Source organism: Dendropsophus ebraccatus, chromosome 3, assembly GCF_027789765.1.
Source record: "Dendropsophus ebraccatus isolate aDenEbr1 chromosome 3, aDenEbr1.pat, whole genome shotgun sequence".
Lineage (NCBI taxonomy): Eukaryota > Metazoa > Chordata > Amphibia > Anura > Hylidae > Dendropsophus > Dendropsophus ebraccatus.
Window position 1 is genome coordinate 149,990,118 of NC_091456.1, and position 70,200 is coordinate 150,060,317.

The following is a 70,200-nucleotide window of genomic DNA, read 5'->3' on the forward strand; positions in this document are numbered from 1 at the left end:
TGTAACAAAAAGTGATAAAAAAAATCATGTAAGTTACCAATAAAAAGTACAGAATATGGCGCAAAAAATGCCCATAGACCAAACAATAAAAGTGCTATAAGAATGAAGAAATTTAAGCACATTTATTTGTATGTTTTTTAGGTTTAATTGTTTAAAAGCAGTAAAACAAAATAAAATTTTACAAAAAATTATGTATGGTTGTAATCGTACTGACATAAGGAACATAGATAACATGTGGTTTTACCACACGTCAAGACATGTAAAGCCAAAACACCAACCACCCCACCCCCCCAAAAAAAAAAAATTCTGTTTTGAAGCATATTTTATGGAAAAAGTAAGGGTGTCATTGTAAAGTATAAGACTTCATATGAAAATATAAGTGAAAAAATGTATGCGCTATGGCCTTTTAAACACGAGAAGGAAAAAAAACTCAAGTCCAAATATGAAAATTGGCCCAGCCATCAAGGGGTTAAACTGCCACATGATTAATCGTGTTTTTTAAAGGCATTACAAATCTGGTCATGTAAAAGGAGCCTAAGGGGCCACTTGACACATGTCTTCTCCGTGGAAATACTCACTATCAGACGACAGAATCAGAATACAATGTTCGCTGAGTGTATGTGCATTTTTTATTATGGATTAGTTCTATACTGTAAAATGCAAACAGGTCATTGACCTTGAAAACAATGTTGCTCATCACATCTTTAGAGTATTGTCAATGACTTGGCAGATTGTTCCTCTAAGTAGTTCACACGTTTGCAGGCAGCTACATGATCTGCGATGACTTGTGAGGTTTAATTAAATATACCATGAAGTGGTCTCTCTTGAGAGGTAATTTAGATGACCCCTAAAATAGCCAGAAAACATACAGGTCAGTCATTGCAAGGAAGTACAATGTATCTACAAGGAGCTTGTCCAGCATTCTGTTTCAAGGAGCAGTCCTAGAGACACAATAGAGAGAATACAATTTCTTGTCAGTTCTCACCTTTGACTTTTAACCACTATGTAGACATGTAATATGACTTTGCACTTTTTATGAGACCTACAAAGCCCCACATTTCTGTCAATTGCAAAAAAACATGAACATTCACACCATCAATGCTGAGAAAAATGTTGTTAACTGCTAACATTTTATAAAAAATTTTAAAAAATTATTTGTCTTTTTATTGTTCATTTTTAACACATTGTGGCAAAGAGAAGTATACATGACATAAGTGTTCACAATACTTTTATTATTCCTTTCGACATATCATGCACAATACTTAAAACATATAAACTGTGGGCAAAACAGGAAAGGGTGTGAGTGTATGGAGCTAGTCATTCTGGGTCATCTAATTGAAAGATTTTTACCAACAGGAAGCAATAATGAGGATAGACGGAAACATTAGTTAAATGAAGAAAATAAACAGCTTGCTCATTATAGGGTTAATTTTTTTTTTTTTTCATCCAACCAATAGAGCATCACACAGATCCCTCCAGTGGTTTTGTTTACTCAAAAAGGACAGCAATGTTTCCCAGGAGTGCAGATTTAAAGGGGAATTTGTATGTAATTTGAACCAATTTTCTAATTTCCAATTTTATTATGTTTTTTAAGTAATACAGAAATCTTGCTGTTTTAATTCTGTGGTAAACTTAGTTATTACATATTCTGTAATAAGAAGGAAACTGAAAGTGATCTGTACAGAAGTACAGCAAAAGGTGACACTAATTTATAGTTAAATTTATAATTTATAATTAAAGTGCCTCCCCTTCTCTATAGCATTACCTATACACAGGTCATAGAGCATGCTTACAAACCTATCCCACTGTCACAAACTTACCGGCTCGCGTGAAGAGTACAACTTCTGGGGCTCCCAATCTGTTGTCCTGGCGACCAGCCCAGGTGATGTCAGAACTGAGCATCGGAAGGAGGTGGAGCAGGCCACCCAACAAGACGGCAGGGATAGCGGGCAAATCAGGTTTGGCTTCAACATCCGTTTCTTTCACTAGTTTTCTATTTAAATAGGCAGCTCGTGGCCACAGCTGCCTGTGATTGGTCCTTCAGCCGTCACTAGTGTTCACTCTTCCTGGATCCCGTCTGCTTTGTTCCCTGACTCTGCCTTAGCCAACTGTTCAGACTTGATCTTATTCTCCTGGTTTGACTCTGGCTTGTTATGTGTGTTTTTGTACTTTGACTTTGATTATTCTCTGGTTTCTCTCCCTGTCTGTTTTTTGTTTATCTGATTTCCCTTGTATAGTATTAGCCCCATGCACTTTCAGGCCATGTGCACACTATGTATAACACCGGCCATTCTGTGACAGGGCCGGATTACAAAACGGGCGGTGTTACTGAAGATCATCCCGGCCAGTACTGCAGTACTGGACGGATAATCTTAATTTCTTCTGAATTTGAATGCGGGCGACCCGTGTGCACCCACATCCGAATTCACCTCTGCACACAATGGAGCAAGCGGCCGGAGCTGCATGCTCCATTGTGTGAAATGACAGGTTCTCTGCGGCAGCTATGCAATGAATAAGAGCTGCAGAAAACTGACATCTCAGTTTTTTGCATGGCCGCTAGCCACTATGTGTATACACTCCGGACGTTATTCCATTGACAGCAGCACAATGTCAGTTTCATATTAACCATGGCTATTGTTGCATCACAGCCGTGATTAATATGAAACTTACGTAGTGTGAACATAGCCTCAATTAATTAATTATTGTTATTTTTATCTTTTTCTATGACTTAGAACACAAGTCTTTATTACAGATTCCATGAGGATCCTTATTCTTGCCTAAGAGCAGTGCTTTATGGGGTAAATACCTTCATAATACACAAAACAATACAGCATAACAAAAAAATTTGTAGGTTCAGCAACAAGATGTTCTCCAATCCAGACGTCTTTATTTCATAAAAACACAATGTCACAATTAACACATTTTGGGTATGCTCCACTCTAACTATCAGGGCCAGCGTCAGCACCAGGCATACTTGGGCAAGTGCCGGGGCCCACAGCGCCTCAAGGGGCCCCCTGGCACTTGCCCACGCCCGGAATGCACAGTCACCATACACCTGCAGCAGAGTGATGCCGCCTGTCACATCCCTTTCCCCCTCCCCGGGACTTGCGTTGCTGACACCCGGGGGCCCCCTGAGTAATGTCAGGACCTCTTAGTGTGACCCCTCCACCGGGACCCCTGATGTCTGTCGTCCTGATGCTTTTTCCTCCAGCCTTTACTTCTTCAGGTCGGGCCAGAGGAGAGGGGGGTGGGGCTCACTGCACGGCAGCCTGTAAAGGCCAAACAGCAGGTCAGGGCCCAGCTGTCTGTGCCTGCTTCCCTGCCCCCTCCTCCAACTGTATTCCTGTGTCTCTTGACCTCCACAGCGGCCCAGGGAGAGGGAGAAGTGACAGGTGACAGGACTGCTGACTTACTGATTAAGACAGAGGTGAGTGTATGGTGTGACTGGGTATACATGCATATGTGTGTCTGTATGCAAGTGTTTGTATCTATGTGTGCTGGGAGTAGGAAGTTGTGTTTTAGGGTACGGTCACCTGTGGCATATGTGCTGCAGTGGATTTATTGCAGATTTTCCCCTTTACTTTCCATGAGGAGTCACAATATGCAATAAATCCACTGTTGTATTGCAAATTTTTCTGTTGTTGATCCCTGCAAACAAATCTACAAGTGCTGATATTGGTTGGATTTCGCAGAACTGTCTGAACTATTAAAAAGTTATATTATTCATTGTGCTTGCTGTAAAGTGCAAGAATAGTTTATTTTGGGTCACATGCATCATATTCAGAAAATAAAGGATGTGGAGGAATCTCATTAAAAATATATAAAAATTAGATCCGCACACTTTACTCAGCAGGTGTTTAGTGTTGGGTGAACCTGTCAAAATGTTTTTGAAAACTCCATAGGGCAGCATCTGACTTGTACACCCAACAGAAGTGGCAAGTTGTGCTAGATAGATATGAAATTATATGGTATGTGGGCTGGTTGGGTTTTAGTGCCAGGGCATTCTGTGTAGGTGATCAGCAGTGTATTATAATAAGTATATAATACACTTCTGATCACCTACACAGAATGGAGAGATAGAGACCCTCTAACAATGATGCCACATGATTTGCTATACAAAGGGGCCCGCTGAGGCTCTGTCGCCCAAGGGCCCACAAAAACCTGGATCCGGCCCTGCTAACCATGATGATTAAGGGTTAAGCATTCCTGAAAACGTATTGGTTGTGACATGTGGATTGTGTTTTTTTATTCAATAAAGAAGTTTGGATTGGAGAATATCTTGTTGCTGAACCTACTTGATTTTTACTTTTTGCCGTTCTTATCATGTTGTGAGTTCGAGCACAGGTGGATCCCATCTGGTGAGGTGAGCTGTTTCCTCTATTTCAACTTTTTTGATCACAGATTCTTATAAAATCCTAGATATAATTTAGAGGTAAGATAGCGGAGACAAAGCCATAAGACTTTACAGAGACTAAATCACCTATAGAAGTTATTTATAATTCCCTGGAAGCCAATGTACAGTTACCTAGTTTTTTTTGTTTTTTTTTAATGTTCACAATGTGTGGTGCTACTGGAAAATGATTGCTATACCATGATACAGAAATGATCAAAGATCAAAATGAACTGGTAATATACTGTAAATTTTATATGTTAGGGAAAAAATTATTGTATAAAAAAAAGATTAAAAAAACAAAAACAAAATGAACAAACAAAAACTACACATAAGTTGTACTGTAGAATATTCTTTTATTGTGAAAATATTGTTTTTGTGTCTAGCAACACTAATATATAATAGAGATGAGCGAACTTAGAGTGACTTCGGCCGAATCTGAACCTCAGCCAGTCAATCCCGCTGCCTGGAAAAGTTGGAAGCAGCCCTAGCACTGCCTGTAAAACATGGATAGAGCCATGTTTTCCAGGCAGCCCTGAGGATGCATTCATCTTTTTCAGGCAGCAGGTTTCAACAGCTGAGCGATTAGGTTAAGGCTAACTTACTCTTCACTCATCTCTAATATAGAAACATGTTTTCTTTCCATTTAAGTCAAAACGCTTCAAGTTCATTTGCATTTCCGTGTTTTCTAAAATGTAAAATGAGGATAGATATTTAAAAATCTAGAATATATACACAGTGGTGCCTTGGATTATGAGCATAACTTGTTCCGGAACTGTAATTTAAATTCACTCTTAAACCAAAGCAATTTTTTCTATAAGAAATCATTAAAATGTAGACAATTGGTTCCACACCTCAAAAATCATTTTTTATTGTAAATAACATGTAAAACAAATGAAACAAACATTTAGAAAAAGCAGAATATGTGATATTATAAGTTATTATTATTATTTATTTATTTATTTATAAAGCGCCCTTATTTCCAGAGTGCTATACAAGCGATGGGGGTAACATACAGAAACAATACAAGATCAAAACACATTACATGAGGGCAAATGGCAGACTGGTACATGGGGGAAGAGGACCCTGTCTGCGAGGGCTTACAATCTATGAAAGTTACTGTACAGTATAGCAATCAGCATGTGGAGTATAATGTATAGTAAGAGCATAAACCTGAAAAAACAGCAGCAGTTTGTAGATACAGGATGGAACTGCAGATCCCCATAATGCAGAAAAGTAGTACAACAGGCTAGAATAGAGAAGCAGGACAGCTGTCAGAGGTCTGTGTGGTCACATGGCAGCAATGGGGAAGGGGCGTGTGTGTTCAGCATGGACCAATCAGAAAGTGAGAATCACAGAGCTGTGCAGGAGGACAGTGACAGAAACCTCTCTATACAGCAGTGTGAATGGCTGAGTGTGAGTGCAGGCACATTATAGCAGCAGTGTATATAGCTGAGTGTAAGTGCAGGCACATTATAGGATAGGAGAGGATGGGAAACACAAGGACTGACAAAGACTGCAGGTAGCATGGATGAATAAGCAGGACATACAGTATGTGGGCACATACATGCAGCACTCTCTGGCCGGGCAGAGAGGGATTCCAGCTATGAAGAGATTACCTCCACAGTCTTGTCCCCTGATGCAAGCCCCAGCCTGAAGTGGATCTGCCATTATTTGGAAGGTGAGGGAGAGTTCCTGGGTCGGAGTACAGGCATGTAGACAACCCTGTGCAGACCATGTCTCTCCCCCACTCCCACCCAGTAAAGAGAGCTGTTAAACCAAAGCAATGATCATGTCGCAATTTTGAAAAACTGTGAGCTCTACTTGCAAAATGCTATTAATCCAAGTTACTCTTGAACTGAGGTACCACTGTATATATATATATATATATATATATATATATATATATATATTGATAGATAAGGAAAATGATGACTGAACGGCACTGTGCTGATTTTAAGTCAATAGGCTTCCAGCCGGTGGGTGCACGTCCTTGGAAGTCGACCCCCAACTCCACAGGATAAGTATATATATAATTTGATTTCCTTTTTGATCTAAATGACTGGCTGTACCTGATCAGTCACTGTCTTATTCATTTGTACAGTACTTCTTAAATAATATTAATCTTAACATAGAACTGATCCACAAATATATTCACTTATTATTTAACACTTCAACAATTGTTTATGTGTAAGTGTACAATGCCGTGGAACATATTCACACTCTATACATTAGTAATAATATTTCCCATTATTACTGAATAGATATATAAATATATGGCATGGTTACAGCTTATTCACTCAGCAAAGTGTTCTAGATTCATAAATCACTCCCCAAACGTCTAGTTAGTCAATCAAAGGGTTTGTAATCGTAAAGCCTGTCAAGGATTGAATGAATAATAGACCATAGAAAAACCATTGGATTTCCTAGATTTCCCGTTTCATGACCTGACATTTATCCGACTTCAGGACGTATGTCTGCTGGCACTGTGTTGTACCTTTCTTATTTATTCATCAATGACTTACATAAGGCATTTATGTACAGTCAAAAGGAATGCATTTTCTAAAGTGTTAGTACGACATATTCAAAGGCATTTGAATCCTCGATAACACAATATTTTCCCTCAGAAGAGTTTATGTACTCAATAAAAAGGAAATTTCTAAACAGCATTGTATTCTCGCATGTGACATTATTCTTCAATAAAAGAATACTTTACTTTATTATGGTACATGAATAGTCTCATTTCATACTGCAATCTCATTTAAAGGGGTATTCTCATCTCATTCTACACCCTGTAATATATATATTACAGGGTGTATACAATATATATCTATATATGTAAAATATAGCTGTTTATAAACCAGCCAGACCACTGCTTTTAAAGCAGAGTAGTGGTCTGTAACCTGGACAACAATCTGTCAACAATTTGAGGAAAATAGCATCATATCAGAAGATGGAGGCAAGTTTGCTATATGTATGTATTTTAAGAAAAATATAGTGGTACCTTGGTTTAAGAGTAACTTGGTTTAAGAGCTCACAGTTTCTCAAAATTGTGACTTGGTTTAAGAGCATTGTTTTGGTTTAAGAGCTCCCAGTACTGGGTGGGAGGGTGAGTTGGGGAGGGACATGGTCTATATAGCAGGGTCTACAGCACTGTACTCTGACCCAGGAAGTCTCCCTCACCTTCCAAATCATAGCAGATCCACTTCAGGCTGGGGCTTACATCAGGGGACATGACTGTGGGGGTAATCTCTCCATAGCTGTAACCCCTCTCTCCCTGGACAGAGAGTGCCACTATACTGTGCCCACATCTGCCCTGCTCATTCCTTCATGCTCCCTGCAGTCTCTGTCAGTCCTGATTGGTCCATGCTGAACATACCCCCCTTCTCCATTGCTGCCATGTGACCACACAGACCTCTGACAGCAGCCCTCCTTCTCTATTCGAGCCTGTTGTACTACGCTACTGCATTATGGGGATCTGCAGTTCCATCCTGTATCTACAAACTGCTGCTGTTTTTCAGGTTTATGCAGTTACTATACATTATACTCCACATGCTGGATCACATAATATCACATATTAAGCTGTTTATAAATGTTTGTTTAATTTGTTTTACATGTTATTCAGAATATAAAATCATTATTTTTGTGGTGTGGAACCAATTGTCTGCATTTCAATGATTTCTTATGGGAAAATTTGCTTTGGTTTAAGAGTGGATTTGGATTACAAACACGGACCCTCAACAAATTATGCTCGTAATCCAAGGTACCACTTGTATTTAACTTGATAAACCCTACAAGATTAGCTATGGTAGTTGAGAATGAAATGCCCCTAAGTTTTTGCTGCGTAGTGTTGTTCCTGGTCACGAGACTTGGCAGGGAACTGCACCTGGCCCTATTCCCATGAATAAGGTCATGCTGCAGCCCCCTGCTCATACAAATCGGTACTAAATCAGTAGTACTGTCCCTTCATTCTCAGGTTCAGTGGGGGTCCGGAATATCAGACCGTATAGATCACGTGTTTCAAACTGTGTCCCTCCAGCTGTTGCCAAACTACAATTTCCATCATGCCTGAATAGCTAAAGCTGTAGGTTTGCTTGTTCAGGAATGATGGAAATTGTAGTCTTGTAACAGCTTGAGGGACGCAGTTTGACACCTGTGCTATAGATCATAAAGTGATGGCATACATTTTGTAGCATATCCTTGCCCCTTTTAAACTCTTTTGATGACTTGACAGCATGACAACATCTTCTGACAGAGAATTCAATTCAATTAATAGAAATAATTTCTTGTAAAATAGAACTAGCGCCAGGTATGGTTGTCCCATACGGTGGGGGAGCTCAAAAATAGGCGCATCCCCCACCATACAGGGCGACCACTACAAACAACAAAAGTTAACTCACCTGGGGCCCATTCCTGGCCTCTGCGTGCCTCCTGTCCCATTCCCAGGGCTGTGGTCAAGCAAGGGTTAACATTTTCCAGCGTATAAGGCAAACCCCTAACAATTTTCTTGAAAGTCATCTTATACACCCAGTCGCCTTATACGCCGGAAAATACGGTACTATTTTTTTAAAGCTTTGTGAACTAAAGGGGTTTTCCAAGAAAACCCAATGTTTTCCTTTGTATCTCCCCATTCCGCAAAACTTACTTGCCCCCTAACACCCCTACACAGACTTCCTCAAGGCTGCAGCTCTCAGATTCTTCCTACGCTCTCCCTGTGCTGCTCTTGCTTCTTCCCATGACATCCCACATCTACACTCTGCTGTGTGCCTGGCTGAGCAGGGAGAGAAAGATCGTTTGAAGAAGAAATAACAACAGAAAAGCAGCAACCGGAAGGTCTAAATGCTGTAGCACCATGGGAGAAGGGAGAGAGGTAACTTTGGCTTTTTTTGTTTCATTTATTGTTGTTTAATGGCAAATACTAAACTATTGAGTTGTCCAGGAAATTCCCTTTAAATAATTATCATTGTAAAATGGTAAAACTCTTGTTGTGTAGTTAATTCCTAGAATGCTGGGTTAAAGTGACACTGTCACCCACTTTGTGCATTTTGACATCTCTACACAGGTGTAAAGGGTAAATTTAGCAGTTTTCATACCTTATTTTATATCATATGTCATGGTACTTGTTCAAGTAAAAAGTCATCTTTTATCAACTGCAGATTATGTTAAGTGGGTGGGGCCTCACGGCATTAGCGCCACTTAGCCCCGCCCACAACGCCAATGTTGCCCCCCCTTGGCAGCCATTCGTGGGCAGACCTAGAGGGGGTGGGGCCTAGACTTTTAGGCCAGCCTGTTCTAATGGCTGGTGAGGGGGCGGGGCCGACAGTGGCGTTGTGGGCGGGGCTAAGTGGCGCTACTGCCGCGAGACCCCGCACACTTAACATAATCTGCAGTTGATAAAAGATCACTTTTTACTTGAACAAGCAGCATGATGTATGATATAAAATAAGGTATGAAACCTGCTAAATTTACCCTTTACACCTGTGTAGAGATGTCAAAATGCACAAAGGGGGTGACAGTGTCACTTTAAAGGAGTTTTCAGTCTTAAGGCCGTGTTCACACAAACGTATGTTTTGCATAAATCACAGCAGTTTTGTCATGTCAGTTTTCTGCGGCCGCTATTCATTAAATAGTGGCCGCACAGACATGTCAGTTCACACAATGGAGCGTGCGGCACTGGCCACATGTTTCATTGTGTGCGCCTGCATCCCAATTCAACAGAAATAAAGATTATCTGGCCAGTAATGCAGTACCGGCTGGGATGATCTTCTCTGACACTGGCTGTTCTGTAACCCAGCCAGGGCATAGAACGGCCAGTCTCATATCATGTGTGAAATTTTTGCTGCTTAGGGCATACACTAAAAAAAAATGATATACTCAGCATATATAGCACATGACTGGCCAGTGACTGACTGCAACATTTGCATGTTGATGCAGAACTACATTACTGTAACCATGTAAGCAGAGACCAGTGAACCACTGAAAGTAATATGTACTATACTTGTTTCTTGGAGGTGGATCCATTGATGTTCATTTAGGTGATGCTGTAGCCTGCTGAACCACAAAGAGCATGCTGTGGTATCAGTGTGGACTTACCAGTTTTATATTGCTGTACATCACTGTTGAGATGCATGTAGTGAACATCATCATATCTGCCAAGATTTACCATTCAATGAAATACTATACCATTTATAAGCATTGGAAGACATTGACCACTTCTGCTGTGATTATTTTAATTATTTAAAAAGTATCCCTATCTGGATATTTATGACTTTTTCTTCAAATCATGCCTGTGACGGAGCTTTCTGCTGCCATCTCTGTCCGTGATAGGAAGCAAGATAGGTTTTCTATTTTTTGCTACTGCTTTGAACAGTTCCTGTCATGGTCAGAGGTGGCACCAAAGAGCATTGTGTCAGACTGGAAAAAGATACACCACTTTATGCAGGGCATACAGCAGCTGATAAGTACTGGAAAGATTGAGATTTTTTTTTTAAAGAATCTGTATAACTTTCTGACACCAGTTGATCTAAAAACATTTTGTTTCTAGAGTACCCCTTTAACCATGAAAAAAGTCTAATGTCAGGGACCAGACACCATTACAATAGAATTGCAGTGATAGGTTTGGCAGGGGAGTATTCCTTATGATTTTCTCCACATCCCAGGGCATTTATAAAATAAAAAACTTCGTACCCAGAAAACATAGTTAACGGACATATTTTCTTTTTTTATTAGCCTTATTTATGGTACACAGCCACTTATCAAAATACAGTATACCCCTGGGAAAAATGTCCATTCTATATGGTGGATCAACTGGCCGCATTTATTGGTTTCAATGCTATTATTTTACTCATTACAATTTTAGACTATGTTCCCACAGAGTGAGAGACCGGCCGTTCCGTGACCCAGAAGGGTCATGGAACGGCCGGTCTCTGAAAAGATCATCCCGTCCGACACTGCAGTTACTGGCCAGATGATCTTTTCGAGCCGCAGAGTTCTGATGCGTGCACATCCGTGGGCGCCCGCATCAGAACACTCTACTGCACGCTATGGAGCCAGTGGCCGGATCCGCTCGCTCCATAGTGTGTACTGACATGGTTTTCTGCAGCTGCTATTCAATGAATAGACGCCGCAGAAAACTGACATGTCACTTGTTTGCGGCGCCGTGAGAGATCCCGTTTGGAGCGTATACCATGTGTATACGCTCCGGCCAGGATTCCTAGGCAGCAATGACACATATATTTCTGTAAAAATCACGTTTGTTTTACAATGGCCCTGGTTTTACGAAAATATACGGTGTGTGAACATAGCCTTACTCTTCAATTATTAATAAAATGGATATTCCCATCTTGACATTCATTCTAGGCCATTAATATCTAATAGATGTGTATCCCACCTCTGAATCCAGGGTCCCCTCCAGCCTGCCTGCAGGTGCCAGATATGGTTAGGAAACTGAATTAAGCCGAGTGGGTGATGTTATGCATTTACTCCCATTGACTTTAATAGGAGTTGCAGAAAGAGCCTTGCTGGTTACATACAGAAAGAGTGACCTCTTCAAAATTCTTAACAAACAATACATTACAATCCCTATTCCTCATCCTATATGCAGTGGGACCTCGTTTGGACCATTGATGAATGTTCTTTGCTTCCAGGATAAATTCATTGAATTTATTGCATTTTTTACAATCTCTTTGTATTCCCTTTTTTTTATTATAAATCTAGTAATCCAGGATGGGTACAGAGCATAGCAGATGTATACCAGGTCAGGATAGCAGATGTATACCAAAGGCCTATTTTCACCCTCCCGATCCTTACCCTACATATCATTCTCCGAATCTTCATTATAACACAAAACATAAATTCTTTATTGATGTCAGAGAATAATGGAGGCACATAGACAATACGCCATCTTTTTTTTTTTTTTCAGCTTTCGTTGAATCTGTGCTCCTACTTACACAAGAAAAGGCAGATTTGTCTTAGACTATTACTGTCTATTACTGCTGGAAGTCTGGGAGAAAGGTGGGAAGCACAGAATCCTGGCAATCTGCCTAAAGAGGAATCAATGAAACAAATTAATCCTTTGCAGGCTGCAATGACACAGTAATCCATCATCCCGAGCTGCCTTTATACACCGAATCAGAGAGCAGAGGAAAGAGCCCTAGGGGACATCACAGACAACAAGCTACACTAACACTGGGAAAATACTGGAGAATCACTTTATTTAAAGAGGATAGATTTCAGTTGATTGCTTATCTCGTCAAATAAAGATTTTACTTCCATCAGTCGCTGACCCTTGGAGGGATACGTTTCAGTCATTTCTTTTCGAGTTTCAAAAACTTTTTTTATTATTATTATTATTATTATTATTAATAATAATCTTTATTTGTAGAGCAGTTCCATTTCAGAGGGTACATCTTGTATCAGAAAATACAGGGTAACAATGTGATCAGTAGTTCAATCAAGAGGCCTGCTCACAAGAGCTTACAATCTATCTAAAAGAGCTTCTTCAGTACCATGGTCCAGCCATCTCTTATATAATACAGGGCAGTTCACAGGAAGCTACATGGGCCGGTCACCAGCCAGTGTTTTTGGATGTTCCGATAAGATGAAGGCCATGGAGGGGGATATACTGCTGAATGAAGGGGATGAGGCTGTGAGGAATAATGTAGAAGCATAGGAGGGGGAATTCACCTTAGGAAAAAGATAGGCATGCTGAAAACATGTTTTACAGCACAAGACTACGTTCACACTAGATATGAGATCGGCCATTCCCGTGACCCGGGCAGGTCACAGAACGGCCAGTCTTTGAAAAGATCATTCCAGCCGGTACTGCAGTACCGGACAGATAATCTTTAGGGCCGCAGAGTTCTGATGCGGGTGCATACGTGTGCGCCTTCATCAGAACTCCCCACTGCACACTATGGAGCGTGCGGCCGAAGCCTGTGTATACATTCCGGCCGGGATTCCCTCGGACAGCAGCACAACGTAGGTTCCATACCAATCACGACCGTTGCAACAACGTGGCCCAAAGCTGCAAATGTTTATCTGATAGTTTCATAAATTACACCAGGAATCATGTAAAAATGCCATGAAAAGGTATTCAAATATACAGAGAGACAATTTGAGTGAATGCATTGTGTTTTCAGATTAGTTTTTATATGTGTCATGTCTTTCTATGGCTATGTTCACACAATGTTTTTTCCTCTTTGTTTTTTAAAAGAAAAAATTACAACCATCATTTTGAGTTTGGCCGCCTGTCAATGCCAGCTATTGGTACATTATTCTAGTTTAGGTGTGCTGATTGGATGTGTCTTTAATTGAGAGTCCATTGAATTTAATAGTAAAAACGGTGAAAGGACGGTGAAAAAAGAAAAACTGTGTGTGAACAAGTGAAAAATAACGTCCGCTGTTTGCAATAGACGTCCAAGAATAATTGACACAACCAATATTTTGACATCCGTGCAGACAATGTCCGTCAGTTTATACATTGTGTATATTGGACGTCTGTCATTCTATTGACTTCAGTGCACTGCAGCCAATTAAATCGCAGCAAAAACGTAAGTCTTTTTAAATAGAAAAAGGGGACGCCTTTTCTCTTATTTTGACATTGTATGAACATAGCCTATAACAGAATCCATGTACAAGAAATGTTAACTTTTAGGAATAAGAAAAAATCTTCTTTTTCGATATGGGTCTGATGTCTAGAATAATACAAAGTAAAAATTCCTGAAAAAAAAAACGCTTTATCATAGCAATGTACTGTATCTGTAACTGTATCTTAAAGAATCTTTAAGGGATATGTCCATCTAATAATGTTATTCTATTACATAACATTATGACAGGTGGGGGGTCTGGGACATCCAGTCATCACAAGAATAAAGGAACCGAGATCCCTTTGGATTATTACCTGCACAGCAGCACTCCCAGTCTCCTACTGTGCGGGGAACTGCAACACAATCCCATTCCCTACAATCAGTGCCCTTGGCCACTTACTGTGCAGGGAGAAAGCTGTGAAGGGGCAGCAGCACTTACCCAGTTGACTGTAAGCATCAGTGAATATCTCAATAGTTGTCCCTTTCCTCAATCAGTAAGCCTCAATGAGGCTCCATGGGCTCTTCTTATGCATGTTCATGTTTCCCAGGGGGCAATGCACCTAAGATTTCACTGCATTGAGCGTTTTCACTAGCAGCCGGCAGTGTTGTCGTTTGGCTGGTCTCCCCGAGATCAGCGATCTGTTTCTCTAATGGCTCTACTAGACATTGCTCCCACCTACCCAGAATCCTGCTCCACACTGATGAGGGGCAACACCCAGAAACAGCTGTATGTGGATGGATACCTGACCTTGGTTTTTCCCTTGTCATTACATTGACTTATAGGGCCACTTAAGATGGTGGTTTTGGTGGTTTCCTTACTGGAGCCACCCCTTGGCTGGGTCTTTCCCGGAGGGATATCTGGTTAGTTCTGTGTTTCATGACTCTTCAATGAGGCTCCACGGGCTCTTCTTTTGCATATTCATGTTTCCCAGGGGGCAATGCACCTAGGATTTCACTGCATTGAGCGCTTTCACTAGCAGCAAAGTGTTATAGTTTGTCTGGTCTCCCTGAGATCAGCGATCTGTTTCTCTGATCAGTAAGTGATGGTGCATCCAAGTAATATGCCATCACTTATTATAGATCGGTCCTGATGAATCAAAAGAATAGGACACAAACTTTTTCTGAAAAAAAACTTTTTCTAGGTTTTATTTTTTGAACAGGTTCACAAACCATAGCAGTAGTAACAATATGTATATCTAAAAAACATGTAAATGTAAAACCAGCCTCAGGCTTCATGCACATTGAAAGCACCCACAGAGTATACTCCGAGCCTCTAGAAGGTACATAGTGTCTTTACAGCTCTGTACCCTGAAGCCGTAGGCACTACTCATGCTGCTACATACTCCTGTACAGTAGTGTCATATGGAGAGATTCTATTCTGGAAGCAATGCTTCTATCATAGAATTCTACCTTACAGAGCTCAGTAGCTGTGCCGTATTCATCAAACTGTGCATACCATGGTGATGAATACATAATAGTTACAGTAGCATGTCATACTTTCTTAAACTAGTGTTAATAAGTATGGCCAACGATTAAAACTTTACTATGATTTAAAAAATACTTTGATACATCATAGAGACATCAAAAGTTTTGATCAGGCGGGTGCAATAGAATGGATAGAATAGACAGGGAAAAGCACTTGGCATTTGTCTCCCTATATCTCTCTCTTCAGTGTAGGGGATGGGCTCCACCTCCTGCAATTAGGAAACAGACGGGGAGAGAAACGCTCAGTTGAGTGCTGCTCCCCACTTATTCTAGCAATTGGTGGGGGGCTGAACACCCAGACTCTGACCAATTAAAACATTTGACATGTCTCTTTGACATGTGACCAGTTTTTTTCAATGATAGTAATTAGTGATGAGCGAAAAGTATTCGATCATATAGCTATTTGATCTAATAGTACACTATTCCCGCTATTCGATTGCGTTCGTATAGTTGAACGATAATGCGGTAAAAATTTGATTCGCCCTGCCACCCCCCCCTGCCGCTTTTTTTCCAACAAATAAACATGCAGGGGGGGAGGGACAGGCACTAGGAATAGGCAGGACTTTTAAAAAAAACTTCTAACTGTGTTTGGCTGGCTAAACTACGACACCTCCTGAATATAAGAATAGTGATTTCAGATCCGTGTCAGTTGCTGGTTGATGCTAGAGAGGGAGAGACTGTTTACCAGGGAGAAAAAGCTTTTAGGTGAAGTTAGGGAGGAAGGGACCCCCAAAAGCCCTTGTTGTGGCTAAAAGTATAAAAAACAGAGATTTAGAAACTGTTGTGAGACAGGCAGTGTGTTCAGAAATCTATTGATAGTGTATACGGCTGTATACTGTGAATGCGGGATTATACCTGTTATCTTGCTACTACTGATTTGCGCAACCTGCGTGCTGTAAAGGAGTTGAATGGCTCCTTTATTTTATTATTATACAAAACAATTATATATTCGGTATACGGCTGTATATTGTGATTGCGGGATAAAACCTGTTATCTTGCTACTACTGATGTCGGTATCCTTTTCTGAGGTGTCATTGTGCACTTGGTGACCTCTTAGTGGTCGAATATTGATTTCCAGGTCCCAAGTATTTTTCTCCCATAGACTATAATTTTTGATATTCTTTGGAATATATGAATATCGGGAGCTATTCAAATCGAATTTCGAATATTTCAAAATGGATCCTGTTTGTTTTTCCTTTGAAATATGCTTGGTCAGCTGATCAGTAGGAGATTTAGCAGCCCGACCCATGGTCAGGATCTGATCGCAACTTCCTTTTCATTTGTTTGGGGTGCGGACTGCAGGACAAGTAAATAGGTAATTTTTGTCCTGTCTTGAAACAATAAAACATACAGTACTGGAATGCTGAAGGATAGCCATCCATGTAACTCTAACCCTGGCTGGAAGAGGCAAAATTACATTTTCCGTAGGAAATTAACTAAACATGCCCACACACCTTCAATAACTGCCAAACAGTCGCTTAGCCAGTAGTGGATTATAATAGGGGCGTTTCGGGCGGCAGCCCGGGGCCCTTAGCTCCTGGGGGGCCCATGACCACCCAAAAAGACATACTTTCAGTGGTGTACTGTCTCCTGGATACACTTCTGCCATAATTTGCAAAAAATCACTGTTTTTTATGGCAATTTTGCACAAATCAGGACATCAAGACATTATCTGTCCTGTACTATGAACGCCAGGCTAGTGCTGCCATAGTTACTGTGGGGTGGGGGGGCCCAGGCTTGGTGAACAGCCCGGGACCTATGGTAAAGTTAATCCGCCCCTGCGCTTAGCCAACAGTCATCTCTCGCAGTCCTCCACATACAGCGGCTAGTTCTGCTGACATTAGTATGAAGTGCATGGGGACTTTAAACCCCAATATACACTTATTACAGGGAATGCTTATAAAGTGCTTTTTACCCCTGCACTTACTACTGCATCAAGGCTTCACTTCCTGGATAAAATTGTGATGTCACGACCCGACTCCCAGAGCTGTGTGGGCTGTGGCTGCTGGAGAGGATGATGGAAGAGGGATGCTCAGTGTCCCTCCAGTGCCCTGTGTCCCCCAGTGTCCCCCTGCCATCATCCTGATGCCACTGATTGAGGCAGATTTGCCAATCAGTCTATGGTGTATGTGGCCCCCATGATCAACCACCAACAGATGCTGTAGGCGGTTATAGGGGTCGGCCATGATGAAAAATCACAGCCGACCCCTTTGTTAAGAAAGAGATAAACCGCAGCGAGAGCAGCTGTCACTGCGCTTAACCCTCCTCATTGAGAATGTTTGGCCCTACCAAATGTTCATCTGTATGGAGGGAGGTGGTGAGCTTATTGAAGGTTTATGGGAGCCTTTATATATATATACTTCTTTTGGCCAAACCAGCATTGGATGTGTATATGTGAAGATAAAACACAGTCACAGGCAACTAAGGTATGCTATGAATGATTTTAGTAATATCAATACAGCAATGCTGCCAGCTCGGCAGGAGGTCAGGGGGGGGGGAACAGATTCATTTTAACCCCTTCATGACCGAGGTCATTGGTGGCAGGATGTCCGGGTCAAATTAATGCAATGTTCCTCCCCGAATTCTAAGAGCCATAGCGCTTTTATTTTTCCACCTACAGGGCTGGTTGGGATGTAATTTTTTGTGCCATGATCTCTAGTTTTTATTAATATCATATTGGTGTAAAAGAAAATTTTTGATAATTTTTGTACTTTGCAATTTTTGTACTTTAGTTTCTCATAAAATATGCTGCAAAACCAGAAAAAAAATCATTTCCGCTGTCAAATTGAAAAAAAAAAGGAATTTGTTTTCATTTCAGGGAGTTTTGTGTTTACGCTGTTCACCCTGGAGTAAAACTGTCTTGTTATAAATGTTTCTTAAGTCGTTATGATTACAACGATATGTAACATGTATAACTATTATATTATGTGATGGTTTTTAAAAAAAACCATTGTTAACAAATATATGTTCCTTAAAATCTCTCTATTCCCATGCTTATAGCGCTTTTATACTTTGGTCTATGGGGCTGTGTGAGGTGTCTTTTTTTGCGCCATGATGTGTTCTTTCTATGAGTACCTTGTTTGCACATATATGACTTTTTGCTCGCTTTTCATGACATTTTTTCTGGATTTGATACGACCAAAAATGAGCAATTTTGCACTTTGGAATTTTTTAGCGCTGACGCCGTTTACCGTGTGAGATCAAGAATGTGATAACGTAATAGTTTGGGTGATTACGTACGCAGCGATACCAAATAAGTTTGTATATTTGTTTATTTATTTATATTTATGAAATGGGAAAAGATTTGGACTTTTAGTAGGAGATTTTTTTTTACATTAACTCTTTTTATTTTTATTTTTACATTTTTTTTTTACATTAACTCGAAGTCCCCCTAGGGGACTTGTATATACACAGCAATGATCAGTGAGATCGGTGATACATTGCTCTGGCCTGCTGCAGACCAGTGCAATGTATTGGTTTGACAGCTGCATTTAGATGCTCAATTAGCTGGCGCGACAACGGGACCCGTGTCGGCTAGTAGAGGCGCTCCCCAACTGTACATAACAGCCGGGAGCGGCGCCGTTCAGAGGGACCTCTCTCTAAACTCCCCCCACGTCACCATGACGTATCAGATATGTCATGGGTCACTAAGGGGTTAATAGATTCTGCACGCTATGATATATAATGTTTTTTTTTTGTTTTTTTACATATTTTTATTTTTATAATGGCAAGGAGGTATTTTAAACTTTTATTGGGAGGAGTGTTATAATGGTTTTTTTAATACTTTTAAGAACTTTTTTTATTACACTTTTATTCACTGTAAAGCATGCAATCAATAGATTGCATATACTTATCTATGCTATTCCATAGCATAGCATAGATCAGTGTTATCGGCAATCTGTGCATAAAGCCTGCATGAGAGCAGACTCTATGCACAGATCCCCCATCTGACAGGATGGAGGTAAGTGATTTACCCCCGCCCATCGGTACAAGCGATCAGGACCCAATCAGTCAGTGACAAGTGCCTGTGCTGTCACTGACTACCTTAAACGCTACAATCGCTATAGATCAATGCGTTTAACCCCTTAAGGACAGAGCCACTTTTCGTTTTGCGTTTTAGTTTTTTCCTCCTTGTGTTTAAAAGGCCATAGCACTTGCATTTTTCCACCTAGAAACCCACATGAGCCCTTATTTTTTGCGTCAATAATTGTACTTTGCAATGACAGACTGAATTTTTGCATAAAGTACACTGCGAAACCAGGAAGAAATTCAATGTGTGGTGAAATTGAACAAAAAAAAACGCATTCCTTTTATTGGGGGGGTATTTGTTATTACGCCATTCGCCCTGGGGTAAAACTGACTTAACATGCATTTTCCTCAAGTCGTTACGATTAAAACAATATATAACATGTATAACTTTTCTTTTATCTGATGGCCTGTAAAAAATTCAAACCATTGTTAACAAATATATGTTCCTTAAAATCGCTCAATTCCCAGGCTTATATCCTTTGGTATATGGGGCTGTGTGAGGTGTCATTTTTTGCGCCATGATGTTTACTTTCTATCAATACCTTGATTGTGCATATACGACTTTTTGATCGCTTTTTATTACATTTTTTCTGGGTTTGATGCGACCAAAAATGCGCAATTTTGCACTTTGGGATTTTTTTGCGCTCACGTTGTTTACCGTGCGAGATCAGGAATGTGATTAATTAATAGTTCGGGCGATTACGCACGCGGCGATAGAAAACATGTTTATTTATTTACTTTTATTAAAAACCTGGGGGTGATTTTTTTTTTTTTACACTTCTAATATAAGTGCATTGATCTCTCATTGAGATCTTTGCTGTATAGTTATACAGCAAAGATCAATGAGATCGGCACTCGGACGCTTTTGGCCAAAAGCATCCGATCGCCGAGCTGGGATCAGCGCCATTTTGGCGGAGACCCCGGCCGGCACCAGTCACGGAGATTGCTCCTCCAGGACAACGTCCAGGAGGAGCGATGTTTGCGGGATCGCAGCTGCCTGTCATTATCTCCGGACACGCGGATGTGTGCGGGACCGCTTTCACTGCAATGGCAATGCAATGCAATGACTCAATGTCAGGAACGTATATATGTTCCTGCTGCACAGGGCATGTGCAGCAGGAATATATATATACATATTGATGACATGAAGAGGTTAACATGTCACTGTCATTATAACTTTTAAAATGTAAATCATCAGTAGATGTGAAATAAAGTTCGCAATTTACATCTATTATTTTTTTGTGGTTATCATGCTGTAAAACAAAGCTGAACCTACCAGAAATCCAGGTCCAGTCTCCTGAAGGCAGTTTTTCTGACTTGTGCTGGTTGAAAAAAACAGACTAAACACAGGAATTCCGGCCAGTACAGAGAGTCACAGCTCAATGTGTCCATCAGTCACATGACTGCCTACTCTCTGTGAGCGCTCAGATGGCCTGGGATACACAGGACTTCCTGTGTTTAGACTTTTTGAAAAAGAAAAGAGTCAGATTACAGGAAGTGCCTTGTTTTGCATGATAACTAAAAAAAATTAATGAATGTATATTGCAAACATGCTTTATATCACATCTACTGCTGATTTAGGTTTTAAACGTCATGACGACATTTACACTTTAAGGCTTCACAAGGGATGCAACTGTAAGACTACAAATGGCAGCACCTAAGCCCTGAAACCTGGAACTTGGAGTAGGCTTAAGAGTGCTCAAAAGGTCCACTGCCCCAAATGAGGAGACTAGTGCTATAAACGGCTATAGTCAGTAGTGGATCATAATAGTTCCTTTTCGGGCAGTAGCCCGGGGCCCTGAGCTCCTGGGGGGCCCATGGCCACCCAAAAAGACTTATACTTTCAGGGGTGTATTGTCTTCTGGCTACAGTTCTGCCATGATTTGCAAAAAATTGCTACTTTTTTACCGCAATTTTGCACAAATCAGGGCAGCATGACGTTATCTATTCTATACTATGGACACCACCCTAGTGCTGCCAAAGTTACAGTGGGATGGGGGGGCCCAAGCTTGGTCAACAGCCCGGGGCCTGGGTATAGTCACATGTCATACCTGTTGCATCAGGTCACTGTGGTTATTCCACTGCAAAACAAAGTAATAATAATAAGAATATTTTATTTATATTGCGGCAACATGTTCCGCAGCACTTTATATTTCTGAAGCTACATTTAAAGGCTATGTTCACACAACGTTTTTTCAGCTCAGTTTAAAATTACGTCTGTCATTTTGAGTCTAAAATAACGGACGTCATTTAGCAGCCTGGCTTCCCCTTAGTGCAATGACTGGTGTTTGTACATTATTCTAGTTTGGGTTACTAATTGGCCTTTGGGTGCTGCTTAATTGAAAAGTCCATTGAATTTAATAGTAAAATCAGAAAAAGAACGGTGACAAAAAAGCAGTGTGTGAACAAATAATTAAAAACGTCCGCTGTTTGCAAAAGACGTCGGAAAATAATGATTATGTTCATTATTTTGCCGGCTGAAAACGTTCGTTATTCAATACGTTGTGTGCATTGGACGTCCGTCTTCCCATTGACTTTAATGCATTGCATTGCAGTCAGTTAAATCGCAGCAAAAACAATATTTATTGAAATATCAAAAGCGGGTGCCTTTTCTCAATTTTTGACGTTGTGTGAACATAGCCAAAGACAAAATCAGACAACACAGAGATACACATGTAACCATGAAGTCAGACACGAGGAGTGAGGACCCTGCTCACAGGATCTTGTTCTCATTGTGTAGGCTTTACATTTCCTCATAAAAGTCTCTCTCTATCCAAAGGACATTAGAAGGCCAGGGAGTCTTGACGGAATTTTATTTCAACTACTAGTTAATAGATTTTCAGATACATATATTTTCTACTAACACACAAAAGTTCATGTGAACTTACGCGAGCTTCCTGGTCTCATCCCTTTTTTCTACTTTTTTTCAAAGTGTACCAAGAGAACGCTGCACACAGGAGATCAGAAAAGAGACAGCGGAGATCCAGCCGTACTCTAAGAGATATAAAATAATATAGAGAAGGTGAAGTTTCCTTTGAATTCTCAAGTTCACTTGCTGCATAAAAGTTCTGACACAAAACTCTTCAGTGTGACTCTTCTATGCTATGAGCACAATTTAACCAATACTTTTTATGTTCAGAACTCCTTCAAAGTTAACAACATGGGAGTCTAAGGATGTAAATGCAAAAAAGAAATAAATCATAAAGTACTGCACACATGAAAGAGTAATAAAGTACTGCCCACATGAAAGAGTTAAAGGTGGGTGTAATTAACCATATTAGCTCTTATGCATGTAAGTTACATATTCACAAGCAGCCAAATTATCAAACAGTTTCACTGTTTTTTAGTGAATTGGTTGTATATGCTTAAAGCATATGCTTAAAGGGGTTTTCCAGTATAAGCAAAAACACGGCTTCTTTCTTGCAAAAACAGCACCCTTACCTGTGTCCAGGTTGTGCATGGTATTACAATTCAGCTGCATTCATTTCTGTAAAACTTAGCTGCAATACCACACCCAACCTGGGGACAAGAGTGGTTCTGTTTCTGGAATAAAACAGCTGTATTTTTCTGGATAACCCTACTACTGTAGGCTTCGGTGACTATGAGAGCAGCAGAGCTTGATTTTCCCTGTAGATCATAAGTGCACTCAAAGGTGAAGTCACACTGTGCTAAAACTGGTGACATAAAAAAGTCACAGTATCTAAATGATCCACGAATGAAGCAATTGCACAAAAATTTGCAACAAACACAAGCATTCTTATACAATTTATTCCCCCTGATGTCAGAAAATATAAAAACAAAATATTTTTTTTCTCAGGCTGGGGAGGCAAAGTCTTAAAGGGGTATTCAAAGAAAATCAACTTTTCCCCTATCCTGTGTCCCCCTACCGTTCCCCGTATCGTGCCCACGGCCTCTGTATTATAAATAGAGCTGAAGGTATAGCACGTGACCCGCAGCTCTATTCATTCCTATGAATCGATGAAAAGAGCCAAGAAGATCGCTGTACTCCGCTCTTTCTATCAGCTCTATAGGAATGAATAGAACCACGGGTCACGTGCTGTACCCACAGCCTATTCATAATACTGAGGCCGGGGCCCGATGCGGGACCTCTGTACCAGAGGTTGGATTGAAGAAAGGTCGCCTCACCCATGTTTTTAGGCCAGAATTTAATAGGCCTTTTTGGTTCCTCTCAGGCAAGAGTACAGCAGAGCAGAAGAGCAGTGTCTTTCCTGTAAAAAAAAACAATAATATAAAAAAATTGTCACGGATGAAGCCTTGGCACTTCTGCACCACCAAGTATGTAGACCTGATTTGTCTGTTATGATGAGTTACCGTTGCAACAGTAATCATACACCAAATTCTGCCAGCACTCTAAACTAGCATGGCACCCTCTAGGGAGCATGCAAGAAAGCGGGCCCTGTTCACCAAGAGGGCAAGAAGGGGGCACAGTGTTGTGCAAAGAGATGGTGTGAAGGTGTGAAGGTACTCAAAGAAGTTTTCCAGGACTGGATGCAGCTTTTCCAACCATCTGGGGTGGAGTGGCACAGAGCTGCACGGACCTCAAAAGCAGCCGGCTGATAAGAAAATTGCCGAGCTTATAAAGCAGTTTGCTTTGTTTGTACTCTCTAGTATACAACAGATTATACATCCTATTGACATGCAGTATTTGGTTGAGGGGTCCAAGGATAGGAAAGTTGTAGAGATGAGCGAACCAGGTTCGGGTTCGAGTCGATCCGAACCCGAACGTTCGGTATTTGATTAGCGGGGGCTGCTGAACTTGGGTAAAGCTCTGAGGTTGTCTGGAAAACATGGATACAGCCAATGACTATATCCATAATTTCCACATAGCCTTAGGGCTTTATCCAAGTTCAGTAGCCACCGCTAATCAAATGCCGAAAGTTCGGGTTCGGATCGACTCGAGCATGCTCTAGGTTCGCTCATCTCTAGAAAGTTGTCAAAAAATATATATTAAGAAAAATATCAAGTAATATCAAAAATATTTTTTTTTAAAATGAGGAATGAGATCCTAAGGAATGCAAATGTTATTATTGCGTAGAAGGATCTAAGATAATAGCATGCATAGGCTGGATGATGGGGTGAAAGCCAGAGTAGTTGGGATTGCCCAGAAATAGAAGAAAGGGCTGCTTGGGCTGCTTTTCTTCAGAACATTTCCATACTTGTCCTTAGGTTGTGTCTGGAGTGTTTGGAGTTCAACCCCATGCACTTTAAGGCTATGTTCACACTGTGTAAACTTACTGTCGTAATTTTTCACGGTTGTGGATTTGCGTTCGCACATACGGTTGTATGTCCGATCGCACTTCCGACCGTAAGTGCTAGCCGTGAACATAAGGCCGTTGTTTAATGTGGCTTCCTAGCATGATTTCAAGCGGGCTGACACAGGTCGTTTACTTTAAATATAGCGCCCAGCCCGATAAACCACTCAGAATATATTTTATATCAAAATCAAGTTTACTTTGGCAGATATCAGATGTACGTTCGCGTCCGCATTGAAACTCACGGCCGTAGGTGCAGCATTTCTGGCCGCAAATAATGGTCTTGTTCATTTTTCACAGGGCCGTATAAAATCCGACCGTAAGTTCGTACGTAGTGTGCACTCCCCGGCCGTAGCTTTGCGGTCGTAAATACAACCGTAAGTTTACGCAGTGTGAACATAGCCTAATACAGCTGAACTGCAATGACATACATAACTTGTGGACATGTCATGCAAAGGGAAGCTGAGGGTAGTAGATACATTGGCAAAGTTTCTAGTATTACGTATGGACTTTATGCTTTATGCTACACCACCACGGAATTGCATAGAACTGAAATGATAACATTTTACTAACAGTTTACTTTTATCACCTTTCTGTTGCAATATAGGTAGGAAAATAAGAATTCATCCAGCCAGGTCAACTCAGGGTAGATAGGTGATGTTTTGTTTTGTTTTTTTCCTCTTTCTCTCTCTCTTTTGCAAAAGCTGAAATCACTTCTCCTTTCTTCTTTTTTTATGTTAGGGCATATGCACATCATATAGAGTAGTAATCCTGATTAAAAGGCAATGGGATAAAAAGTTCCCAACTACAAACCACTTAAAGTGAATGTACCACCATGTATCTAGCATTGTTTGTTTGTTTTTTACACTAACAGACCGGCGCCGGCGCAGGGATGCCAGTGGTGTGACCATTTTTTGAACCGCCGCCTGGTTCCCGTGCATAGCACCAGGCTATTCCCAGAGCACTGGGGGCAGACCTGCTGCCTCCCAGTGTCACAATGTCCCCTCTGTGACACGGCTTCATTGATTCTAATCGAGCTGCGTCACAGAGGAAGGGGTTTTATCACGCCGGCGACGGTCTGTTAATCTAAAATAAAACAACGTTATGTACCTGGTGGTCCATTCGTTTTAAGCTGCAAAATAACTCTAAAATGTTTGTATTGTATTATCTTAAAGGAGTTTTCCTGTGAAACACTAAGCATGGGCCCGGAAGCCTATGATTCCATCAATGTATTGGTGGTGCATGATCACTACAGCCTCAGCTCTTACTGAAGTGAATAGTAGCTAAGGCTACTGTACCGCTGTGCCGCTATCACAAGTATGGAGTATGGATCTGAATGCTTATGCCCCCATGCTCTGTGTAGTACAGGGACTGCTAAGCTGGCTTAGGGAGCCTTATAGACCAAGCAATGCTTTCGGGGAATTTTGCAGAACAATGAATACTCAGTTCCCTGTCACCTCTCAGGGATACAGTAGCTTCAATGTAAGGGCCCTATTCCACCGGACGATTATCGTTCGCATAATCGTTAACGATTAACAATTTTAAACGCCCGCTATTGCGAAAGACCTGAAAACATTCACTCATTTCCATGGAACGATAATCGTTACTTATGATCGTATTTGCGATAGTTTTTTCTTTGCTATTTCTTTGCTATTACGTTCGTATCTACTGCGAACGACCGAACGACGTCATACTCAATGCGAACGATTTGCGAACGTTTTGCGAACGAGCAACGATAAAAATAGATCCAGGTCTTATAAAGCGATCAACGATTTTCCGTTCGGTCGTTAATCGTTAACTGCATTTCAACCAAACGATTATTGTTTAGATTCGAACGATTTAACGATAATCGTCCAGTGGAATAGGGCCCTAAGTCAGTGCTCAACCCCTTAAAATATGTTTAAATAAGACTAGGTACTGTCATCCAAAATTAACCTCCTCTACAAGGAAGAATACTCATAGCTGAATAAGAGACCTTTGATGTAGATCTGATGGAGTAATGTTTCTACATGGGAATGACAAGTTGGTATTGGGAGCCTAGCGCTCTGTACTGAACACAGCTGTCTATAGATGCGTATTCTTCCGAATGGAGGTTTGGTGGATAATCCACAGTCATGTTTCAAGGCTTCTTTAGGGGTCATTTATAGTTGCGCATTAGAAAACCAACTCTTTTGCTTCTGGAGGCGAGTTACTTTGCAATACTTACATTTATAAGGTAGCTTATACAGGCTTATTTCAAATGGGCATATTTTAGATTGCCTTTAAGGTTCTACTAGTCTTTTAGACTCAAAATGTAGCTAGATTACTCCTCTCTGAAATAAGCCACAATCTTAATGCATACCCTTGCTTTAGCTAACAGACATGAGTTCTATTCTTTTCTGAATGCAGGTTTATAACATTACATATACATTATTTTTACTCTTTCTTGCTAATTCCTATTAGTCGGATAATAATCACATAAAACATTAGCTGTTTTATTCATGAGTGTATTAATATTTTATGCATGGCCACAAATGCTGTTACTTGTGCTTGTTCTTTATTCCCGTCTTTGCTTTAAATCATCTATTTTTTTTTCTATGTGACAAGCAATAAAATCAAAGCAGGAATCTGGATGCTGTGTGTTGTTTGCTGTAGACTCTGGAGTTGTAACTATGATGTCATTCTCGGCACAAGCCTTCCCTGGCATGCTGTTTAAGTAAAATTTATCAATTCTATTGGTTCCCGCTGCTAAGTGTGCTTGACTGTGCTCTCCTGCTGAGTGACAAAGCAAATGTTTCAGCATTAGATCAGCCAGTGATCAGCGGCGCTGATAGAGAAGTGATAAGGCAGTTAGTTGATTACTGTTGTACTGAGGATCATTATGGTTATCTGAAAGCTACAACACTTTTCACCTTCACTTGCACAGCTGCCCTGAGTGCTTCTCTTAACTTGGCACTGAACCTGAAATAGAGGCTTCGGAGCCAAGGGCTCTGATAGATGAGATTATGCTCTCATCATTATTAAAAAAAAAAAAAAGCCTTTGATTGTGTGAGGGAAGGAGGCTTAAAAAAAAAGATTTTCAAGACATTCTAGAAAGCTAAAGCCTTGCTACCTGTAAAAGCCCGAAAACGTAACTGGTGGTTTCTCAACTTTATTTTTTGTGTTTTATACTGATAAAAAGTTTTAATAGAAATAAAATATAAAAACTACGTTTCAGATTCAGCACTAGTAGTCCATAGTGGCTCTTTGGCTGTTTATTAGTGTTGAGCGAGCACTTAAATGCTCGAGTAACAAATCCCATTAAAATCAATGGGAGACTTGAGCATTTAAGCAGATGCCCCCTGTTTGGCAGAGCGGAGGGTGCTTGGTTTCCCTATTACAAATAACAACTAGAGATGAGCGAACCTGCCGAGGTTAGTGTTTGTATGAACTGTCGGCTTCTGACTGCCGCTGTCTGCCCGCTCCGTGGAGAGGATGGATACAGCCAGAGGACCGCCTGGAAAACTGGGATACAGCCTATGGCTATGGCTGTATCCCAGTTTTCCAGGCGGTCCTCAGGCTGTATCCACCCTCTCCACAGAGCAGGCAGACATCGGCAGTCAGAAGCCGAGAGTTCAGATTCACACGAACCCAAACCTCGGCAGGTTCGCTCATCTCTAATAAAAACCTATCAAAAATTAGAAAGAAAAAATTTTATAAGTATAACTGATGTTCAATCGAACATTCTTTCTCAATACTACTGCATATGCAATGGTACATGTGGGATATTTGTGCCCAAGCCAATGTGTTCAGCCCTTTCGGAGGCACTATAAACAAGGTAAATACATGTGTATATGTGTGTTAGCTTATATTTCCTAATGCAATTTCTAATAACCTCCAATATTACATTATGATAACCCCCCCAATATTTCTACTATTACCTGTAACCTAGCACATTGCTTATTAATTAGCAGACTACAGAATATTGATCCAAAATCATGGGCATCTTTAACGTCAGCTACCTTTAGGGTATAATCACATGGGCGGGCTCGCAGCGAGATTCTCGCTGCGAGCCCGGCAGGTCCTGGCAGTTCCCATACACTACATACTTGCTGCGGTCTAAACGACCGCAGCTAGTATGTAATTATACCGCCCTTAACCCCTTCTGCTCCCGCCCGGCTCCCCCGCTGTAAGCATACTTTACCTGTCCTTGCTGCACGGGTCCGGCGTCCTGCTCTCCTGTCCGGTCAATTAGTGTGTTGCCCAGCCGCAGCCACTGATTGGCCGGGCGGGAGAGCAGGACGCCGGACCCGTGCAGCAAGGACAGGTAAAGTATGCTTACAGCGGGGAGCCCGCCGGGAGCAGAAGGGGTTAAGGGTGGTATAATTACACACTCGCTGCGGTCGTTTAGACCGCAGCAATTATGTAGTGTATGGGAACTGCCAGGACCTGCCGGGCTCGCAGCGAGAATCTCGCTGCGAGCCCGCCCGTGTGAATATACCCTTAAAGGCGTTATGCAATATTACAAAAAATCATAACTCTTAACAAAAAACAGCTCTGCATCTGTCCTCAGGCCATGTTCACATTCTGTAAAACACCGGCCATTCTGTGACCCGGCCCGATCACAGAACGGCCAGTGTTTGAGAAGATCATCCAGGCCGGTACTGCAGTACCGGCTGGATGATGTTTATTTCCTCTGTGGCCGTGATTAATATGCCACTTACGTTGTGTGAACATAGCCTCAGGTTGTGTATGGTATCAATTCATCCAGTACAATGGAACTGAGCTGCTGTATCACACACGAACTTAGTCAAAATTGGTGCAATTTGTAGATGAAAGCAATAATGTGTGTCAAAAACTTAATAAACTCTTTAAACTTATGCTACGTTTACACGGATGATTTTTTGTTATAACGATCAGCGTTTAGATGGAACGAGATATCATACAGAAAATTCATTTTGCGATCGTTTTGCGATCGCTTAAACCTATCTCACACATAGGTAAAATCAGTGAACAACTGTTTACACGGAATGATCGGCAAATTTTTTGCGAATGACGATTTAAGAACATGTTCAAAGATCAAAATGAATGATTTCTCGCTCGTCGTTCGATCGTTCGCTGCGTTTACACGTACGATTATCGTTCGAATTCGATCGTTATCGTGCAAATTCGCACGATAATCGTTCTGTGTAAACGTAGCATTAGATATGCCAATAAGCTAACGTGTATGTTGACCTCTCAACCCTCCCCCAAAGGAAGATGGGGGAGAGAAGAATCAGGAAATTTTTTGTTCTTGAGTAGACAGCCACCAGTTGTGTCTACGAGTAGATTTTTCCTTCTCCCTATACAGAAAACATGCACACTAAAGCTGATAGATCATTTAGCCAAAATATATCTTTCCTGTGGCCCCATAGACAGAAATGTTCAGCACAACCGAGCATTCATGTGTCTCTATGGGGGAAGAGTAAGCTGCGACCAAAAACAAAGAGGTCGGGTAGTGACTGTCCAACACACCCAACCCCTATTTCCAACAACATCTGTCGGTAGAGTGTAATGAGAGCCCCACACTTTATACTGAAGTGCCGTTTCAGTCAACAGAAGTATAAAGTGTATGGGTACCTTTAGCTGGGAAATATTGAGAAAAATGGCTGTCGGCTGATTGAGCCTTCACTGGCCAAAAGCTGTCATATTTGCATGGCCAGTTTTAGGGTATGTTCACCTGATTAAAAGCCACGCCTGTGTAAAGCATTAAGCTACAGTCTTCTTAGAGCCATGGTCAGCACCCGAAGGGGCCAGCACATAGACTCCTATTAATATCAATGATAGCTTCAGTGTGTAGCCACATGGTAAGAAATAACTTGTCACTTTGATGTTGTGTACCTTCCTGGCTCCCATTAAAGTTAATGGGGGAGCAAGTTTGTAAAAAGGCACCGTTTCCATGCTGTATTTTTTCCATGTGAACATATCCTTAGAGTCAAATGTTTTTATATTGCTGAAATCTAATCCACAATTGCCAAGTCTTGGCAATCATAGTCTTGCCAAGAAGGCAGAAAAAAGCTCACAAAAGTACAGATGAATAATGTCAAAAATGGCAAAGATCTTACTAAAAAAAAAAAAAAAAAAGAATCTTGTTATATAACCTTTATTGAATATTATCTCCAATAAAAGGTATATTTCAAGACTATATATTTTTTCTTATAGAGAGAAATGGTAACCAATGGGGCTGACAACAACCAGAAACAATATTTTTGTCAGACAGCTTGACATGTCAGTGGATGTATCTTACTTTAGGATTTTGATCACATTTATAGACTATGAATACAGACATTCAATAACTTCCGCCTGACAGGCACACTAAAAGGTGTCTTTACAATGAAATACAGATATGGCCAAATTCCATGTGGATCTAATACTGTAGGGTATATACAAACATGACAGAAAAATGTCAAATTGATTTTTTTTGTGTGTATTGATTATATATTTTGATGTCCCCTTTAGGATAAAAGTGGATAAAACCTGAAACAATGTATCTTAAATAGAGATGAGCGAACCGGGTTCGGGTTCGAGTCGATCCGAACCCGAATGATCGGTATTTGATTAGCGGGGGCTGCTGAACTTGGATAAAGCTCTAAGGTTGTCTGGAAAACATGGATACAGCCAATGACTATATCCATGATTTCCACATAGCCTTAGGGCTTTATCCAACTTCAGCAGCCAACGCTAATCAAATGCCAAAAGTTCGGGTTCGGATGGACTTGAGCATGCTCGAGGTTCGCTCATCTCTAATCTTAAACCAATGATAAGAATAGGATGTGTGTTGCTGGACATACCTGGTTTAATAAGTTTCATTGCTTATATCCAATTCTATTTCAGCCAGGTACAAAATTTCCATTTCGATTCCCCAGAGACATGACAGTAGACAGTAGTGGTCTGTTAAAGAACAAAAAGTTAGATGTATCATCTGAATTATACTCTTACAATGATCAATGGGAGTATAGGAAACAGAGCATGTTATTCATTATATAGTATAGTAATAGCTATACAAATCTAAAGTTCTATTGGATTACATGTAAGGTAAGTCAACAACCTCCAAAGAGTTTTATCATTACTAGACATGAGATAACATGAACAATGATGATCAATTCTGATATACAGAGGTGCCGTCAGTAACTCCTTCTCTATCCACACCCCTTTTTGTTGGTGTCTGTGCCCTAGGCCTGCAATGCCTCTTTCCCTCCTCCCCACCCTCTTCATCATTAGGCAGAATTTCTCCTATTCATCACTTGTCTGAACACTGCACATGAGCTGGATCGTTAAGGCTCATGTGCACAGTGATGAGTAGGAGAAATCCTACCCTAGGGCATTCCTAATAATGAAGAGGGTGGGGAGGAGGGATGGAGAGGCATTACAGGCTTAGGGCACATACAATCTAGGCCACACCAATTTGACACAGGGCTGCAAGTTTAAAAGTTTTTTTTAGGACAATAACTGCACCAGCTGCCGAACGGACCCCAGGACAGATCTTGAAATAAAATCAGCTATCTGATGACACACAAGCTGTTGGGGGGGGGAAGGTTGTGGGTACAGAGTTCCTTTAAATAACAGCCATACAATAAGAACGACTGTCATTTAGACATTGTGTAAACATTGCCTTAAAGTGTAGACAAGGGTGGTTGTGGACGTAAGATCTGACATGTAAATGCTCAATTAATAAACCGCAACTCCCTTCCATTTCATCATAATCAGTCATGTGACCCATAACAAATAAACCGTAAAGGAAATAGGACACAGAGACCCTGCATACAGATTGCTTGTAATGTGTAGCCAGTGGCTCTATTAGCTTTAAAGTAACTTAAACAAACTAGAATCATTTTTCAAGCTGGTGGGAATGTGTCTGACAGTAAATCATTTGTTAACTTAAGAAATATTTAACTGCGCTACTTCTTACAAACACCTCCTAAGCACTGATACAATACTATCAAATGCAGTCCAGCAACCAATCAATATTGCAAAAGAATGGTATAAAGGGGGGGAAAAAAAGAAAAAAGCAGAAGGGAAAAAAACGAACGCACTATGCAGGACAGCGGGAATGTGTTTATTTTAACACGCAGATGCACAATGAGTCATTTCCTTTCTGAAAACGCTTTAATCATTTTACTGACATTCGCAAAATGAAACCTATAAAGCAGTAAGTGCTGTATTATACACAAGTGATTTCTGTCAGCGAGTCTTATGAGCACAGGGAAGACTAAATACCACATTTGGTATGGTAAACACATTGTTTATTTCTCTAACAGGTGTCCTAAAGCACAAGTGGCGCACAATTCTATCCATGTGCATGGGGATTAGGCCATGATAATTGACTCCTGATAATAATATTTAATGTAACAGAGTAATGGCCAATTGTTTCACAAGAGTTGGCTACAGTATATGATCCCTGGCAAAAAATATAGAATCACCCACCTAATTACACAAATTACAGATATAGCTCATTGTGGCTTCATGAAATATACATAAAAAAAACATATTATGTAAGCGAATAAGTTATATTAATGCCATAAGTTTTTTTGTAGGTAAGGAAATTATAGAATCACCCAATGTCGAGTAAATAATGATCATCAATGATAAAAATTATCCCAGATAGTAATTTGTTGTTCTATGATTTCTTCTCTTAGGCCCACTTTTGTGATGGTTTTTTATTCCATTTAGACTTCTTATAGTATTGTCACATTAATGACTCTTGCTTCCGCCATTTTGCTTTGCTTTTTTTATGTACATTTTCAAGGCATATTGCTTTAAGTTTTCTACAGCTACATATTTTATTTCTGTAGTGTCCCAAAGCGGGTATGCCCAGTGTCGGACTGGGGTTCCTGGGGCCCACCAATATAGACCCAGTGAGAAATGACATGTCAGTAAGTGTTACTGCAGGTTCTGAGCTAAGGGCCAACCGGAGGATCCTCTGGTCCTCCAGTGGGCCAGTCCGACACTGGGTATGCCACTACGTCCTAGCACTGCCTGTCATCAGGTATTTTTGTATGTGTTCTATACTCTGGGCTGAAGGATGCTTTCTCTACTTTCGCCTCTTGGTGTCTCATTTTCTTGTATATATTGCACAGCTGAATGTATGGTAAAGGGCTAAAGATGCACTTATCACTTGTTACTGTTCCACCAATCCTTAAGCTGGGTAACACACACCACACTGACCTATCAGATACTCAGGTTCTGTTCTTTCCAGAAGCTTCCTCACCAAAGGGAGACAAGTTCCATCCACTCCTATACTGATTCTTTCCAAGTACTATCACAAGTCCAGTCAAGGTTAAAACCTAAAGACGGAGTAACTACCATACAAGGATACCTTGTCTACAACTGGTGTGAAAATCCTTTCTAAAGTCAGGATGTTCCAGAAACTACAGGTTTATCAGCAGCCGAGCAAAGAGCAAATAAAGCAGAAGAACTTCATTGATCTTTGCTCAGGCATGTCGGGAACTATGAGCGGCTAGCTATGTCTGGTTGTGCAAGTCCAGGGCCCGTGCTACCTGAACTGGCACTTTGTGATCTCTCTGGCAAGAGGCGGTATCTCCCTGAACCATAAGTACAATTATCTACTATCAAGATTGTCTACAAGCCAAGTTGACAGAGTACTCTTACTATTTAGGCAAGGTCCTTTGGCAGCCCCCTACCTTACTCCAAGTCAAGTCTAACGTCACTTCATCGTAACGTTACCTACAAGCTCCTATCCACACCTATACACCTCAAGTGCCCAGCTTAAGCGTTCTGTGTTGTCCATTAGAAAAGGGACTATTTTTGTGACCTATTGCACCTTACTGCCATATACTATTTTTGTATTGCACTGAAGATTCTCTCAGCAAACTGTTCTTTTGTTTAAGAACTGGACTCTATGGTTACTTGGCTTTACAACCACACTCGTGTGTCAGTATACCCAGGGGTGGGCAGACCACTCCTAGCAACTGTGACAAGTGCCTAGTCAGTACACCTAACACCTGGCCCATTGCTAATTCCAACACCTAGCAACCCCAGATTACTGCATTTTAACCTTTACATTTTGTTCATACACCAAAGTTTACACACAACTGACTGGGAACAACCAACATTTTTTAACACACTTCTGTTTTCAATGTGTTTTATAACCATCTTTATTGTTCAAATTGACAACTTCCTTGCTGGGGACAAATTTTCTCTTGGCAAAGCCCACAGTCCTGTAAGATCTGTGAGCGCTTTTTCTTTTACTTGGTAAAGTAATTTTCATTTTTCAGCTTGAGCCAGTATTTTCTTCACAAATGCAAATTACAAGATGATTCTATCATTTGTCCCCAACATTGAATGATTTCATATTATTTTTTCTCCACTTGTAATTAATTTTAAAATTTTACGTATGTTTCATAAAGCCAGAATTTTAAGCTATTGATTTGTGTTTTGTGATGTCATTATACAAATGTGCACTTTCTATGCTTGTTTACATGGTACATTGCTATTATATTATGTCATAGTACTGCTTTGGAAAATTGCTGCAAGTAGTCAAATGTACCACTAGGTACATCACTTTGTGTTTTTTACATTAATAGGTCGATTAATAGGTCTCCTGTAATAATATAGAGATAAAGCAAATGATAATGTTTGCTTTAGAAGAATTGTGGTAATAAGGTGACCTTTGGGCTATGTTCACACTATGTAAAAAATAAAATAAGAAAGGTGTCTTTTTTGCTATTTAAAAAGACGTCCTTTATTGCTGCATTTTAATTGACCTTAATGCAATGCACTGAAGTCAATGGGATGACGGAGTGCACATAGTTTATTAAATGACGGATGTTGTCTGTGCAGACGTCAAAATAATGATCATGACAATTATTTTTAGATGACCTTTGCAAAGATTTTTCAGTTGTTCACGCAGTCTTTCTTTTTTCACCGTCCGTTCACCGCCTTTACTATTAAATTCAATGGACTTTTCAATTAAAGACACACCCCAAAGGCCAATCATTCCACCTGAACTGCAATACTGTACCAACAGAAGTCATTGAACTGACAGGTGGCCAAACAGCGAAATGACGGACGTCATTTTTTCTTTTCAAAAACGGAGAGGAAAAACATTGTGGGAACATAGCCTTAGGCTGCTTGTCCTTTTTGCGCCTTCTAGCGAGCACTTATTCAGTCATGAGTTCAAATAAATTATGATGTCTTGGTTTTTGAAGACTCGTTGCTATTTAAAAGGCTGATTTAACCAATCAACCATGGCAACCAGTCTGTTCAGAGTTGGTTTGGTTCTATGTTCATAGCCAAGAAAGAAACAAGTCCGTAGCAGTCATGCCATTCACCATCTGCATTATTAAATTTTTCTAAAAGGTTTTAGGATTAAGTGAAAATCTTCTAAAAGAGGGCAAAAATGTAAAACCAACTTTAGCTCAAAAAAACTTTAGATCTGTTCATGAGCGTTATTCCCATTCAGAGCATAAAAAGAAGCTAGATTGTATGTAGTTACAGTCATTGGTGCGACCGGTAATTTCTCTGCTACATGTGCACTAAAAACTTAAATGGCCTCGGAAATGGACATCAGATTAATGATGCCGTTCAGTCGCTTTAATAGTAAATTAACAGCTACAATTTCTACTGTGTTACAGAAGTTATCTTTTATAAGCTGCCTTTTGTTTCAAATAGGTAGACTGTCTTAGATCTAAGAGCAGGTTTTGATCGTTGCCTTCTATACCACGTATTAGCCTGTGTAATGTATTTCATTTGCATAGCAGCATGCAGGCAGTGGTGGAGATGGTTGGGCTCGTGAATTATGGGGACGTTGTAAATCTTTAACTTTGAATAAGTGTTTTGCATAATTAAAACTAAGTTCACGAGGTCAGTGGACAAAGACCAATGAAGGATTCCGACTTTGGCATCAAAATTCAAATAGGAACTAAAGGAGCCTCTGTGTTTCCTACAATGTATACAGAAACTTTGTGATCTGTACATGTGCTAGGTTAGGTAATTGCCGGTTTGGAACATCATTATTAATCTACACTAAAAGAAAAAGAACAATAAAAAAAACATAGAGGAAGATGTATCATCTGCACAATTTTATGGAGCAGGTGGTACATTTTTTATGGGCTGTGCAAAATTTTACAGCTAAGCCAAAATTATAATTAGGCGCATGTGCTTTGATAAGTTTTGCGGAATTTCTTTGCGCACTTTTTTGCCTAAAAAAATTTAGCTAAAAGAAAACTACACAAGGGTAGAAGTGGATCATGCAATTTTTTTTGTGCAAAAACTAAAAAATCACGAATGTTAAATCTCACTAACACAGTAGGTAATAAAAAAAAAAAACGTCCCCTCCAAGCATAAAAAAATTAAAAAAATAATATTAGTATTAGCCAAAGTAATAGTGCGAACCCAATGATGTATGTGCCCCATAATTTTCTAGCATTTTTTTCATTTTAAAATGAGGAAGTTCTTCAATTTTTAAAAACGAACCTAGAAGACAGCAAACACTTTTGTACACTGAATGCTCTCAAGGATTGTGTCAATCATTTTTTAATGGTACAAGCTTTTTTTATATTTTAAACAATTTATAGAACATTTCTTCCATTCCATTGTTGCTAAAAGGGTTCTGAGACTTGATATATTGATATTGGTATATTGATGGCCTACCCATAGCATAGGCCATTAATATCACATGAGGGGGGTCAGACTCCTGGCACCACACCAACCAGCTGATCAGTCTTTAAATATGGTAGCCAGAGTACCTAATTTTTCCCCACAACCCATTCACTTCAATGTGCTGTACTGGGTACAGCTGCCGCTACCAAATATATAGAGGTGCCCCTAGTAGGAAGTAAAAAAAGCCTCAGCAATTTTACAAGTGCCACATTCCCTTGAATCAGGTAATCGCCATGTATTGATGGCATATCCTAAGAGTTGGTTAGTTGAACATGGCAGCATCGGTCAACCACAGCTCCTGAGTGCATTTCCACTGTTCGGCTATGTTCACACGCTGTACAAACAACGGCCATTGTTCAACACTACCTACGGCTGGAACTAATGATCACAATCTTTAATTCTGGCTGGCCGTAGGTAATAATAAACAACGGCTGTTGACAGTGGAACTTCATTGTTTGCACAGCGTGTGAACATAGCTTTACAGCACTGTATCATTTATTGCACCCTATTTAGCCAATTGGTATTATACAATGCAATGGCTAATATAATATGTTATTATATCGAGGGATATATTCTTCCTATATGACAACATCACATTCTTATACACAGCAGATTTGCTATTAATACTATGCCTAGTCTAAAGCCAAATAAATAACTGATGCCTGCTGTCAGGGAGATCGCTTTCCAATATCAGATATGCAATTGTGTCACAACTGAATGCTCTGTAGCAAGGCATTCACTTTTTCTAAGGATCTGGTCATCTCAAACATGTTTCCGGCATAGTGGAATCTTTTTTTTCTGCCCATATGGCTTTACTTACTGTGAAAATGCATTGGTTATAGTCATCTTATCATACAAAGACATGCAGGAAAAAACTTTAGATAGTAGTATTGCTAATCACAAATCTTTGGAAGCATTGCAATGTAACATTTTTACTGACAGAGGATGTAAGCTGGCACTGCTGTTCACTGCCCAACGGTTGCATACACTTAATCCAGTTTTCCTGGTAGCGATATATAATGTGAGTGTGTAGTGGTGGTCATCTTTGTAAGTCGATTGTCCATAAATATTGTTCATTCGTAACGAACAAGAATAAGCAGCACTTGCCAATTTGTGGTTTAATAATTCTCCTTTATTCTATAATTCAGCCTAATGCTTGCTGTGTGGGAGGGACAGCTGTTTTGCAGGTAAACTCGCTTCCTCTGACTGTAGGAAGAGTGTTTAACCACAAAACAGCTGTCCCGCTCACACAGTACGCTTCTGTCATCTGTTTATACTGGTATGAGGCTGAATTATGGAATAAAGGAGAATTACTGAACTGCAAATTGGTGAGTGCCGCTTATTCTTTTTCTTTGCAAATGTGCAATTTAAAATGGTATTGTCCTATATAACAAGGAAGTTGGGGAAACTATATTGGCTTCTCTCCATACATTACTGCAGTGTACCCAAAACTTAACCATACCCCAATATTGATTAACTTCACATGTCAAGGTGGTTATGCACTTCCTCCATGATCATGAGCTAAAGGAAAACATAGTAGTCAAACCACTAAATCCTACATATTACAAGTCAACCCTAGCCCAATCATCAAATCACAATAAATTATTGAACTTTTAAGGCTCCCTTTTGTGTTGTAGAATAACAGTGTAACCAAATTCAAGCTATTAATGTACATGGCATATTCTCTTGTTGGATTAATTTGTGCTTTCCAGATAGATAGATAGATAGATAGATAGATAGATAGATAGATAGGAGATAGAAAGATAGATGGAAAGATAGATAGGAGATAGATAGATGGAAAGATAGATAGATAGATAGATAGATAGATAGATAGGAGATAGATAGATAGATAGATAGATAGATAGATAGATAGGAGATAGATAGATAGGAGATAGATAGATAGATAGATAGATAGATAGATAGATAGATAGAAAGAAATATAGGAGATAGATAGATAGATAGATAGATAGATAGATAGATAGATAGATAGAATGAATATATATTACCTGGCTTGTTTGATTGCTATGCCTCACGGATTTCACAATTACTTTGTGATAAGGTCCAGCCATTCCCAGGATCTAACATTCTTAAACTGATGGTAAATTCCTGCAAAAAAAGGACACAAGGGGTTACTCTGTTCTTATACAGAGAACAGTTACATACACTATAATAATCACGAATCTTCAAAACACTGTAAAGACATTTTATTCCTTCATATATAGGTCAAGATGACTCATTTTGTCATCATTTTGTATCATTTTCAGGAAACAATTGAAATAGTTTTTTTTTTTTGTTTTGTTTTGTTTTTTGCAAAATATATTCTAGCAATAATACTACTGCCGTAGTGCTGCTCTTGATGAAAGTTAATGTGGGCATACTCTATGGGACAAGAATATTCCCAAGGCTACCCCTTCTGCCCCCCCCCCCCCCAGCTTAAAAAAACATGGACTGTTTAATGCCTCTGTGAATAGAGTATAGATCCTCACTGTTTAGAAATTCAACTCCCCTATGATGAAGCTTCCTGATCACAGAGTCCAAAGGGAACAATTCAGGTAATAGGTTTGAGGGAATAGCTGATGAGGCAATCCCCCAGGAATGACTTTCCATAATATGATTTTTTGAAGTTGTGACTTTTTGATGCCATGTTTCGGTGAATGGAAATAGTTGATACATATAAGATATAGTAGCAAGTGTTTTCACAGAGCAATCTTTCCATTGGTAGCCACATCTAGCATTGTAGCCATATCCATTTATTACAGCAGTGGACACAAGATGGCAGATTGTGTCAAAACACTGAATAAAAAAACCTAGCATGCAGGATATTTGTCCTGTGAAATGGTATGTTCACACTGAGGAATCCGGGCAAAGTGCCTGCCCCGGATTCCGCCACTTGCCTTCACTCGCGTCCGCGCACATCTCTGCCTGTGCCATGGACCGCATTCTATGGTCAGACGGATTACACTGTCCGCCCAAAGAATGAACAGGTTCATTCTTTGGGCAGACGGCAGAATCCACCTGTGCATAGAATGTAGTCTATGGCACAGGCGGAGATGCATGCAGCCGTGAGCGAGGGCGAGCTGCGGAATCCACGGCGGGTAATCCAACAGATGAATGGAAAAAAAACAGTAGAGATGTGAACCCAGCCTTAGGTAATAAGGATGAGTTTTGATTGGAGTGGAGGTTAAAATGCTCCCCATTATCCATCAAAAGTATATGGAACTAGCTCCCTACCCGTGAATTATGTATTTCTTAATGTATGAGTGAATGTTAAATAAAGGAGAACTACATTAAGACTTCATTGCAATCATATTATTTTTCTCAGCATTATATATAGTATTGTACTGCAAGACAAAAGAGACCAAGCAGTAGTAGCAGAAAGGTAGACAAAGCATGAAAGTAATGACCAAAGCAATTACCATACTAATCCGTAGCATGTAACCTACTCATATGCATACATGACTAGTGTACTAATGTCGCTGACTGTCAAGTTCTGGCATGGCTTCATCTTCTTGTACCCACTTTTAATAATTGCTCTTCCTATTGGTATTTAGTAAATGACTAACTTGCAATCAAGAAAACTGGCATTTCTATAGGGCAACTTCTACGTAATCTACGTGCTATAGAGATTGATGCTGCTTGTATGCTCATTGTTTGCTCCTTCCAGAGATAAATGGAGACCAAACAATGTCAGACTGGACTCTCCAGAGAAAACAAGTCCGGGGCCAGGACTCCATATGTTCACATCCAATTTTAATTGCATCATAATTATAGATGAGCGAACCTGGAGCACGCTCGAGTCCATCCGAACCCGAACGTTCAGCATTTGATTAGCGGTGGCTGCTGAATTTGGATAAAGCTGTAAGGTTGTCTGGAAAACATGGATACAGCCAATGACTATATCCATGTTTTCCAAATAGCCTTAGGGCTTTATCCAACTTCAGCAGCCACCGCTAATCAAATGCCGAATGCTTGGGTTCGGATGAACTCGAGCATGCTTGAGGTTCGCTCATCTCTAATCATAATCTATTATTAGCAATAAACTGGTAGGACACATCACCAACAATGTCTAATTTATGTCTGAATAAACTCATAAGAAAAAGACCCTTGTGAGAAGTGACTGTCTCAACAGTCAGCTCCAAATATCTCCTGAACCTTTGGGGCCCATTATTGTCTCAAAGCCTGGGCCACTGGAGGATCCTCTATTACTATGGTAGGTGATTTGGCCTTGCAATATAAATATATGCTTTTATATCTCACCAATGATTTTCAAATGCTTCTTTCCAGACTAGGTTCCAATATTTCCTCAACCTTTCATCTGAAATGAGAATAAAAACAATACATAAAAACATAATACAGTTAAAAAAAAATAAAGAGTTATGTTTAACAGTGTATGAGAAAGACACCTTACCACAACGAACATATATAAGTGAAGTTATTCCGTCAAACTATAGGAAAATTTCCCGGCACTCGCCCTTGTAGCTTGCAATTAGGTTTTATTCCATATGGAAGTGCCCGTAACAAACAGCAGACTGCTGTTTGTTACGTGCACCTCCATATAGAATAAAACTTAATTGCAAACTACAAGGGTGAGTGCCGGGAAATGTTTCCTATTTGCTGTATATTATCGTCCATGAGCACCACATCCCGACTTGTTTTGTGCATTCTGTCAAACTATAAATACATGGCCTAATGCCAAAAAAACAAAGCCCTGCCCGATCAGATTCTAACCTCTCTTTTTCATAGCAGAGTTGAAAACTAAAGAAGACGCCTGACTCTTTGCTGCAGTCAACACTGACAATTTTTGTAAGAACTATTTTTTATGCATATTCGCTGTCTTCTAAACTCTTCTAGTAAAGCTCCACCTTGGTGCTATGGTAAAAATAACCTTTGCAGGTCCCAACTGCAGCAAACAGGTGTCCCTCCCCGCCACAATCTGGATTCTGTACATGGAAGAAAGAGAGAAAGGTTGTTCCAACATCTTCTCTGCTCCCTCCAATCATAGAATATGTAGAATCTACAGCTATATTCTACCCAAAACATTATACTGAAACATTATATCGTGAGGAGCTTTATTATCCAATACTTACCTGGTCCTTCACTCTGGGAAGTTGTAGCAATCCTAGTGAGATGGATATTTCAGGAATCACTGTAGTCAGAGCTTTATTTCACTAAACTCCTGAAAAGCACAATAAAAAGGTTCCAGTAGCATAAATGACAGATAAGTGTTAATAATTATTTCCAGGTTATCAGGATACAAGAATCCAAGCCGCACAGCTAATTCATCGAATAAACCTGAGTCCTGACTTTTCCTAATGATGATATTCTGCTGACATGTAACCACTTTAGAATCTACCGTTAATGATTTTTGCATCATTAAAGAATGTCTGTAATAATAATATTGTCTATACAATTTAGCCAAGTAAGAAATACCAAACAATATAAAATACACTGTACATCAATGATTTTTCATTCACACCTAATATCTGACCGCTCTGCCATGCGTGGATGCATAAGAATAAACAGAATGATATTGTTTTTCGATAGAACAATTATTGGTGATCACTTTATGCTGGGGGACCATGTTCATTAATGAATCAAATAAACAGTGAAAATTGTGTGGCCTTTATGGCTAGAAGATTATGCAAGCCAAGGAGGTAGGTACTAAAGTAGTATTGGCTAACCTTGACACTCCAGCTGTTGCAAAACTACAATTCCCATCATGCCTGAGCAACCAAAGATATGGCTTTGGCTGCCCAGGTATGATGGGAATTGAGGTTTGCAACAGCTGGAGTGTCAAGGTTAGCCATCACTGTACTAAAGGAAAGCTTGTGCCAGTCAGCATCAGTTACCATTACTTTTTAGGTTATGTTCACACACCGTCAAAATGATGCCTGTTTTTAATGGATGGTCATCATTGAACGGTCAATAGCCAATATTTTATAACAATGGCCGTCATTTGTGTAATACCAGCCGTTGTTATAAAATAACGGCCATTATTTGCCAATGAATGGCGGCCGTCCAATAAAAACAGCTGGCATGTTCACGATATGTGTGAACATAGCCCAGATCTACAGTATTACTGGTTGATTTATTCTGTTTCTAATGGAAAAAAAGATCAAGACAAATCTTTTAATAAAAAATAAAAAAAAAACTCAGCCTGCCCCCCTTGCACCCCCAAACACACCTAGAACCATACTAAATATGTCAACTAAGTAAATGTATGAAAAACATAAATCACTACACTAGTACCGCTACACATGCATTTATTCACAAACAATATACACATATACATGTGCATTGCATACACAGAAAAAATATATTAAACACAATACATATACTGTACACATATCAAACACATATACATACATACCACACAAATCTAAAAAACAAATATGCTTGTGTACATAATATATACACATATATACACTTACAGTATATACTCATTACACTTGCAACTTACACATACAGACTGCTCCTGCAAAGCTCTAGCGAGCCACACCTGTGTGCTTTTCTTGAGTTGCTCTCTCAACACTCTTTACCCCTCTTTTTTCTTTCACTTTGCACCTTTGTCACTAATAGTACAGTAATGCTATGATGAGTGCTGGTAGTGTGCAGTGTCTGTATAAGTGATCTGTGGAGGTGTTAGACCTAAGACTCTCCCCAATCTAATATGAATAGACTATCCTAAGGATAAACCATCAGTGTTATGTCTGGATGACCCCTTGAAGGATCAGGGCTCCATAATACCGGTGATGGCACAGGGGCGAGGAAGTGTCCTGTCTGCTCCATCCCCTCACCTATACTCCTGCTCTGCAGCCCTATGTAAGAATAAAGAGCAGGGTAGGTGGCAGCCTGGTAGCTCAGTTGTTAGCACTGTGCTTTGCATTACTAGGGTCCCAGTTTCCAATCTGACCAAGGATAACATCTGCGCCCTCTCCTTGAGTTTCTTGGGTTTCCTTCCTATGATCACAGAGTTGACCAGTCAAGTAGTCCTGTAATTCCAACCATATACCAGAATGGGTGGAAGAATTGTACTACTTCTGTCATATGGTTTCCTCCAGGTTCTTCAGTTCTCCCTACACAGTGCACCAAAACCATACTGACTGGCTAATTTGGAATTTAGATTGAAAGTCAAAAAGAGACATTAAAGGAGGAGATTTGTGAAGCTGTCCTGTGGTGGTCATAGATAAGGCAGTAATGGCTGTATGTGGCAGTATGTGGCTGCCGCAAGCATTCATTGTTGCAGCTGGTACCTGGGTAGCTGGTTTAAGCAATGTAAGGCCCTGCTATCGGGGAGTTTCAAATGCTAGTGGCTCAAGATACCCCAATATTTGCAGCCCGTGCCTGGGCTTCATCCTGCATAACCCAGCAACCCCAGGTGTGGGCTGCAATGACTAATGCATGCCAAGGCTGCCCGCCATTACCGCCACATCAAAGAGTGCTCTTATATAAAGATTCTCTTTGTTGCCCATAGGAACCAATCAGAACTCAGCTTTCATTTCTCATATTGCTCTGGTAAAATGAAAGCTAAGCTGTGATTGGTTGCTATGGGCCCAGTCATGGTCGTTAATATTGGGTTACTAGTGTTCTAGTGAGGGCTTTTCATTGCTTAAACCAGCAACCCCAGGTGCCAGCTGCAATGATGACCAGCCACATGCTATTACCGCTGTATCTAAGACCACCATAAGACATCTTCACAAGTCTGACATAAAGCAAACGGACTATAAGGGGTGTGGCTTAGTGGCAAGTGGGCGTGACTTGAACAAGCAGAGGGGATGCTAATTCAGTCTCATTCTACATTGTTTCTGGTGTAAAATGCCCCACACTTGATTTTAAAAGTGGTGTAGGCTCATTGCGGCATATTTTTAAAGCACCCGCACCTTAAGGCTATGTTCACACTATGTAAAACTACGGCCGTAGCTCTCGCCGAGTTAAACATAGCCTTATTTTCAATGGGATCCCGGCCGGAGCATACATACATCGCATGTGCTCCGGCCGGGATCCCATGTGGCGCTGGAAAAAACTGACATGTCAGCGAAAAAACTGACATTCAGTGAATTCCGGCCGCAGAAAGACCTGTCAGTTCACACAGTGAAGCAAGCGGCTCTGGCCGCTTGCTTCACTGTGGGCTTTGGGAAGCTCTAATGCGGGCATGCGCTGATGGAAAGATCCGGGTTAAGACCGGCCGTTCCGTGACCTGGCCGGGGTCACAGAATGGCCGGGTGTTCACGTAATGTGAACATAGCCTAATTCTGTGTATTTTAAATCTTGCTCACTAACAGAGCATTGGCTTCAATTGTGTGCATTCTGCACCTACTTTTCATAGTAAATATGCCTTTTTTGGGCCAACCAAACCTGTAGATGTACCCACAGGTATCTAGATCAATTGATACACAACAATATACATCAATTCATGGCTAAGGGTAAAACAATACAATCTACTATCTTATAAATACAATACCAGAAAAAAAATTCATTTCAACCTGATTGTATAAGACAGCATACATTACAACGAGGTGTGGTGCCAAGCGGGTCACTACATCTATGCTAATTGGGGAGCCTACTTGCTTCAAGCACTTCTCTGTCCCACTTTGATGGAGACCATATTTGCCTAATGAAATGAAGAAATACTAAATTCAATTTTCTGTGAAGGTCTGTAGAAATATGCTGCACATCACCCAAGGATTTCTGTGACATATTAAGAACAAGTCGCTCAGGCAGCACATGCATATATTTCAATTGCTTAGGGCAAGTTTTTATAAATTAGCTTTTCTTATATTGCTCTATAGTCCAAGGCTACCATGTTATGCTAATAGAATAATAGCTGACCATTCACCCAACCCCATGTCACAACTTTATAATATTTGTAGGCCTCAGCTTATGGCAGATCAATTAAATGGACAGAAGTTGTATGTCTTAATATTCTTTTCTTGTCGGCCTTAGATTCACAATTTTTTGTTAGAAAAGTTCCCCCAACAATTAACTATTTATAGGCTGTCCCTATGGTGGCGTCCCTACCAGTCAGCAGTAATACAGTATGTATCCTGCATTATTCATTACCATTACACAACATACAATACACAATACAATTATAATGTTACTAAAGTTATATAGTGAGTTAGGTTTTACAACCTTTGCACAATTAAAACACATGAACATTGAAGATCATCTGGTGATTTGTATAATGCACTACAATATTTCTGTGGAAAACTGAAAGGGAGACTGTTAGGCCCCTGACTGGTATAATAACATATCAGCACCCCTCAACCACAACACTAGAGGAAAACTGAGGTGGGTTTCTCACTCTGTTTAACCCCTTAGATGCTGCTGTGTCACTATTGACTGTGGTTTTTAAGGGATAAATAGCTGGGGTCAGAGTGATCTTTAATTCTGGTCATTGCAACCACGTGTCAGATGTAATATATTGCTGCCGGTGGCATGGGCTCTCCACGATAAATATATATAGTATGGCAGGTGGCACAAGTGGAATAAAATAAGAGCAGAAAATATTTCCATATTTCTGTACTTTAAGGATCTTAAAGTCTCAGTATTTTTCTCCAGAAGCAGTGACACCTTTGTCCATGCTTTATGTCTGATACTGCAGATTTCACATAGCTGAACTGTATTACCAACACAACCAATGAGTAAGACTGGCACTGTTCCTGATATAAAGAAACAGAGACTTTTCTTCTAGTGAAGCTACAGAGGTAGGGGTCTTTTACACAGGCTTATTATCGGCAAGGAGTATTGCTGGAAATGCTCCTCCGGCCAATAATCGACCTGTCTAAAAATGTCAGCAATAAGCCAAAGAGTGGGTAAACACCCACTCCTCGGCTGACAGTATCTTTTCTGCTGAGCCAATGACTCTATCCATGTATCGCCTATGGCTGTACCCATGTATCGCCTATGGCTGTACCCATTTATCGCCTATGGCTGTACCAATGTATCGCCTATGGCTGTACCCATGTATCGCCTATGGCTGTACCCATGTATCGCCTATGGCTGTACCCATGTATCACCTATGGCTGTACCCACGTATCAGCCTATGGCTGTTTCCATGTATCACCTATAGCTGTACCCATGTATCGCCTATGGCTATACCCATGTATCGCCTATGGCAGTACCAATGTATCGCCTATGGCTGTACCCCTGTATCGCCTATAGCTGTAACCATGTATCGCCTATGGCTGTTTCCATGTTTTTTTAGCCAGTTCTCGGCCTGCATCCACCTTATCGAGGCCACAGAATTCAAATGCCAGTAGTTTAGATTTGAGCGAATCTACATTTTTGGCAAGTTCACCCATCTCTATTCATTAGCCCTTATTTATTACTATGTTTGCACAAAAATTCTGCACACATTTTGACATGTTGCTAGACCATGTATTAAATTGATTTATGATTTGCCCTTTTAAGTAATTTTTAAAGGACAATTATGAAATAAGCAAGAAAGGGGTTTGGTTAGGAAAGTGTTGAGGAGTTGGGCATATATATTAATGTAGATGTATGAAATGAGTGCACAAAATTTTCAGTGGGTAATGCTTAGTAGTCAGCCCAGTAGACCCAGGAAGAAACCAATGGTTGTCTATTTAGTGAACCTAATGTTCTTCTGATACAGACTATTAATTTAAAAAAAAATGCAAAGTAAAAAAAAAAGCAAAAGCAATACATATGATACAGAATAATAAGTGCAAAAAAGTTATTATATTTTTTGTGTATACATTCCGTAAAAAAAAAAAATTAGGTATAAACACATCTGTAATAACGTGGAAAATGAGTTTATCCATTATTAGTTATTTATGGGAAATTCAATATAAAAAATAAATTACAAAACACAACCACCCCCTAAAAATGTATATAAATAACACAATAATAATAATAATTTGTATGTACCCCCAAACTCAGCCAAAAATACGCTTTCTGTGATATAAAACAAGCAGGGTGCAGTTTTAGAAGCTGACTGCCAGTCAAGCAGAGTTAGGGAAGGGAGAAGGAGCTAGGACGCATCACAGCCCTCAGCAGATCAGGAGCTTGGGAAAGACTCCTTTACACTTGGGCACTGAAAAATAAAAGGAGTTTCTCTGCCATGGCGGTACAGATGAATATATGAAAGGTGTCAAGTGTCTCCTTGCCCTATCAGCTATCTAACACTGTCAGCAGTGTGAATGCCGTTTTACTGCATATTTGTGACATATATGCATGAAAAAAAATGACATGTAGAACCCCCCTAATAAGGTATATTGAGTCTGAGTGCCTACAGGAGCATGAGCCGCAAATATGGCCCTTGAGGGAAAGACGGTGTGTTATGACCATTACCTACTGTGACGGGTTAATCCTGTTATCTATATATAGGTGTTACCTTTCAATGTAATCCTGCCGGTGATGATAATGATCAGACTACTGAGAAGGATTCTTTACAAAGGTGTCCGCATAGTAATGAGGCTTTGCGGCCAGTGTAAAAACTACTAGACTTATTCTTTACTACAGATATTGACAGAAAAAAATTACCCATAAATATTATATTTACCTTACAAATTTAACATAAACAATTGTTTTCAGACAATATAATCCCTTTAAGTGTTTTGCCTTTCAGAGCTATCTAATTTATGGTTTCTGACTTTAAAATCCCACACCTGTATTGGGATTGTAATACATGCCGACAGCAACTTTGTTCATTCTTGCACTTGTACTATGTGCCGGAGGCTCATGGAGGGTGGGATCAGAGGTCATTTACAGAGCATGAAAAGTTCTCGGCTTGCAATTTGAGGTCTGGTTATCATCATCTCACTCATGTCTCATTGTGGATTTGTTGTGTGTATCGACTATTTATTATGCAGACCAGTAACCAGTACTGATGATGGTATTAGCATTTATTATAAAGCCCATTGGCGTTGAGATTAGTCTTCTTACAACCAAAAATTCACCAACACAGGACTACCAGTTGTGAGAGTATAATGGTTTCCACTCTCTAAATTTATTATAACTTCTAAGCTGCCCATTGTTTGATCTAGTCACATGACCCGAGTGATAATGTCATTGATCATTGGGAACAGATTCAGTATAATTCATAGTTTATAAATGTAAGTGTGTGTGTTCCCTCAGGGCTTATGAGTTAGTTGGTGGTCTCACTATGTGATTGACACATAACTGTGTATCCATTCTCAGACAATGAAGACTGCCAATCATTGCATGAGACCGCCCACTGGACTATCAATCTTTTTAGCTGGGGGTTGCTGTATAACATCCTGTAGATCTTCCAACATGACAACGTTGCAACCCAAAACACAAGAACTGATCAATTGCTTATTTTGGCATCAATTTGTGCTTATATTTCTTGTTACATCAGTCACCAGCAAGCATTTATTCTTTGGGTTGTAAAGAGTAGCTCTATGTCCCGAAATGATCGTTTAGTAGTAGACTCTATGTAAACCTTACATTGGGGAGAGCATGTCTATGCACAAAAGTTGGGGCATGCACTACCGAATGTAATGAATAAACGGGTAATTATTAGTAACTAGTAATTATTAATGAACATTTTTTGTATTATTTCTAATTTTGGTGTGCTCCTTCATATTACATACCCCTGTCTCTCTTTTTTGGTGTTGGGGAGAACATGTCATGGCTACAGTAAATACTAATGGGTTTAAGCTTTAAGGCTCCCATATAGTATTTCGGTCAATGTTTTTAGCCAAAACCAAGAATCAAACCAACAAAGAAGAATTTTAATAGATATAGTTAAACCTTTTTCAGTGTTTTTGACCCATTCCTGGTTTTGGTTATGTGTAAACAAAGCCTCAAACTTATATGTAATAACTGTATAATGATGTATTCATTTATAACAAAAATGTCAATGTACAACTGTACTCTGCTTAAAAGGGGTTATCTGATGTTTTTTTGTTTCCAAATCATATACATTTGTAGATTGCTTCTATTTAAAAAATCTCAAGTCTTCCAGTCCTTATCAGCTGCTGGATGCCCTACAGGAAGTGGAGTTTACTTTCCTGTCTAGCACCGTGCTCTCTGCTGCCACCTCTGTCCATGACAGGAACTGTCCAGAGCAGTAGCAAATCTAATTTACAAATCTATATGTTGCAGTGAAATGATAGAATCAGGGATTTAATCAAATCACTAAGGTATTTGATCAAATCCTGGGAAATTATGAAATGACCGCGCCGTTCCATCATTTCCCCAGGGAATTGATCAAATCACTGACCCCTTTCAGGGAAATGATGGAATGAACTCTATCATTTCCCCCTGCAACATAGAATTCGCTTACCGTATCGCCTCTCTGCTCCCCCCGGCTTGTCCGCTCTGCTCCCCGTCCACCTCCGCCGCCTCTCTGCTTCCCGTTCCGCTTGTTTCCCCTGCTACACACCTCCTGCTCAACCAGCCTGTCCGTTCCACTCCCCATCCGCTCCGCCAAACACAGAGCCGGGCGACTCCTCAATCGTTCATTACGTCATTTCCCTGAAAGGGGTCAGGCATTTGATCAAATCCCTGGATTCTATCACTTCACTTCAACATATATAACTTTCTGTACCAGCTGATTTGAAGAAAAAAAAAAACTTCACCAGAGTTCACTTTTAAGAACTGATGTAAATTATAGGTCATGTGTACTGTATTGCACCCTGCAGGGCCGGTTCTGGGGTCTCTGCCGCCCCCGAGTGATGGCCGGCATCGCCCCCTCCGACGCCGCAGCCGGCCCGCGCTCTCCACTGTCTCCACATCCCGTCAGGTCCCGCGACGTCACCCTGCAGCTGTCACGGACCTCCAGGCTGTTGTGAGTGAGTGGGGTGATCGGGTCCCGCGGGGCGGACCCGCATGACCCGATCACCCCAGCACGTCCCCCACCGATCCCGGGCACTCACCACAGCCTGGAGGTCCGTGACAGCTGCAGGGTGACGTCGCGGGACCTGACAGGATGTGGAGAGCGCGGGCGACGGGACAGGTGAGCGGCCGCTGTCATTTTTGTTAAGTGATACTTAACAAAAATGACAGCAGGGGGGACATAATGCCGCCCCCCTGCCGGACCGCAAAATATGCCGCCTGAGGCGGAAGGCTCATTCCGCCTCATGGCAGAAGCGGGCCTGGCACCCTGTCACACTAAATGTGCAGTACAAATTGTTAAAGTCATAGGAGATTTATTAAACTGGTGTAAAGTAGAATTGTCTTAGTTTCCCCTAGCAACCAATCAGATTCCACTTTCTGTGAGGAATGAAAGGTGGAGGCTGATTGGTTGCTAGGGGCAACTAAGACAATTCTACTTTACACCAGTTTGATAAATCTCCCCCATAGTATGAATAATAATTTGTTCCAATCTTATTTCTTTTTAATTATTGATAACTATTGTGAGATTTATGTGACTAAAACCTTGGTCAGAAGAAGAATAGGATTAGTTTCAAATTTGACTCACTTGTTACTGGTTAAGCACAATGCTTATCCCATGTAGTCCCCTATCAAAGGAAAATATACATGTCCAGCAATGACTGTAATGTGGGGTATGCTGGGGCAAACCTTGCACCCATAGACAACTTTTTATCTGCCTAATGCATTTATATTGTAATAAAACAATTACAAATAAACAAGTACAAAGAGTATTTATAAAATGACTGTACAGAGTGTTTAGTATTATAACTAATGACAGCCCATAAATATTTGAGGGAATAAAACACATGTATAATCTGACATGTGCATATTACAGGAATATGGTGATTCATTTTCCTGCTATTGTGGGTTTGTCTAGTTGCCGCATCCCCCTGTTACATCTGTATGCAGTATGTGTGCACCAGCATGGTGACCTCCCTGTGATTGTAAGCAAGCCTTGAAGTTTATATGGGCCAATTGGTTCTTAATCGTCATCATATCCTTTGATTCCGAATTATGTTCCCATTTACAATATGCGTGAGTATTTCCATGTTCTCATATTTTATTCATTTCCTTCTCTGGACTTCCATTAGCCCTTTCCCTTTCTTTTTTTTTGTTGTACTGAAAAACATCCAGTCAAATTGAAATGTATTATTCCTCTCCTTCAGAAGCTCTCAGACAACAAAATTAATAGAAGCACCAGTGATTTATTCCTCAACAATGTATGTACATTAATGTAAAATTATTTCTTTCTGCAGATCCCACAATTGTGTAGTGGCTTGTCATTCTCTATTAGTGCACTTATATAATTCTAATTATATGCAGAAGAACAATATCTATAATTGTTCCTGTTCTGTTCATCATCAGCGAATAGGTACAAAACACATTTATACTCATTTATCCTAGAGAACAAAAGAATGTTAAACTATTATTATTATTATTATTATTATTATTATTGTTGTTGTTTTTGCTTTTGATATTTTTAGTACTTTAGAAATATTATCGCTCTGGATACTTGCTAAGCTACTTAAATACATTCGTTCGGATCATATGTTTGCCCTCAACTACCTCTTCAATTGTAATATACACCCTTGCTCTGATTATTATTATTATTATTATTATTATTATTATTATTATTATTATTATTATTATTTTTAATATCTTTAACTTCAATAAAACATTGAAATAAAAATTTTTTCAATATAATCGATTATTATTGGATTTACTTCTTACTTTTATACCTGTCTATATACCAAGGGAAAATACTGATATTATCTAATCCAAAATTGAAAAGGTTACGCAATAAAATAAAACTTAGTAAACTATTCTCTATTGTTTTATATATAAGACAACTATCTAATTTCATACATAAAGTTGGTAGGAAAAGAATTTCTTAGTTTAGTATTGTAAATTCTATCGGGTAGCGGGATCTATAAAACATGACTGAACTCAGCGTCTGCACAAACATCAGGAATAGCATTCTAAAAACATTTACATATAACAAATACATTTAGGTTAGTATGAGGGCAACAAAAAGCACAAGTGTATCTTTTAGTGTTGCTATGTTCGCACATTGGCAATACAGGTGAAAATGACATCAATATACCCATGTGTGTCACTGCTTGTTTGCCAGGTTTACCATGTGTATAATTGAAGAAATGTTTCCTATTCTAAATGTAGTTCTTCCCCATTGCTTTAGCAGAAAAGAAGCAAGTAATCTGCAGGACAGGGAATTTATTTACTGTATATATACTTTTATATTACATTTTTCAATCCAAAGAAACTCCGTTTTGAACCAACAAACTTTCTATGGACCTAGGAACTATCTCTGTTCTCTCTTTAGTCTTTTTTTCTTTATTGAAGACTTAGAGGATCTTCACCTAGTCTATATATTCTATTATTTATGTTACTATAGTTTCCTATAGTTTAGGCAGGTGAGATAACTTTCCCTTTCAAAAGTTTTAACCAACTGATAACATTGTAAGTAGTATTTGGATCAGTATCTACAAGCCAAATCCAGGAGTGGGTCCAAAATATGAGAGGTAACTCTTTTTATTAGATATTTCCACTCTTGTTGTCTTACAAATACTGATACAAAATACTGACTTCTGAAAGTAGCCATAGTCTCGAGCTCCATAAAGACTGTAGCGCAACTTTACACGTTTAACTCTTTAGTGACCACTCCAGCTCAGAGGAGGACAATAAGCTCTACTGAATTCATTTGGCCTCTAGCTATGACTCTACTATAAATCTGACTGACAATAGGGTTTCTCCTAATTTTCTTCACTGTAAAATTCCAACCTCAAAACAACGTCGTACAACAATTGCCCAAGGATTCATCAGGTAAAAATGGATATGTTTCTATAGGTACAGCTTCATGTCCCTACATGACACATGAGTGATAACTCATGGTCATCTATGATCTTCTCTGTGGTGGGTTGACTTCACCACAATGACATCACTACATCCAGGCACTAGAGATGGACATACTTATCAAAAAGACGACAACTGTAAGTAGGAGGAGCACGTAAAAATTATTCTTCACAATTATTTAACATGCAAATAGGGAAGAAATTAAATGGGCTGCAATGTGAATATTATACTTCTATACTTCCAGAGCTTTTACAACGTACAAAAATCATTTGTTTTAGATTGTGAGCTCTTAGGAGCTGGGTATTCCTTCCTTTTGATTCACTGTCAATGAATGTATTTTTTTTTTAAAATAATCTCCAGCTTGAGCCTTGTTCACACACTATACAAATAATGGGAATTCTGCCATGAACGGCCGTTGTTTAACGCTGCCTACGGCAGGAAGTAATGGTCTTGATCATTCATTACGGCCATCGGTAGCATTAAACAATGGCCATTCAGGGCAGAACGGCAATTGTTTGTACAGCGTGTGAACATAGCCTAAAGGGGTACACCAGGCATGCAGAGGTTTTTTTCCTATTTTGCTTGCATAGAAAATAATAAACAACACATATTCACTAAACACGCTTCCACGGGGATTCCCTTGTGACATCTTTAGGTCCCCAATGGAACACTCTAGCCACTATTTCCAAGACAGACTCAAAGATATCATAGAGGGGCCCAATGAGAGCATGCATTTTAGGTGAGTTAGTTCCCAATGCTCGACTGATCAAATATTTTGTGCTACGCTAAAATATTTCACTATATCACCTCTCACTCTGTAAAAAGATGATGTGCCACAGACAGCAATATATTTCAATGGCCAGTGAACAATACAGGGATCGTTTGTGCGGCCCAACATTGTGATTGATCATGCCTTCTGAAGGTACTGCAAATAAGCTCTCTCTGATCAGCACTTGTTTGCTTCTGTAGACCGCTCTATATCAGGCCGCGCAAAAGAACCTTTACTTTGTATTTTCCATTGTGAAATATATTGTGGAATAAAGATAATTATTTTCTTCAACAAGATCATATTTAAGACAATAGTGTACAGTATGTAATGTGCAGTGTGTAATGTGCTGTATGTAATGTGCTGTATGTAATGTGCTGTATGTGATGTGCAGTGTGTAATGTGCAGTGTGTAATGTACAGTGTGTAATGTGCAGTATGTAATGTACACTGTGTAATATACAGTATGTAATGTACACTGTGTAATGTGCAGGGGTGTAATGTGCTGTATGTAATGTGCTGTATGTGATGTGCAGTGTGTAAGTGCAGTGTGTAATGTGCAGTGTGTAATGTGCAGTATGTAATGTGCAGTGTGTAATATGCAGTATGTAATGTACACTGTGTAATGTGCAGGGGTGTAATGTGCCGTATGTAATGTGCAGTATGTAATGTACACTGTGTAATATGCAGTATGTAATGTACACTGTGTAATGTGCAGGGGTGTAATGTGCCGTATGTAATGTGCAGTGTGTAATGTACACTGTGTAATATGCAGTATGTAATGTACACTGTGTAATGTGCCGTATGTAATGTGCAGGGTGTAATGTACACTGTGTAATATGCAGTATGTAATGTACACTGTGTAATGTGCAGGGGTGTAATGTGCCGTATGTAATGTGCAGTGTGTAATGTACACTGTGTAATATGCAGTATGTAATGTACACTGTGTAATGTGCCGTATGTAATGTGCAGGGTGTAATGTACACTGTGTAATATGCAGTATGTAATGTACACTGTGTAATGTGCAGGGGTGTAATGTGCCGTATGTAATGTGCAGTGTGTAATGTACACTGTGTAATATGCAGTATGTAATGTACACTGTGTAATGTGCAGTGTGTAATGTACACTGTGTAATATGCAGTATGTAATGTACACTGTGTAATGTGCAGGGGTGTAATGTGCCGTATGTAATGTGCAGGGTGTAATGTACACTGTGTAATATGCAGTATGTAATGTACACTGTGTAATGTGCAGGGGTGTAATGTGCCGTATGTAATGTGCAGGGTGTAATTTGCAGGGTATAATGTGAAGGGTGTGATGTGCTTGGGTTCACCTACTGAAAATAACTGTCCCTAAAAAGTATAATATAATTATGTACTAAAATACTGTGGCAGATTTACTATTGCAAACATGGTTTAATTCACAATAAATAAATAAATAATAACTTGTCCCACTTTTAGGTTTCTGAGCCACCTTTTAACAAGATTTAAAGCATAATGCATTTCCACAGCCTTAAACCCATGAGGGTTATATTATACTTACCACTCTGTTCTTTCAGCTTCACTATTGATACTTAGCCAATCATTGTGTAATGTGCCGTACATAATGTACTATTGCAAACATGGTGTAATTTGCAAGCAATAAAAGCATTCCTTGTGCCACATTTATTATGTTTTACACAAGTTTTGTGGCTTATTGAGAAGTGGATGTGGCTTCTGTGAAAGTGTGTGACAGAAGTATGACAAAAAAAAAAAGCCTTTCAATTTTGACAACTTATTCTGATTCTGTAATGTACGCCTACTAATAGTTAATATAAACTTAAACTTACACAATCTACAGATAAGACACATTTATCAGCCTGAACCACTGTGATATACTTCTAGGGGAGGGTTCACAGATGCTTCTAAGGGAGGGTTCACAGAGCTTAACAAAAAAAAATACTTTTTTGTTTTGTTTTTAAAGCCAAAGCCAGAAATGAATTCAAAAGTAATAAATATATATATATATAAAGTAAGAAACTATATTTTTCTGGATCCACTACTAATTTAGGCTAAAATAAAGTTGAAGTTATAGAAACCTACCAACTCCCAATTTTCTGTAATTTAGAGTAGTTTTAGTGTATTAAAGCTTATTGATTGAGCCATTCTTGGAAATAATGCACCAACTGGTGTGCCATGTTAGCCGTCCATACACTCATTACTTCTTTGGGACATTGTATCATTTTCTACAAAACCCATATTCAATACTCCCGTATCTCCTCTAACACATCTTCCTCAGCATTTCAACACTGGGCCTACAATAGACTTTAGCATGTCACTGTCATACAATTGAAGGAATACTTCACCTTTACTAAATCTTCAATCTAATACAATATTCAGATACCTAATTTTTCAAAAATTTCTAACATCCCTACTGAAAAATACTAGTCAATCTTTACCCCTCATCTCCTTCGGATTTTTCACCCATATTTGGTCTAAGTTTTATTTATGAACCAGTGTTCAACAGGCAAATATTTTTTAGATGCCACTTTTTATTAATCATCCTGTTTTGAGTATTTAGTCAAAGGTTCGCATAATCCGAGATTGGAGCTTAATTTATCATTTGCACAAACAGGTGCAGATCTACGTCTGGTCAGTACCAGGTGAATATGCTTGCGCAATTTTTGCATTTTTGTGACTTTTTCTGCGACTTTTAGATACTTAGATACATTCACTATGGCAGTGCTACATTTTTTTAAATCAGTCACAAGATAATAGAACAAAATATACACCAAACCCCATTAGAAAAGTCATGCAAATTAGACTCCTTAGTAAATGTCCCCATAATCTATTTTTACTGCTAAATGGGTGGAAGACTTTAATTGCAAATTACCTAACACCCAATGGCTGAAAATACGGGAGAATGCTGCTAAAAGTGTTTAATTCTCTTATGTTAGAATTTTCCTGTAAAGTATTATAACAATGGTATCCAGTTCCCAACAGGCTAGCCCACACAATTCCAATTATTCTTGTTTTAGAGGTTGTACACTCCAAACTCCGGGGGATATATATCCCGTTTGGTGGCAATGTCCCATAGTCTTTAGATTCTGGACCCAAATTTACAATCTAATTTATTCAATTCTAGGCTATGCCCTAAAAACCCTAGTGAGGCCCTACTAAATGTCCCTATAGAAAGGGTTACGTGATACTGCCCAAACTCTACTCTTTTATATTCCTAGTTGGTAAGCAGACAATAGCAAAAGCATGAAGGCAGGATACGCTGGACTCAGACTAGACTACTATATGATTAATGAAAGACTGACAGACCTGTCAAGTGGAATCCCGAAAAGTATGACAACTTATGAACAGATTTGGACACACTGCAAACGTACAACTCTCCGACCCTTCATACTTTATATGCCGCTCTACACTGATACCCTCCTCTCCCCATTAGTGTCTAGTCTCGTCTTATTACTAACTTTTTTTGGGGGGGGGGGGCAGTTTTATTTTAGATTTATAACACTATTCACAATATCCTTAAAATACGTCAACTTATTACAACTTATAACGGTGATCACAACTCCTGTATAGCTTGGATTGTTTAAAGTTAAAGTATTGTTTCATGTTGAAAATCTCAAGAAAAAAAAGCTAATGTTAAAAAAATAAAATTAAATAATAAAAATCGAAAATAAATTTTCTACTGAGGTTACATAGGGACCTGTTGCAGCATGACACTCCAATGTACACTGGGAAGTAAATGCCGTAGTGCAGACATGTACACAGCCGTCCATGCATTATGGGGATTCTGTGGATACAACTGTCAATCAACAGTTAACGCTGGAGTGTCATGCTGCAACAGGTCACCATATAACCCCAGCCTTTTACATTTCCTCGGTTACAGATCCACTCCTGCTTTGACAGTGGTGAAACCGCTAAATTCCCAGGGTAACACCAGAGGAGGGACACATTTTTATGGGCTTTAGTTTCGATTTCATTATATCTTTTACATCGCAGAACATGACGAGCATTTGATTTTTACATAATACATGCTCAAGGTAAAGTCCTGGAAACATGGCTACGGCCAATAAAATAAAGATGGAGCAGGTACTGGAGTTGACATTAATAATGCAATTTTTTAGTTATATAGTGGCAACATACTCTACAATGTTGTACAATGCATGTTACATGGTTGCAAATATAAACTTTAAAGCTAGATTCACACTCTGTAAAAACGACGACCGTCTTTCATAATGATGGCCATCATTGCACACAAGTTAACGGCCGTTGTTATAAAAGACGGCCGTCATTTTTACATAGTGGGAACCTAGCCTGACAGTAGTTAAAATAAACACCATGCAGGAGGAGAAGCAAACATGCGCAGTTATTTTACATATAAATGAACTTATATGTATAGCACTTTACATAGTCCATCTCGTCTCATATTTCCTTTCTTATTATATCAGGATACATATTTTTCTTATGATAGATTTCTAATTTACTCATTTATATCTCAACACACATATAAAATTGTAGCATGAAAATCCAGCTAAAGAATAATAAATGCTCAAGAATAATACGGCCATGGTTCTGCATTCGCTTTACACTCATAAGTCCAAACTCAAATGGCTGGTCTAATGATTTGAAGAATCAGCATTCGAAATCCCTATGATAGATCCCTACAATGCTGTCAATTCAAGTCATAAGTCCCTCAGCTGGCCTGAGAGTTGTGGGTGTAATACAGACAATAACAATGTGCCTGTATAATGCGTAGGTGCCTGTATTATGAAACTGGCCTAAAGCTGAATACGGCCACAGGAGTCACTCTTTATTGTGTGGTATAGAATAAATATAGCTGGTAAACATCTTATAGCTAGGGCCATGTTTTAAATATAATTTGTTATTATGTAAAAGATAGATAAAATATTATCCATTGACAGATCTCATACATTTCTATATATTCTAATGTATGTTTGTATTAGTTCATTAAAAAAAATCATATTTTATCGAAAAACTATAGAAAAGCATGTTTTTTGTAGCTTTCTTCCTGATATTTTTCGTTGTCATTTTTTTTCTACCGAAATAATTGTGGCCAAATATTATTTGTTTATTTTTACAGCATTTTTTCTGTGTGTTTATTTTTTCTGTTTTTTTTTTGCTATTTCGTGTGGCTTTTCCATAGGGCTTCAAAAACAGTAGAAAATGCATGTCACAAATTTATGAAAAAATGCATATAAAAAAAATAAATAAAACTTTTTTAAAAATTCCCAGAATAAGGAAGCGTAAAAGAAAAAAAAAAAAACTTTGGTGAGAACACACAATCAGGTTGCGTTAAAGTTGCATTGCGGTTCATAACTGCAGATCACGTCAGCTTCAAATTGTAAGTAAAGAAAGAATTTCACTGCAGTATCGGAAACTAAAATGTAACCTGGTCTTGTGTTTCCACCCTATTTTTATGCTTCCGTTGTCCACTAAATTTCAATCAGTTGCACAAAAAAATGAAATATACATCAAACCAGCAAGAAACACTAATGTGTTAATGCGCCAAACTACTAAAGGAAGTCTGCAACTTATAAGAAGCAATTACACATACAGGTCAGGGTGTTAGAGAAGGAATGACTTTGTACATAACTTTTATTCTACAGACAATAAACTGGAGAAATTCTCTTACCAGGTATAGATATTGTCTGTTCTTTCATAGGGGCGGAATGGACCAACCCATTGATCTGGAGATCTATACAGGAAAAAAATATACAGCACAATTCAAATACATACATAGATCAGCTTGTTTTAATTGTTTCTAATAATCCTGATACTTGAAGGTTACCCCTGCAGTAAAGCAGATTTTGATATAAAATAGTATACCATCATATTGAGGTGAATTTAGTGACACCTCAGTTGCCATACCTGACCTCACATGTATGTAAATAGATAAGGAATGCCTCAGATCTGACCTGGGTCTCTGATCTTTTGAGCCCCCAGAGCTTCTTTTCTAAGCCATTTGGAACAATTGCAGATTGAAGACTGATGTCACACACACACATAGCCCACTGACATTTGAGGTCCTGTACTAGTATCACACTGACATTAGGGGTCTTACACCAGTAGGGGACCTTCAGCAATGATACCATAGGGGTATCATTGGCTAACAGTAGGGACAGTAGGGATCCTGCCTAAATTGCTAACAGTAGAGATAATAGGGGGTCATGCACTAATGACCTAAAATATTGGGGGTCATGAAACAATGACCTAAAATATTGGGGGTCATGCATCAATGACAGACTGACCTGAGGGATCCCTTAGCAATGACCCCATAATATTAAAGCCCAGGCCCCATTGACAGCTGATGAGCAGAATCCCTATCACATGTCATCTGCTTTAAACAGAAGAAAAACACCAATTCTGACTACATCTGGAGGTAAATGCAGCCTCTAGAATGTAACAAAGAATAACCTGATCCCACTAATTGACAATATGCTTCCCTCTCTCTATAGACACCTGAGGTATCTGCCTGTGTAGCTGCCTGCACCTGTCTGTCTGCAAATCAGATGGGCGTAAAAGAGGTGCATCTGTATTGCCATGTGGCAGGCAGGGGACTCCTTCCAGCACATTAAGGTGATGAGAGCTCTGACTTCAGAGACAGCCTGTGTACACAGCAGGCTTCTTGTTACATCAGCAGCACAAACCCTCTGCACAATCTTACGGTTTCTTGGAATGTTGTTTATTTAAAGAGAAGAGTCCCTTTAAGAGAGTGGAGGCAGCCAGCAGCGACCTCAGGGCACTCACCTCTGCCTTAGGACAGCACCACCCTTAACCCTTACCTTGCCTGGCCACATCCTAGCTGGCTTACATCAAATAAATCAACTATTTCACTAGTAGATTCATGAGCATCTTAAAGTGCAAAACCCCCAAATCAATGCAGGAACCAAAAATTCCTGCATTGATATAATAATGTCCAGATAGGATAAGAGGGGGAGAAGCCTCTGCTGAGCAATGTCTGCCTCTTGTCTTTTGTCCTAGAGGTATGTCATATGTTCAGTGTCTTCCAAAGCTGGCATTCCCCCTCCCTCCTCCTGTGATGGATTCCCTGTCTGCACTACCATATACATTATATGGGCTAATAAATCTGTAGTGTCTATGTCTGAGGCTGGCCACAACAATTAGCACATATGGTCTAAGTAGATGATAGTTTAGTGAGCAATAAAGCAATTCTCCCTTTGCCACGACTGACAGTCCTTCTAACTAAACTCCAACCAGCACTTCATTGGAAAAGTCATTTTATCTCCATTGTCTCCAATTAGTCTTGCTGAACTACTACACCCAGCTGGTTACATTGCAGCTAATAGAAACTAGATGGCACTGAAAACATAAAAAAGGCAACTTTAGCTGAAAAGAATAAATAGAAAATAAACTCAATGTCATAATTAAAAGAAATAATAATAAAAAAAATGGGAAATAACTGCATATTGAACAAGCATAAAGAGTGAACTCCTGGGGTTTCCTGTGTGTATCAGACGTATAAAAGCTGCTCAGAAAGAATATATAAAACCGATAAGATTATTTCTACAATATACTGTGTGAACAGAGTCACAAGGAGTCAATAGATGCCAGACTTGGATTATTACTATTAGCATAAAGAGGGGCAAGATCGGTGCCCATGACCTGCCTATTATATTACCTGCCATTCACTCAAACGATTGGGGGGGAAAAAAACTAAAGACATAGAATAGATTGTGTTGGAAAGCTTAAGTTGTGGTTTGTCACCTTAGCAGCAAAGTAAACTTTTCCAGGAATTTTTACAGCTTCCCAGGACAAAACCTACAGCCCTCGTGTAGACTTTTACCATCAACTTGTGAACCTAGAAAAGAAGAAGAACATTAGTTATCCTCCTAGCTGGAGTGTTATAAAGGGAGCTAATAGAAGAAAATTCTAATATTATATTTATTTGATGTACTAATTATATTTATACGAGAAATGACTGATACATATGTGAATATATATATATATATATATATACTGGTCTTTTCACAATGTTGATGCATTGTCGGTGTGCAGAGAATAGGGCATCTTAGTGGGCTGCAGACTTTTTTTTCTTCTATTAAGAGCGATTAGATGGTGTCTATTCAGAGCTGCTGATCCAGAGAGAAAATGGGAGTACTTGAAAGGAGACTTCAAGTGACCTTCTCGTCTCTTTCACACCAACCTGAGCTTAGAATAGCCCAGGGATCTTACAATAGACCTCTCCATGTCACCCTCGCAGCGTCCAGCTGAAGGGTTAACACCACAACTTTCACACACCCTCAGTGGCTACAAGCTGGGGCAGATATAGGGGGGGGGGGGGGGGGCAGAGACCTGTTGGGACACTTCAAGCTGTTTAGGAGCTCACTGGTTCTGGTAAATTAGCCACACTTTCCTCCCCCCATAGAGAGAGAAGACCACTTCACACAAAGCTGGAGGTATATTTATTGTATGGAACCAGAGAGAGGAAAATCGCTGCACTTTGCTCTGCAACCATTTGGGATAATTGAGATATTACATTGGGATCAGATGCAAGTTCCAGCAAATCATCCTCAAACCTAAACTCAAGATTTGTGTAAAGAGGAAAAAAAAAGAGAATTTATTTATAATCTGAAAATAGTAGGAAAAATATTTGGGATAGAAGATAGATAGATAGATAGATAGATAGATAGATAGATAATAAAGAAATAGATAGATGGATAGATAGATAGATAGATAGATAGATAGATAGATAGATAGATAATAAAGAGATAGATAGATAGATAGATAGATAGATAATAAAGAAATAGATAGATGGATAGATAGATAGATAGATAGATAATAAAGAGATAGATAGATGGATAGATAGATAGATAGATAGATAGTAGATAGATAGATAGATAGATAGATAGATAGGAGATAGATAGATAATACAGAGAGAGAGAGATAGATAGATAGATAGATAGATAGATAGATAGATAGATAGTAGATAGATAGATAGATAGTAGATAGATAGATAGATAATACAGAGAGAGAGAGAGATAGATAGATAGATAGATAGATAGATAGATAGATAGTAGATAGATAGATAATACAGAGAGAGATAGATAGATAGATAGATAGATAGATAGATAGATAGATAGATAGATAATAGATAGATAATACAGAGAGAGATAGATAGATAGATAGATAGATAGATAGATAGATAGATAGATAGATAGATAGATAGATAGATCAGGTTTAGTATAGGTTTTGTCGTATTATGCCAGTATATATCCATACATATACAATAACACACGTATTACATTATTTATAATGATGTATTAGCACAGAGGGTCAATTTTTCTTTCATAGATAATAGTCGTATATTCATATTGTAACATATCCTTTTCCCATTGTCTTTATAAAGGTAACTTTCCATTGGTTGAGCACATTTCCATTTTATTTTACTATTTCCACTAGATATACTTAAAAAACACCGAAATGTAGAAAATGTTTAAGAATCCTTTGTCTCTGTTTTTTATGTTTAGATTTATTATTAAGATTAGAAGTATTGGTTACCACTTTATTTGGATGAGAATGTAACTTTAGTATTAGATTCTTTTTCTGCTCTGTGCTGAAGTAAACGTCAGGCTTTATTAGTTCTAGGATAATATGGCTAAAGCAAAGCTAGAGAGGGGAAAATGTCAAAGGTTGTAGTTTCTTATATATAAAATATATTAAGTATTATACTCAGTGTTGTATATTAATTTACTACTATTTAATTTAAAAGGGGAATATTTAGAATAATAATAATAAATTGGACAGGTTTTCTCAATGTAACAAAATAAAGTAAAATAAAAATAAAAAAGAAAAATCCCCTTACCTTGCTGTGTTTTTCGTATTAGTAATAATGCACTATGGAAGCATGTGTCTATATCAGTCCTGCAAAGAAGACAGATTTATAACCTAACATTGTGTGGATTAATAGATTAAGCATCATTTAAAAAAAAAAAATAAAAAGGTGTTCTTTCTCTCTTTCTTTTCACCCACAATAAAAACATAAAATATAACATTTATTTTATATTATTGAGGCAGTTATACAATTTCATCTATACTGAGTAAATGCAATAGAATATACAATATAAGTATATATTATATCACTAGTGTCAGCATTTGCTAGGTAATTCCATTATCACTACATTGAGCTGACTTGTATTATCATAGTATGAGGGATTCGTATAATAATTGATACAAGTCTCTCCATAGCAGGGTCCTCACTGGATGCAATATGATGGGAGTGCCTGGAAAAGTTTACAGTAGTGAAGCAGCACATGGAGGAGCTGGCATATACACTTCATAGGGACAATGAGGAGAAGAGGAGCTGGTCAGCATGAGGTCCCCTGTGTATCTACAAGTGACACTATCCCATATATACAGTCACTTGCATTGATCTTTAGGATATAGAGGCTTCTGAGTCCTCTACACCTATATTTCCACCAGTGTCCTGCTATCTATATGCAATGTGTCTGTGTGTAAGAGCAATAAGAGAAGAGACCATTCACAAATACACTTATAGGAAGTCATGTGACAGTGTTCTATAAACAAGCAGTACAAAGTAACTAATTTGCTGAAAATACAACAATGTGGCCACAATACAGTTACATAGTGGGGGCAGTGAGTACTTGCCATGTCCGCTCCCTGGGCTGCTGCACGGCTGGATGGGAGCTGAGTGCCCGGCACCGGCGCCCGCATCTCCTGGCCCCAGTAATGCTCGGGGGGCGCTCCTCCTGGCCACAATGATGCTCGGGCGCCGCACCTCCTGGCCACAATGATGCTCGGGAGCTGAGCCTTTTGTCCGCTATAATCTTATTCGTTTCACCTTTGCTGCAGCAGGAGCCGGCGCAGAGTTTACACCGCCGTGCATACTGACCGCTCGTCCCTCCGGCTGTGGCTCTAGTACAGGGGGGCGCCACTCACACTCTCTTCATTATTTCGGGCAAGAAATAGCCGGTAACTATTCGGTTGGAAATGATCCGAAACTGTCATTAATAGATTCAGCTGACCCCATCCCCTCCCCCTCCTGTCCCAGCCCGATGTGACTGGGGAGAGGGGGCTCTGTGGCTGCTGCTGCTCAGCAGAGCTGTGTGTGCAATGTGTGTGCAGGTAGCTGTGCACTGGCCGCAGGGTGCACACTCACACTCAGGGGAGGGAAGTTTGCGCAGGTGCTTGGCAGTGCAGCAAGGTGAGTGTGGATGCCAGTGATCCCCATGCGGAGAGCTGGCTGCTGCTTCTCCCAGGCAGGCACTGTATAGGACGGAGGCTGTGCTGTATAGGACGGAGGCTGTGCTGTATAGGACGGAGGATGTGCTGTATAGTACGGAGGATGTGCTCGCTTACTGTACGCTAGATGGCAGCCCGATCCAGCAATTGTGACAAGCAGCCAGGCCTGATCCTGGGACTCCTCCACAAAGCAGACAACAAAAAGAGAGCTGAGCATTGTTTCATTAAGAATTATTGTAACATTGCTGCTCAGGCTGCCTGACTACAGGACTGACAACTTTGCCACCTTCTCCTAACCTGCTAGATGTAGAATATAGCTATATATATATATATATATATTTAAAGGGGCAGTAAACATCACCTCTAATGGGCAAAGTCATCTATTGTTCCCTTAGAGTCTGGGGGTTATAGACCCCCCCCACCCCCACCCCCACCCCCAGTGATCTTCTGTGGGGATAAAGGTAAAAGAAATCAGCCAAATCTCGGTCACTATATGAGTGTGTACCCTCACTTTTATAAGCTGTGTGCGTTCTCCTTTAAGTTTGTGACTTTTGTCACCCAGAGAGAAGGGGAGGGGAGGAGAAGGAGGGGGGGGAGACATGATTCTAAATAGTGTCTTCATTTTTACATCTTCATTCTCTAACTTCTCCTAATTTCTTCTCTAACCCCCCAAGCCCCCCTACTCCCCACCCCCACCCCACCCCAAGTGGAGTATTTTTGTTCTGCTGAGCCCATAGACGACCCATACTAATCAGCTCTGAAAGTAAATAGCAGCGGGTAGAGGCGCTGTGAATGAACAGTGTGCTTGTCACTGCAGCCGCCTCCCCCTCCTCCCCCCCTCCCCTGCCTCCCCTCCTTGCAGCCCCAGCCATAGGTAACAAGGCAAAGAGGAGAGAGAAAGGAAGAAAGGCAGCAGCAGCAGCAGCCATCCGGCCAATGAGGAGCAGGGGGCGTGGCTAACCTTAGCCTCCCATCTCCTCTCCCCCCCGATTGGGGGCTCTGACCAGTCAGTCGCCTTTGATTATCAGTTGCCAGCAGCCCCTCGCTTGGCTCCTTGACATCAGCTCCATATAAGGCAGAGATCTCCATAGAAACGTGTCACTTTCAATAGTAGTGTCAAAGTTCACTATATACAGACATTCGCGCAGATCCCCCTTTCGGAAACATTGCTGTGCCGGTCCTCCCGTTATAAGGCATTCTCCATTTGTTGTGTGTCTCTCTCTGTGCCATTCTCTCTATCCCCCTCTCTTTCCCCCTCACTCTCTCCCTCTCTCTCTCTCTTTATTGCATATTCTATGAGCCTGTCTCTGTGTGTGTGAGTGTGTCAGTCAGTGAGTGAGTGTGTTTTTTTTTTTTTTTTTTTCCTTTTCTCTTTTTTTTTTTACCCCTTACCTCTTTCACTCCATTCCAGCAACAGAACCTTCAGCTCCTACCACTGGCTTCCTCATCGTCCTAGACATAGACTTTGATTTCATTATTTTATTTTATTTTTTATTATCTATTATTATATTTGATGATTTTCTTCTCCTGCATCAAGAGGACAACAGCTTCCACCATTGACTTTCCCAGACTTCAAAGAGAGAAGAAAAAAAAAAGATAAATAGAGAAAGCTGGTGAACGACGATGATGATGATGATTGTAAGCTATCTCCAAGAATAAGAAGAGGAAGCAGCAGAAGAAGAAGAAGAAGAAGAGGAGTAAGGTGCTCCTGTTTGTTGTTGGCTGCACACTTTTGGATTGTTACTTTGTTTTCCCCCCCACAATGTGGCACTTGCTCATCTAATGACAGAACGAGGATTATTTGTCCTCCTGACATCATAAAAGCAAAATAGACAGAGGAGAGAAAAAAAATCAAAGGAGAAAGGGGAAGTGTCTTGAACCTCTGGCTGAGGCTCCAAGGATCAGCTCTGAATGGCTGGCTGCGCGCTGCCCTGGATGTGGCCCCCTGGACACTTACAATCCCTCGTCGGCTTCTGAGTGTTTGTTTAAGATTTCTTCGCTCCGTTGTATCGGCGGCGGCTGCAGTGAGGGAGAAGCGGCTGCAGTGAGGGAGAAGCGGCTGCAGTGAGGGAGAAGCGGCCGCGGCAGTGAGGGAGAAGCGTGCTCCTGCCCCTGTCCTATGTCTGGGGAGATCGGGGCTGACAACCCTGCCGCCTCCCCAGCAGCCTGATCTGACGCTGCACCTTCCTCCTCCCGAGCCAGCGCGAGCCTGCAGCCCGGAGAGCAGTCATCCCAGGCGGCAGTGGAGACAAGACAGGGAGGGGGCCCGGCTGCACGGTGCCTGCATCCCCCGCCACCTCCGCCTCCACCACCGCCGGCAGCAGCGGCCACCACCGCTCTGCCCTTCTAGCGCCTCTTTCTACATAGGAGACATTTCTGCTCTGTGCAAAGAAGGGGGGAAATCCCTGCAAAGCAAATCCAAGGAAACGGCTCCCATCAGCGGCAACCACGGCAGAGACCGCCAGCTTCTTCTTCTCCTCCAAAATAAAATCCCCCCAGACCTCGCTCCCCAGCACTTTTTGGGCCCGAGATATGGCAATGGTAGTTAGCAGCTGGAGAGATCCGCAGGAAGACGTGGCCGGGGGGAACCCAGGAGGCCCTAACCCAGGGGCAACGCAGCCTGCCAGGGATCAGCAGCAGCAGCAGCAAGCCCCCCACACTCCGCAGACCCCCAGCCAGCCGGGCCCCCCTTCCACCCCGGGCGCGGCTGGAGACAAGGGCCAGCAGGGCTCAGGCCAGAGCCAGCAGCAGCACATCGAGTGTGTGGTGTGCGGGGACAAGTCCAGCGGCAAACACTATGGCCAGTTCACCTGCGAGGGCTGCAAAAGTTTCTTCAAGAGGAGCGTCCGCAGGAACTTAACCTACACATGTCGTGCCAATAGGAACTGTCCCATAGACCAGCACCACCGCAACCAGTGCCAGTACTGCCGGCTCAAGAAGTGCCTGAAAGTGGGCATGAGGAGGGAAGGTGAATATTTCTTCTGTGCCCATCATGTGTGTGCTGCTAGGTGTGTGTGTGCCTGCTGGGAGGGATAGGGCAAGAATACGCCAGCTCTCCCTATGTGTGTGAGTGTCTGTGTGTTTTGTCTATGGGAACATGCTGTGGGATGTTGGCTGATTCTCCTTATTACATGTGCTTATTCCATTCTTTTTATTTTTACTGTCATCATTAAACCAATACACACACATATAGTCAGGAGCAGTGCCCCCCCCCCCCTGGATCTATGTGGCCCCTCACAGTCCTTACGATGCCCCCTCGTCCTAAGCGAGATATGGCCTTGTCCTATATTGTTCTCCATCCTGGGAAAGTTTCCATAAGAATACACTGTTAGCATTTCCAGTGCTTTCCTTTTATTCCATTCTTCTTCTTATCTAAAAAAAAAAAGGAGAATAATTCGGGAGGGGGGTGGTGGGGGATACAACATAATTAATGAGCCATTTAGAGATGCGACAGAATATTAGATTGTCTCCATTTGGCGCTCCTCTCCCATTAAACTCCAGGCTTTTATCTGACCATAGCAATAATAATAATAATAATACTAGAATACTGACTGTCTACAATATGCAGCCAGATGGGGAGAATTGTCTTTAACTTAAATGTGATTAGAAATGTCCTGGCAAGTAAAGAAATACCCAGGTCTGAACTGAGTGAATTAAAAAAAAAAAAAAGTCTTGTTCCCAGAGAAAACATTTCATGTCATTGTAGGGGGATGGTCTGAGTTGTTTTCTACCTCACACTAAATTAATTATTAAAAATTAAAATTAAGATTTAAAAATTCAGGCCAAGCTTATGTGACCAGGCTGCCCTGGCTTGTAACTTTATTTCTATATAGCCATGTAGAATAAAGTGTATTCCAGGTGTTATTGTTTGCAGGACACTATCACCACACACAGACACACACACAGACACACACACACACACACACACACACACAGACACACACACACACTTTGGTCAGCTTTAGGAAGTTGCAGCATAAATAAGCTCAGCATCCATGCAGTTAATGAATAGTGTTTAGCATCTAAGCTGTGGGCATTCCCTCTCCAGCAGGCACACTCATGGCACACACAGCAAGCTTTCCTAC

General features: G+C 40.1%; 1 protein-coding gene and 1 long non-coding RNA gene across 2 annotated transcripts in view; one reads left to right on the plus strand and one right to left on the minus strand.

Moving 5' to 3' along the window:
• Positions 1–31,558: 31,558 nt before the first annotated feature.
• On the minus strand, positions 31,559–60,592 carry LOC138787383 (uncharacterized). The gene is made up of 5 exons (XR_011362363.1): positions 60,528–60,592; positions 42,470–42,558; positions 41,640–41,697; positions 39,389–39,488; positions 31,559–31,652 (listed from the first exon to the last, which is right to left on the minus strand). It is a non-coding gene; the product is annotated as an uncharacterized lncRNA (long non-coding RNA).
• Positions 60,593–67,276: 6,684 nt separating this feature from the next.
• Positions 67,277–70,200, plus strand: part of NR2F1 (nuclear receptor subfamily 2 group F member 1) — a 9,690-nt gene continuing 6,766 nt past the window's right edge. Inside the window, exon 1 of the mRNA XM_069962915.1 lies at positions 67,277–69,083. Within this exon, the coding sequence (XP_069819016.1) occupies positions 68,648–69,083 (436 nt within the window). The 5' untranslated portion in view covers positions 67,277–68,647. The remainder of the gene's footprint in view (positions 69,084–70,200) is intronic.